At 37.2% G+C, this 72,089-nt stretch overlaps 2 protein-coding genes, 1 long non-coding RNA gene and 1 pseudogene across 6 annotated transcripts; 2 read left to right on the forward strand and 2 right to left on the reverse strand.

The window, feature by feature from the left end:
- LOC126634642 (cytochrome P450 714C2-like) overlaps positions 1 to 3,744 on the reverse strand; it is a 5,094-nt pseudogene extending 1,350 nt beyond the window's left edge.
- A 25,191-nt stretch (positions 3,745 to 28,935) lies between these two features.
- Positions 28,936 to 33,032, forward strand: LOC126581919 (uncharacterized). Its single transcript, XR_007609198.1, has 5 exons — positions 28,936 to 29,141; positions 29,774 to 29,878; positions 32,501 to 32,587; positions 32,683 to 32,760; positions 32,920 to 33,032. It is a non-coding gene; the product is annotated as an uncharacterized LOC126581919 (long non-coding RNA).
- A 7,084-nt stretch (positions 33,033 to 40,116) lies between these two features.
- Positions 40,117 to 43,653, forward strand: LOC126581901 (uncharacterized). Of its 4 annotated transcripts, none has more exons than XR_007609193.1 (4): positions 40,117 to 40,427; positions 41,247 to 41,484; positions 42,026 to 42,074; positions 42,370 to 43,653. XR_007609193.1 is itself a non-coding variant. In XM_050245837.1 (4 exons), the coding sequence occupies exons 1-4, from the start codon at positions 40,312 to 40,314 to the stop codon at positions 42,380 to 42,382; spliced, it is 261 nt and encodes an 86-aa protein (XP_050101794.1). In that variant the 5' UTR covers positions 40,117 to 40,311; the 3' UTR covers positions 42,383 to 43,653. The 4 variants fall into 4 exon arrangements, 2 of the variants coding, with proteins under 2 accessions (XP_050101794.1, XP_050101803.1); XM_050245837.1 differs by having other exon boundaries at positions 41,247 to 41,329; XM_050245846.1 differs by lacking the exon at positions 41,247 to 41,484 and having other exon boundaries at positions 42,370 to 42,388; positions 42,615 to 43,653.
- A 9,928-nt stretch (positions 43,654 to 53,581) lies between these two features.
- Positions 53,582 to 56,078, reverse strand: LOC126581847 (cytochrome P450 714C2-like). Its single transcript, XM_050245781.1, has 5 exons — positions 55,757 to 56,078; positions 55,257 to 55,483; positions 54,923 to 55,164; positions 54,333 to 54,705; positions 53,582 to 54,038 (listed from the first exon to the last, which is right to left on the reverse strand). The coding sequence occupies exons 1-5, from the start codon at positions 56,076 to 56,078 to the stop codon at positions 53,610 to 53,612; spliced, it is 1,593 nt and encodes a 530-aa protein (XP_050101738.1). The 3' UTR covers positions 53,582 to 53,609.
- Between the last annotated feature and the right edge of the window lie 16,011 nt (positions 56,079 to 72,089).

A 72,089-nucleotide genomic window follows, 5' to 3' on the forward strand; every position in this document is an offset into this window, starting at 1 on the left:
CCTGATCAGCACCAACTCGACCAGTCCTATTTTCACTAGGATTGTGAACCTAGTCCTTAACCGAGCCGGATTCGCTTCCGGGTTATTAATCCTACCGAGACTCCCTATTACACTAGGACTCGACTTGTCTTGTGTTGTGACCTAGCCGACCTAGGTTTAGAGGCCCACGTGCTGAACGATCCATGGCATTCTTATCGTGCGGCCTTCCGGGCATAGAATGATTCTATACTCGGCCCAAACTATTATTTTTGGCCCAAACAGTTTCTTATAACTATCTTAAAGCTTAATATATCATACTCCTAGACCATGTTTTTCTGCCTAATACAATTTGATCATATTGATTTCTTAGGTTTCTTTGCATAAAATCCTTGAACATTATCTAGCAGCATAAGTCTGGCAATGGAAAATTACGCAAGCAATGAAAATCGTCTTAATTACCATTTGAACTTGCAATAATGATATCTTTTATGGATTGGTAATTAACATTATCATGAAGCATAGTGCATACCACTTTCATGCTTTAGAGCATATATGCGTCTAGAGGCTTATTCCCACAGATTTCGAGCACCTCAGCCTGAACACGAGCTTGCCAATCTGGATGTGCTGCTAGTAACATCAAGCACCATGATGTTGCAAGGGCAATAGTCTCATGGCCAGCAAAGAACATGTTCTTGCAGTTATCAACAATGAAATACTTGTGTGATAGGGCATTGTAATCAGTATAATTTTTGGCGCCCTCAAGAGTCATTTGCAGTAAATCTTTCTCATATGCAGCTTTAACATGTTGTTTTACCACCTTTAATATCATTGAATCAATTTCTTTCTCTAATCTCCATATATCTCTGTTATCTTTCGTAGGCAAGAGTCCATGGTGCAAGGAAAAAAAAAGTCGGAATAATTTTATAAAGAAAAATTTGGAGAAGAAAAAAAATGCAAGAATTATGTATTTTCATCATATGAAATGTATGTTGTTATTCCGATTCAGTTGTTGTGGTTCATGAGATGTAAACCTATGGCCTCTTCTAATAAAATTGAGATTGGTACCATTCGACTGGATGGTCATTGTAAAAAAATAAATTTTCTAAAAAAATTAATATTTTTTTAAGTGGAGGAATTAGTGTTTCTTATACCAAAGCATTCTAGTATCTACTTGAACTTTTATTTTTTATTTTTTGTTTTTCTTATTGTATAACAAAAATATTGAGGAAAACAGTAACTGGTCAGCCTTAATTAGGTATTGAACGTACCATTTATGATTGTTGAACATGAAATCTCTCATTTAAAAGTGGAGAAAAACTAATACCACTAGACTATAATATTATATGTAACATCTCACATCACCCAGGGGAGTGGATCCTGTAAGCTTTATATGTATATTCTCATCTTTACCTAGCGCGAGGCCTTTTGGGAGCTCACTGGATTCGGGTTCCATCGGAACTGCGAAGTTAAGTGAGTTTGGGCGAGAGCAATCCCATGATGGGTGACCTACTGGGAAGTTCTCATATGAGTTCCCAGAAACAAAACCGTGAGGGTGTGGTTGGGGCCCAAAGTGGACAATATCATGCTACGGTGGAGTTGAGTCCGGACGTGGTGGGGGCCTGGGTCGGGATGTGACAATTTGGTATCAGAGCCAATCCCTGGCCGGAAGTGTACCGACGAGGGTGTCAAGCCCTTAAGGGGGTGGATTGTAACATCCCACATCGCCCATGGGAGGGGATCCTGTAAGCCTTATATGTATATTCCCATCTTTACCTAGAACAAGGCGTTTTGGGATCTGACTGGCTTCGAGTTCCATCGGAACTCTGAAGTTAAACTAGTTCGTGTGAGAGCAATCTTATGGTGGGTGACCCACTGGGAAGTTCTTGTGTGAGTTTGTTGACCCTAAAAACTACCAAGCCTACGTGGCGTGCATGCTGAGTAATCTATAAGCTAACTACGTCATTCGGTTGAATACGGGGCGTGCCAACTCGTCGGCCGAGCTCAGCCAAGGAGTAAAATTTGCTGATGTTGCATTGGGTGCGTAACTGACTTCTGCGTCTCGCGATTGCAATCAAGGAAGGAACACGTCTCGGCCTCTTGGGTTCTCAAACCTGAAGACAAGGCTACTATTCTTACGAAGTTCACAAATCGTCACCGTCAGATTCGGTCACAGTGATGGTATTTGTCAGAGTAAACTCAGGTCGGATCGACACCAAAGTGTAAGGGCACAAATACTCAAAGCGGATATATGTCTTAACAATAAACGTGGTTCGACCGTTAGAATGCCGAACTTTGAATCCCACTTAAGAGTATCCAATCATAAACTAACTCGGCATGCAATGTGCCTAGCCTAATAAACTGTAACACCTCACTTCGTCGAGAAAGCTAATGAGATGACCTCGACCAATAAGGATTTGGAAATCCTTCTCGACCGAGACTTGGATAGATAACCAGTCGGCCCTGTCGCAGTGCTGTTTATCCAAACTGAAAGTGCTTTATGGTCGGTTGATTCTACGGCAACAGTGCTGTTTATCCAAACTGAAGATGTTCACCGGTTGCCTTCACACTGCTGTTTATCCAAACTGAAGGTGTGTCGGCGAAAAGAAAAAAGGAAAAATCTCAAAGTTGTTGAGAGAATTTGTGCAGGGCAGTTGTGTGTTGAATTGGAGGTGCTTTGAATGTTGTTTGTGGCTTTGTATTTATAATAATGAACTGCCTCATCCTCAAGTTGTAGCCACGGTATATGATTCTTGGAATATTACTTCATGTAGAATAATCATTCCCTAATCTCGTTGATTATCCCATGTGTTGCATTAGGATAATTATCCCTTCATCACTCGTCAGCCAATTGGAAATCGTCATATGCATCTGTAGAATCCTAAATTATATGGAACCATAGATGTCATCACCTCTCTATGTTAACCCGAGACAGAATCCTAACAGGACTCATATTCACTCGTCGCATGCAAAATCAAAGGCTGCCACCTAGTCATCCAATGCTAATGATAATCCACATGCACATCAGGTTTGTTGGTCTCTGACTAATCCCAAAAGCTATCCTGACCACATCACCATCTTAACTTCATCTTTATCGCATACAAGCATGTCCAGCAAAACAAACCAACCTGATTCAAAGCTCACGTCCCCATCACAAATCTACTCGTCTCCATCCCATTTATTTTGCATAAAAAACCGAGATAACTTATTAAAAGATAATTATTATGATTAAAAATAATAATATTATCTCTTAGCAATAATATCTTAACTTTCTTATCCAACGATTGAGAACCATGCTTACTCAACGACATCGACCGCTTAGGCCGATGGTGTAAAATCAGATCGAAACAGAGTTCACAGAAACAAAACAGTGAGGGTGTGGTCGGGACCCAAAGTGGACAATATCGTGCAACGGCAGAGTCGAGTCCGGGATGCGGTGGGGGCCCGGGCCGGGATGTGACATTATATGAATTAAGAAAGAGAATGTTATATTATATGAATTAGATCATATGTGATTATATCGTACCTTAAGCCTAGAATCCCTGTAATGAGTTCCTTGCACAAAAGGTGTCTTAAAGTCCTATGTTTTAGGAATATTTCTTCTCTTTGATGATAGTTCCTCTGAAAACAAGCTCTTGAGATTATATCTACAGATAAGTTACTCATATACTCATAAACTCTAATTTCTGCAATTCCTCCATGGCTTTAGATTTTACTTTCCCAAGTTCTCAGCATTGAGGTTGTAGACTCCACCATTATGTTCACCATGCCCTTGGGAAAAAAAAAAAATTGCCGTATGATTTATAATAGAAAAAAATTAGTATCTAGTCCCTATTTACTAATGTATATTGACTGAGACCTTATTAGTTTTCCGATTTTAATCGAAGTCCGTAGCATTAATATAATATGAATTTACATGTTTGTCACAAAAAAATTTTAAATGAAAATTAGTAATTGATTTAAGGTTTTAATATTCACAACTTTATTAAACTCCTAATTAATTATCAATTCAAAATATTTCCAAAATAAAAAAAATAGAATAAGTTTGTGCCCATTAGTTTTTTTATAAAAACATTTTCAATATTGTAATATTAAATGTACCCATTCTTAAATATACTAATTTATTATATATAAAATGTGACACACCCCGACCAAAGATCAAGGCGTGCTGGCCGTCACGTGAGGGTGACGTAGCCATGTGCACAATGCGGAAGCGATAAGGATAAGAAATATACGAATAAATAAAAAAAACCAAAAGCTAATTAATGTGCACTAATAAACAGGAAGTGTTAGAAGTGAGATACAAGTGAAAATACTTCTAATCAGAGCATAGAAAGTCTAGGTGCAGTTCAGTAGCACAAGTACTAGTTATACAGTACTAGAAGATATCCTACGAATATTTTATTTTGTAAGAACTGCCGAGATCCTCAATGCCACCAACAACAAGTCTACCTAAAACCTGGAGGGGCGCAAAACAGAAAATGTGAGTAGGCAAAAACAAAGGTTTTCAAAATCATTTCATTTATCAAACGCTCTAACCCTTCGCAGTAAAACATGTATAATTTTCTCAGAAATAGAATATAAACTTATGCATAAATATATATATATATGTATATATGTATACATATATATATATATATGTATATATCAATTCATAATCATAAGTATGTCATGCCAAAATATAAACAGGATAAGTAACCCAGGTGAAAATAAAGTTCATGGAAAATAACACATTAGCCGGAACCCCTGTAGAAGTTTGTACATCTGAATTCATGGCTCATTAGTCAATCCAGCTGGAGTCACTACTAATGACCTATAAGGCACTACACTGCACACAAGTCAGAACCACTGAAAGGTCTGTACGACAAGACTGGGTGTAATATAGTCATGCTCATCACTACGCTCTCATAATAGCTGTGCGATAAATTGCCAGTCACCTACGAGTCGGAACCACCTATAATGGTTTGTACAATAAGACTGTGCACCTAAATTTGATCCAATGTGAGCATATGGCGCGGGAGGTGACATTACATAGAGGCCTGTGCCATATCTCTGGCTAATCACTAACACCGGAGTAGAGGTTTATGAGCTCAAGGTTTATGAGGCCTGTGCCATTCAATACACATTCACAATTCATAAACTCACCTGGAACTTACCTGAGCACCCACAGCACCAAGTCACATTTATGCATACAATTCTAACTCATGGTTTAAGCATAAATCAATAGGCATGGCATTTTCAAAGCATAACTCATTTCAATGCATTTTCTGGGAAAATATCAAGCATGTAAGTATATACTAAAAACCAAAAGCCCACTCACTGGTATGTCGAAGGGTCGTAGCCCCCGAGTCACCCTTGACTACGCTCGTCTTCGGGATAAGTCTCCCCTATATGCGAAACAACTATAAAAACGTTAATTTAAAGCACATAACCAATACTAACTAATAACTTTTCATACATTGCTCAAATGAGATGTTTGAATATACCAACGTGATCTACCTAACCTCACGAACATCCCCATATTTTTAGAAAATTTTTTTGACCCCTTATATGCTGCCAAGCGCTGGCCAAGGCACGGCCAAATGCATCGCCCATGCGCAGGAACGTGCCTGGCACACTGACGGCGGCAATTAATGCCGTCAGGAATATTCCATTAAAATCTAGGATATTCCGTCTAAAAACCAACGGCGTTACCTTACGTCGTTAGCATATCCCGACGAATCACAGGACGTCAGCGACTATTCTCCGGTTTCTGGAAAAGTTTCTAACCCTAATTTCTCTCTCATTTTAAGACCAAACTTCAAGAAACTTGAACCATTTTGAAGATCTCACAACAAAAACATACCTGAGTCGAGCCTTGAAACCACCAGAAACCCGTCAAAAAAAGCCTCGATATTCCGGCAAATCTTAAAACCCGTCGTTCTTGATGATTTGACGTCCAATTTCTTCCAACGAACCACTCCAAGATTTGTGAGAACCTCCTAAAGTTTCCTGTGAGCTTGAAATCCCCAAAAACATACGATTTTATGATTACATAAATAGTGACAAAAATTGGGTTAGGGTTTTCATGAGTTTTCGAAGAAGTTCTTACCTAAAAATGATACCATTCAATTCGTATGAACCTCATGAACACAATGGTGCCCTTTGAACCTTCGATCTGTGCGTGTAATGTGAGTTTGGCGTTCGTCCGTGCAAAGTTGACGGAAACAGAAGAAAATCGAAAGGGAGGAGAGAGAGAGTGCACAGGAAAGAGAAAGACAATGAGTTGGAATGTGTGTGTGGTCCAAAATTGTCCACTCCAACCAACCAAAACAACAAAACAACTTAATTCCAATTAGTTCCACATACTTAGGAAAATAACTTGGACCTAAACCTAAGTCATGTATGCACATCATCTACCCACCTTATAAAATTTTATCCTCGAAATTTATAGAATCATACAATCCACTAATATGAAGGAAATTTTGTGAAAAACATGTTCATTTGAGCAACATCTATAGCATGCAATTAACATTTAAAGGCGGAATCGTGCTTGTATGCATTCAAAACAAAGCATTACCCATGAAATTTAAAGCCTAGTAGAAAGGTGAACCAAAACTCAACTCAAGAACAAAGTGAGTTGAGATATTTTATACCTTTGTTGATTCCTCTTTGCATAAGCAAAGGCTAATCACCCAAGGAGAGGGCCTTCATTCCTTGCTTCTTAGTTCCATCGATTTCTTAGACGAGGATGGTAGAAAGGATTCTCCAACTTCCCAAAATTGAGAACCTCTAATTTTTCCACACCAAGGAGGGACTTGAAGAAGAGATGAGTGACCTTGGAGGATGAGAGATTGCTAGCTAATCTCATCCAAGGGGGCCGACCTCTTAGAGAGAAAAGGAGAGCATTGTGTTCCCATCCTTTCCCCAAAAGAAAACCCTAAGGATGAAATGGCTATAAAGTTGCCTTTATACCACCTCACAATGGAGTGGCAAACTTGCAATTAAAGAAGTTCACTAGCCTCCTCTATTTGGCCGGCCTTAAGGGTTTATTGGGCTTTCAAGCCCTTTGTTTATTCAAGTTGTCATACAACTTGAGTTAATGGGCTTGACATTCAAAACCCATTGGGCCTTGTGGCCCAAAACTAACCCTAGGTCTATAACGAACTTATTTGTTTGATTAATTAACATATTAATTAATCCTAGCGATAAATAATTAAACCATTTAATTATCCTTACTCATCTCCGTTGTTTCTTCAATCTCTACCTTACACGGTGTACGATCCATTAGGTTCCTTTTAGCGAGGTAGTGGAAGATTGTTACTCTTAACGATCGATTGTGAATTGAAACTTACTTTCAATTCTCCCTTTAGTGATTATACACGTTTAGGGCTTCCACAAACCATGAGTGACACCTAGCAGTATGTCATGGTTACCCAAGCTAATCAGAAGAGGTGCAGAACCTATTCAGTTTAGGATTACAATGCAATACGGTCTTTCTCTAATACAATACTCTTGACCACATTGTTTGGTTTGATAGTTTAATCATGTCTACTATCCAATGTGATTCATTTACTTATATGATTACCTTGAATGTGATTTGGAACGACTTCCTAAATCTCATTCATACTCTGGCCAGAGATTCTTAATCATATCATAGAGTATTCTCCCTCAAACGGTTTGAAGGTTAGAGATCCCTTGTTATGCATTCACTTGCCTTTATGGCTAAGTGACTTAACCTCAACTATGCTGTGGACACCCTCTGACATAGTGACTTTGACATAGTCAAAGATCAAGGACCTAACCACAAGACAACTATGATGCCTCAAGTCAAATGACTACTTTGCATTATCCCAACCATGAATTCTCATGTGACATGAGTATGAGAACTCCTCGTTGATCATGTTCAGTGGACTCATTCTCTATTGAGCACCTACATGCTTGTCTTGGTGTCAATCACACCAATGACTCAAGACCAGTCACTCTCCTTGAGAGAAGACATAACACGTAACGGACTGTCAATGCCCAATTGGCAATCCTATGATCAGGAACGTTTAGGATATGTATACCAAAGAGAATGGTCTCATGAATCTAACTTCTTTAAATTACATTCTCCTAATTACATATTCCTTGGACTTATCGTTTAAGCATATAACATTTATATGAGATGACTTAAAACAATAATCTTTGCCCTTGATATTGAACTAGATTTGTTTAACATGTGAAATGTTCGTAAAGTATCATCATATAATTGGTTTTAGGGCACATTTCCAACAAAATAATCATAAAATAGGCGTGGATACATCTCTCTCATCCGATCCTCTATCTCCTAAGTAGCCTCTTCCATTGAGTGATTTCTCCATAATACTTTCACCAAACGCACTGTCATATTCCTAAGCTCCTTATCTTTCCAATCTAAAATAGTCACTGGCTCCTCGTCGTAAGTCAAATCCGGATTAATTTCTAGAGGTTGAGGAGGAATCACATGTGAAGGATCTACAACATAATGATGAAGCATCAAAACATGAAACACATCATGCACTTTGGACAACTCTGGAGGTAACTCAAGCCTGTAAGTAACCTTACCAACTTGCTCGGTGATCATATATGGTCTAATGTACCTAGGACTTAGCTTGCCTTTCTTTCCAAACTGCACAACACCTTTCCATAGTGATAGCTTAAGAAATACCCAATCATCTACATTATACCTCCGGTCAGTGGCATGCTTGTTTGCTAAGCTCTTTTGTCGATCCTGGGCCGTTTTTAGGTTAGACTTAATTACCTGAATATTCTAGGTAGTTTCATCCACAATCTCCGGGCCCACCAAAACTCTTTCACCCACTTCTGACTAGCATAATGGCGTTCGACAAGACTTGCCATAGAGTGCCTCAAAATGTACCATACCAATACTCGAATGGTAACTGTTGTTGTAGGCGAACTCCATCAAATCGAAACAATCATGCCAACCATCGCCAAACTGCAGCACTGAAGATCTTAACATATCCTTTACCGTTTGAATGGTTCTCTCAGATTTCCCATCAGTTTGAGGATGATATACTGTACTATAAAGTAATCTCGTACCAAGAGCTTCCTGGAATGCTACCTAGAACTTGGAAGTAAATCTAGGATCCCAATCCAAGATAATATCAACTGGAACACCATGGTACTTCAAAATCTTTGATATGAATAACTTAGCTAATCGGCTTAATGGATATTTTTCCCTCACTGGAATAAAGTGTGCTGACTTAGTAAGCCAATCAATTATCACCCAAATGCCGTCATAACCATTCTGTGTACGAGGAAGCTTGTACAAAAAATCCATGGTAATATTTTCCCATTTCCACTGTGGAATGGGAAGTGGCTGCATCAACCCAAACGGCTTCTTCCTTTCAGCTTTAACCTGTTGGCAAATGGCATACTTAATCACATATTCGGCAATTTCCCTTTTCATACCCAACCAATAATAAAATGGGTGAATGGTATGATACATCTTGGTAACTCCTGGATGCATTACATATGCCGAAATATGCGCTTCATCAAGGATTTCTTTCTTTAGCTCTGCATTATTCAGCACATACATTCTGCTCTCTTGCATAAGCATACCATATGTTTCTCGAATTCTGAAATCTTTCTTCTTCCCCTGATTCCTTGCTTGAATTATTTCCTGGGTCTCTTCATCATTCATCTGGGCCTCGAGCACACGATCAATTAAGATTGACCTAACTTGAAATTAGCAAGTAAGGCTTCCTCTCTATCTTCCATTCCTAACTCCATTTTAGTGGACCTCAAATCTGCAAGAAGAGAAACATGACAATCATAGATGGCATTAACTCTAGCTGGAGTCTTCCTACTAAGTGCATTTACCACTGCATTTTCACGACCAGGGTGATACTCGATCTTGCAATCGTAATCACTAAGTAACTTAATCTACCTCTGCTGTCGTAGATTTAGATCTCTCTGAGTAAAAAGATACTGAAGACTTTTATGATATGTGAAGATCTTATATTTCTCACCATAAAGATAATGTCTCCAAATCTTCAAAACAAAGATGATAGCCGTTAACTCCAGATCATGAGTAGGGTAATTCTTCTCATGAGGTTTCAACTGTCTCGAAGCATAAGCAATCACCCTACCATGTTGCATCAATACACAAACCAAACCATTCAAAGAAGCAGTAGACCTCAAAATTACCACTATCATCCGGAAATGCTAAAAGAGGTGCATGAGTGAGATAATACTTCAACTGCTGAAAACTTTGCTCACAATTATCATCCCACTCAAACTTAACATCCTTCCTGGTCAACCTCGTCAATGGTAAAGCAATCATTGAAAAATCCTTAACAAACCGTCTATAATAACCTTTAAGGCCAAGATAACTCCGTACTTCTGTGACTATTCGAGGTTGCTCCCAATTCTCCACAGCTGCCACTTTTTGAGAATCCACTCTGATACCTTAAGTTGATATAACATGTCCTAAAAATGCCACTTGATCTATCCAGAATTGGCATTTGCTAAACTTAGCATATAACTGGTGTTCCCTCAAACTTTTCAACACCAATTTAAGATGTCTAGCATGCTTAGCTCTAGACTTAGAGTATAATAGAATATCATCAATGAAGATAATGATGAACCTGTTCAAATATGGCTGGAATACTTGATTCATTAAATCCATAAAAGCTGCTGGTCCATTAGTTAACTCGAATGGCATCACAAGAAACTCATAATGACCATATCGAGTCCTGAATGTGGTCTTAGTGACATCGTCACTTCTAATCTTCAACTGGTAGTAACCAGACCTCAAGTCAATCTTAGAGAACACACAAGCACCTTGAAGTTGATCAAACAAATCATCTATACGAGGGAATGGATAACGGTTCTTAATTGTTACCCGATTCAATTGCCTGTAATCAATGCATAGCCTCAAGGTTTCGTCTTTCTTCCTCACAAATAAGACTGGAGCTCCCCAGGTTGAAATACTAGGCTGAATAAATCCTTTATCACCAATTCCTGCAACTGAACTTTCAATTCCCTTAATTCAGCAGGAGCCATTCTATAAAGAGTCAAAGATATAGAGTCCGTACCTGGAAGCAGATCAAAAACGAATTCCACATCTCTGCCTAGTGGCAATCCAGGTAAATCATCAGGGAACACATCCAGAAAATGCCTGACCACATGAACATCCTTCACACTACTAGGAGCATTATCATTCAACACCACATGAGCCAAATATCTTTGACAACCTTTCAACAACAATCTTTTGGCTTTCATGGCAGAAATAACACCATGCCTCACCCCGCTAGGCTCTCCTACAAATGTAACTTTAGGTAATCCAGGACGATGAAATGTGACTGTCTTTTCATAACAATCTATCTTAGCACGATTGTAGTGTAACCAATTAGTGCCCAAAATCACATCAAAATCAACAATGTCTAATAGAATAAGGTTAGCTGGCAAAACAAAATCCTCCACCATCATTGGACATCTTGTATATACTCGATCAACATAACACCTCTCTCCTCTAGGCATAGAAAACTCTAAATCACATCTTAAAGGTGTAGGATGAGGTTGCGTCACTTGAGCAAATGTATGAGAAATAATAGAATACGTAGCACCACAATCAATCAATACTCTAGCAAAATGACCAAGAATATTTAACGTACCCATGATTAAATCAGGATTGTTCTGAGCATCTTGTAGTGTCATGTTATGGATACGTCATTGATTCTGTTGTCGTCCACCACGACCTCTGCTAGCATGAATACCTCGACCTTGTCTTGGCTGCCCAGACTACTTCGAAGATCCTACACTGCTAGCAGCAATCTCTACCTGTTAGGGCTGTCCCCTTTGGTACCACTAGGATCAACCTGCTGAATGTGGCTGATATGGCATAAAACCTCCCTGATACTAAGGGTAACCACCCTGATAATGAAGATCCTGTGAGTACTGATATTGCCCTGTAGCATAAGGAGCGGTGTCGCCCTGATAATGATAAGCACCACCATGACCAGTCTAAGCATAACCACTAACTCCTGAAGCTTGTTGGGTCGGCACATGTGGTGGTAAGAAAGGCTGTTGGGGCCTCTGCTGATTCTGAGGGCAATGTGCAGCCCTATGCCCTATCTATCCACAAGTATAGCATGCACTGCTGGCTCTCCTACACTCTCTAAAATGCGTATTATTACACCTGCGGCATAAAGGAACACCTGAACCACCAAAGTCCCTCTGCCTCTGAAATCTCGGGCCTCCAGAAAATCTACCACCTCTCCTTTGCACATTAGAGCTCAAACCTCCACTAAAAGAGTTAGAACTGACACCACTTCTCTTAAAACTCTGGATCTTACAAGGTCCCTGAGATGATTGACCTTTACCTTTATCATCTCGCCTCTGGTTCACATTCTTTTCTTCTTTATCTTCACTTTCACTGGGCATGTTCTTTGAGTCCTCAATCTGCAATAAAACCTCATAAAAATTATGGTAAGTGGCACAGGGATTCGATGTCGCTATAGAACGCGATTTCTTCTTAGTACTCAACCTGAAGCGACGGAACATCTCGATCGGATTAGTAGCAACCTTAGGACCATATTGAGACAAATCAGTGAACCTCCTGTAATACTCATTCACTAACATCTTTCCTTGTTTCAGATGTGTAAAGTCTTGTTTCTTGCGATCAATGTACTCATGAGGAATAAACTTTTTTCTGAAACAACTGTTTAAAAACCTCCCAATCTGCTACAACCTTTGGTGGCATCTGATATGACTCATGTCTCTACCAAGATGCAGGCTCCTGGCTCTGCATCATAAGGTAAGTCTTCTCGACATGATTAAGCCACTTTTCTGCTCCCTCATGTCCTTCAATTCCCATGAAATGATTCAGCTTCAGATTATACACAGTTTCAAGAGGTGTCATTTGAGGAGGACGGAGTGAAGGGCATTAGCTATAGCTTCCCCTAATTGAGCAATATCAGGAAAACTAGGCTCAGCTAAGTGACGTGGCTCTTTACGAGGTGACATAGTTCTGACATAAGACATCATAATGATTAGATCATTCACAAGATATGCAGGACTGCTAAACCTAGGCTCTGATACCAAACTGACACACCTCGACCAAAGATCGAGGCGTGCTGGCCCTCACGTGAGGGTGACGTAACCATGTGCACAGTACGGAAACAATAAGGATAAGATATATACGAATAAATAAAAAAAAAACCAAAAGCTAATTAATGTGCACTAATAAATAGGAAGTGCTAGGAGTGAGATACAAGTGTAAATACTCCTAATCAGAGCATAGAAAGTCTAGGTGCAGTCCAGTAGAACAAGTACTAGTTATACAATACCAGAAGATATCCTACGAATATTTTATTCTGTCAGAACCGTCGAGATCCTCAATGCGACCAACAACAAGTTTACCTAAAACCTAGAGGGGCGCAAAATAGAAAATGTGAGTAGGCAAAAACAAAGGTTTTCAAAATCATTTCATTTATCAAACGCTTTAACCCCTCGCCGTAAAACATGTATAATTTTCCCAGAAATAGAATATAAACATATGCATATATAAATATATATATATATATATATATATGTATATATCAATTCAAATCATGCTTCACATATTCATAATCATAAGTATGTCATGCCAAAATATAAACAGGATAAGTAATACAGGTGAAAATAAAGTTCATGGAAAATAACACATTAGCCGGAACCCTTGCAGAAGTTTGTACGGCTGAATTCATGGCTCATTAGTCAATTCAGATGGAGTTAGTACTAATGACCTATACGGCACTACACTGCACATAAGTCGGAACCACTGAAAGGTCTGTACGACAAGACTGGGTGTAATATAGTCATGCTCATCACTACGCTCTCATAATAGCTGTGCAATAAATCGCCAGTCACCTACGAGTTGGAACCACCTATAATGGTCTGTACGACAAGTCTGTGCACCTAAATTTGATCCAATATGAGCATATGGTGCGGGAGGTGACATTACATACAGGCCTGTGCCATATCTCTGGCTAATCACTAACACCGGGGTGCTGGTTTATGAGCTCAATGTTTCTCAATTAATCATAACCATTTAATACACATTCAAAATTCATAAACTCACCTGGAACTTACCTGAGCACCTACAGCACCAAGTCACATTTATGCATACAATTCTAACTCATGGTTTAAGCATAAATAATAGGCATGACATTTTCAAAGCATAACTCATTTGAATGCATTTTCTGGGAAAATATCAAGGATATAAGTATACAATAAAAACCAAAAGCCCACTCACTGGTATGTTGAAAGGTCGTAGCCCCCGAGTCACCCTTGACTGCGCTCGTCTTTGGGATAAGTCTCCCCTATATGCGAAACAACTATAAAAATGTTAATTTAAAGCACATAACCAATACTAGCTAATAACTTATCATACATTCCTCAAATGGGATGTTTGAATATACCAACGTGATCTACCCAACCTCACGAACATCCGCATATTTTTAGAAAAAATTTCCGACCCCTCACGCACTGGCCAAGGCACGGCCAAACGTGCTGCCCACGCGCGGGCACATGCCTGGCACACTGACGTTGACGGTTAATGCCGTCAGGAATATTCCGTTAAAATCTAGGATATTCCGTCTAAAAACTAGTGGCGTTACCTTACACCATTAGTATATTTCATGAAAACTGACGGAATATGCTTCTTTTTCCCCGACGAGTCACCGGACACCGGCGACTGTTCGTCGGTTTTTGGAAAAATTTCCAACCCTAATATCTCTCTCATTTTAACACCAAACTTCAAGAAACTTGAACCATTTTGAAGATCTCACCAAGACGAACAAAACCATACCTGAGTCGAACCTTGAAACCACCAGAAACCCGCCGAAAAAATCCTCGATATTTCGGCAAATCTTAAAACCTGTCGTTCTTGATGATTTGACGTTCAATTTCTTCCAACGAACCACTCCGAGCTTCGTGAGAACCTCCTAAAGCTACCTGTGACCTTGAAATCCCTAAAACAAACGATTTTACGATTGCATGAATAGTGACAAAAATTGGGTTAGGGTTTTCACGAGTTTTCGAAGAAGTTCTTACCGAAAAATGGTACCATTCAACTCGTATGAACCTCAGGAACACAATGGTGCCCTTTGAACCCTCGATCTGTGCGTGTAATGTGAGTTTGACGTTCGTCCGTACAAAGTTGACGGAAACAGAAGTAAATCGAGAGGGAAGAGATAGAGAGAGTGCACGGGAGAGAGAGAGGGAGTTGGAGTGTGTGTGTGGTCAAAAATTGTCCACTCCAACCAACCAAAACAACAAAACAACTTAATTCCAATTAGTTCCACATACTTAGGAAAAAAACATGGACCTAAACCTAAGTCATGTACGCACACCACTACTTGCGTTTAAGGGTAAAACCATCCTTTCACACCATCGATAAAATTATCCCAGGACGGGCTGTGACAAAATGTACCTTTTTTTTTATATAAAATCTGTTCATTTGTTTTTAATCCAATTTTAAACTTATATGGGTACATTCTTTTTCATTGATTTAAGAATGTATCCATGTCAAGTTTAACAGAAGAAATTTACGAATGTTATTAAACTTGATATCTATTTTTTTTTTTTTTTTGTGGTTTTGAAGAATGTACCCATGTTTTGGTACAATAATTTTTTTGTTAATTTTGAGTATTGTAACCATGTTTATATATATATATATATATATATATATATATACACACACAGACAAAATATATTGGAGAGTATAAAATTTTAATATTTTTAATCTCACAAATATTGGGTTTTATTTTAAATCTCATTAATATAAACAACTAAAAACTTAATTTTTAATTTAAAAAAATATAGTAACCTAAGTACAAATAGATCATTACATTAATGTAGCCAATAAGATTTCAGCTAAAGAACATTGATAGCTACCTAGGGATCGCATCCAAAGTCTATTTGATCAAAATAATATTGGAATTACATTATAATGCTTGATTTCTTCCAGTTATAACTTATAATTTATTAATGTTAATATTCATCTATTAGACAAGTTCACATATTAAGTTTTCAAACTCTCAAGCGGAAATTTGACTTCTTTATTTGAGTTGCAATTATATCATGTGCGACATTTTTTCTCTCTCTATTATATAGCTAGGGTTAGTTAAATCTTTTCACATGTAAAAAAGAAAATATTTTAAGAAATTTACAAATGGGGACAATGTTTACATGTATTAATCATCTAAAGGTGTGACATCCTGTCTTGAAACATTAATTATTTTGTCCTCGTTAGTGTGGAATGATGACTTTACCCTTAGCGTTGGGTCATAATTGGATATTTGGTCTAAGGAAAAAGAAGTGAGTTAAAATAATTGGACCAATCATTTTAAGTCCTAATTATTTGGATTCAATTAGGACTTAGATTTTCTTTCTTTTTGGTTGGTGGCCCAAGCTGGACACACACACACACACACCCATACCAAACTCCCGTTGACTCTCTCTCCCCTTTTCTCTCGGCTTTCATCCATTTTCCGTACAATTGTACGGACAACTCCTCTACCAACCATGTCATGCACGGATTGAGTTTGTGGACATGATTTTTGGGTTCCTTGCAAGCTCAGGATCACAATCGTACCTTTGGTTGGACGTGAGGACTTCGAAAAACCCAAGAACTCATAACCTCCGACGAGGGCTTTGTTGCTCAGTGGTGATTGTGTATTTTCACGACATTTTGAGGCTTGAAAAAGTCTTAGAACTACTCTATGAAGCTCTGGGAGCAATTTTGGAAAGTTTTGAACGTTGGATTACACGGGTTTGGGAAGTTGCAGGTTTAGCCGGAATAGTGAAAGAATTTCCCACCACTTCTTGTGGTTTTTAGGATATTTGAAAGGTAAGAATGTGTTCTACTCGTTTAGAGCTTCATTTTGAGAAAATTTCATGAAGTTTGGCTGAAAATTTGATGAGATATTAACATTTGAAAATTTTCTAGTTTCCGATGACACACACAGCGACGTGAAGGAAATTTTGTGAAAAACATGTTCATTTGAGCAACATCTATGGCATGCAATTAAAAATTAAAGGTGGAATCATGCTTGTATGCACTCAAAAACAAAACATTACCCATGAAACTCAAAGCCTAGTAGAAGGGTGAACCAAGACTCAACTCAAGAACAAAGTGAGTTGAGAAATCTTATACCTTTGTTGATTCCTCTTTGCATAAGCAAAGGCTAATCACCCAAGGAGAGGGCCTTCATTCCTTGCTTCTTAGCTCCATGGATTACTTGGATGATGATGGTTGAAAGGATTCTCCAAGTTCCCAAAGTTGAGAACCTCTAATTTTTCCACACCAAGGAGAGACTCGAAGAAGAAATGAGTGACCTTGGAGGAGGGAAGATTGCTAGCTAATCTCCTCCAAGGGGGCCGGCCTCCTAGAAAGAAAGGGAGAGACATTGTGTTCTCATTTTTCTCCAAAAGAAACCCTAATGAAGAAAAGGCTATAAAGTCACATTTATACCTACCTTTATTGGAGTGGCAAACTTATAATAAGTCTAAAACCCACTCCCTTATCAATATGGCTGGCCATAGCGTTTTATTGGGCTGTTTGGGCCTTTGTGAATTATTAGTCATTAAGTTGTTATACAACTTAAGTCAATGGGCTTGACATTCGAAGCCAATTGGGCCTTGAGGCCCAAAACTAACCCGAGGTCTTTAACGAACTTTATTCGTTTGATTGATTAACATATTAATTAATCCTTGCCATAAATAATTAAACCATTTAATTATCCTTACTCATCTTTGTTGTTTCTTCAATCTCTACCTTACACAGTGTACGAACCATTAGGTTCATTTTAGCGAGGCAGTGGGCGATTAAACTCTTTCAAATCGATTGTGAATTGAAACTTACTTTCAATTCTCCCTTTAGTGATTATACACGTTTAGGGCTTCCACAAACCATGAGTGACACCTAGCAGTCTGTCATGGTTACCCAAGCTAATCAGAAGAGGTGGAGAACCTATTCAGTTTAGGATTACAATGCAATACGGTCTTTCTCTAATACAATACTCTTGACCACATTGTTTGGTTTAATAGTTTATTCATGTCTACTATCCAATATGATTCATTTACTTATGTGATTACCTTGAATGTGATTTGAAACGACTTCCTAAACCTCATTCATAATCTGGCCAGAGATTCTTAATCATATCATAGAGTATTCTCCCTCAAATAGTTTGAAGGTTAGAGATCCCTTGTTGTGCATTCACTTGCCTCCATGGCTAAGTAGCTTCACCCCAATTATGTCATGGACACCCTTGGATTGAGTGACTTTGACATAGTCAAAGATCAAGGACTTAACTACAAGACAACTATGATGCCTAAGGTCAAAGGACTACTTTGCATTATCCCAACCATGAGTTCTCATGTGACATGAGTATGAGAACTCCTTGTTGATCGCGTTCAGCAAACTCATTCTTTATTGAGCACCTACATGCTTGTCTTGGTGTTAGTCACACCAATGACTTGAGAGCAGTCACTCTCCCTAAGAGAAGACATAGCAAGTACTGATCTTAACGGACTGTCAATGCCCAATTGCAAATCCTATGATCAGGAATGTTTAGGATATGTATACGAAAGAGAATGGTCTCATGAATGTAACTTCTTTAGATTGCATTCTCCCAATTACATATTCCTTGGACTTATCGTTTAAGCATATAACATTTATATGAGACGGCTTCAAACAATAATCTTTGCCCTTTATATTAAACTATATTAGTTTAACATGTGAAATGTCCGTAAAGTATCATCATATGATTGGTTTTAGGGCACATTTCCAACAATCTCCCACTTGCACTAGAGCCAATCAGCTTGGTCATCAGTGATGATACCTCTTCTGTAGTCATTTCAAAAATGGCTGAGTAGTAGGCCTAGACAATGGATATCTATCTGTTAACCATAGAAGCAACCTTGAGAATAACAACGTCACCATTATACATGATTCTTAATCATGTGGTTTAGTCTCTCATTTAAGTTTGGATCTTGATGAGACCTTAATTCCCTTGCTTGAGCTATCGCCCCATTAGTGTCATAGTGTCGGTACACTGGAGGCACTTTCTGGTTAGAACCAAATAGAGAGTTCATAAATGAACTTTCCCATCCAAACAACATTGTTGTAAGCTTCTGTATGGCAATATATTTTGCATTCACAATGGAACACACTAAAGTCATTACTTTTAATGATTCCATCCAAATATCTCTTTAGTCATAATAAAAAGATATCTGATTATCTCTTCATTCATAATGAAGAAACATCCAATGATGGATTAGATTCATAATCTAATACATTTACGCTTCCATTACGTTACTCTAATTCTTCCTCATTCTTTGAGGAATATATCCTTTAGTATTTCTTAAATACTTAAGGACTCACTTGACAGTTGCCATGGTTCTGATTTTGGGCTTGCATTGATATCGTCTTGTACCGTTCTAGGTACAACTCATATCAATGTTTTTCATACAATATGAAATACGTAAATCACCTTTCTGCGTATGCATAAAGGATTCTATTTATGCATTATGTTTCTTTAGGAGTCAAAAGGGTACGTTCCCTTTGAGAATAGCAACTTCTTAGTCTCACTAAAGTTGTCTTTTTGATTGAAGTTTATCATCATATGAGAAACTTCCTAGCATCTTTTGTCTATCATCAGGGCTTGATATAATCCAATTATATCCTGAAATCTATCATTATAGATTTCCATCCCATGTTTATAGACTATGTCTCCTATATACATTATATCGTTATAGAATGTTTAAAGTCATAACTTTAACGAAGAAGTATTCTTTTCATTTCCAAAATTAATATATCATATATGTGTGTGTATATATGTATATGTATATATATATATATATATATATATATATATATATATATATATATATATTCAAATTTAGGAACATGATTAACTCCCACTAATCTTTTGTAAACCTAGTCTACAAAAGATTCATTTACATCTTTATGAGAAATCAAACGATTTGATCTTTCTCTCATAAGACGCTTATAGCTCCCACTAGCTTGCTAAGATTCATGATGGATGGATCTCTACAACTTACATGTCTTGTGATTCATAGTTTCAGACATATATTATCAAGACTATCTTAATAATGGTTTCGGAAACCCATATTATGTCCAAACATTGAATCACCATTTAGTTGTAGCTAGCAATCTTTGAATTAATTGAAACCAAGACTATGTCAAAGATGGTTTCTTCCAAGTCAACCATTCTCTTTGATTGTAGTCACCTTAAGCTACCAATTAGCTATGAAGGTTTCATTATTTTGGGTCAAATGGTACTTTACCATTTCCTTGAGTATATGTCATATATACACTCAATGTAGTCATAAGGATTTTCATTCTTATTTCTTTCGAATTAAGAGGTGTAACTCTATGACATAGTCATAAAGTTCAAACCATTCAACTGAGACAGTTTATAAATCCTTCTTTACTACCTTGGAGCTTGTGGTGTAGGAACTAGGTTGTTATATTTGTTGATTATCATCTTGTCTCTCAAAGAACCCATTCTTTGAGTTCTATCTCTCGTTCATTTGCGCTTAGGCAAATCATATTGTAGGATTACAATGAACTACCCAACAAAACAACATTTGTTAGTTGGTTTATAGAAGTGATATCCAAAGGTTAATTTAAGGATATCCACAAGATAATTCTCAAACAAATATTGCTTATTAGCATACAACCCCAAATCTTAACACGATTAAGACTTATCTTTCTTTCCAACTACATCCTATGGAGTCATGAAAATTTTGGAAGATCTTCTAATTGACAATCATATTGTCTTAGAAGTATATATCCTATATATGGGTAATTGATAACATCCAACAAACTAAATCTTATTCAAGTTCGTTCTTCTGCTAATGGAGAAATCCATTATCTTATGATGCTTCTTTCCTTGATATCTTTCAAGGAAACTGTTCTAAAGTGTTACCTTTCCTTGGATCAAATCTAAGGAGGTAAATACTTTAGACGTTTTACTCATCAACTTACATTCTTGAATTCTTTGAAACCTTTTGCAAAGTATTCAGACTTATGTTTATTCAAAATAAACGATAGTCCAACCGAGAGCGATCTTCGGTGAATGTCATACAACATGAGTAGTATTATATTGTGGACAAGTGCCACTAACATTTAAGTGAATTAACCTCAACAACTTTGTGATTCTTTCTTCCTTTCCAAAAGAATAAAGATTCAAACATTTTGCCTCTATACAATTTTAAGAAGAAGGCATTGGATTCGGATCTAACGATCCAAAGCATCAATCTATGACCAACTCGTAATTTATGTTTTAGAGGTATCACAACTCAGTTGGGATTAGTCACTACCTTGCAACCTTTTGGGTTTTAAGCATCGTTATATTCTAAACAGTTAACACTACCATATCATCTCCATTATAGAGATAATCAATTAGATTACAATAATCTAATCATTCATTTATAAAGAACAATGTTTTGTCAAACAAAACATTTATCCATTTCTCATACGGAATTAAGTTCCTTTATTCAATTGGAATGTAAAGACAATCTTTGTTTTTCCATTTTCTTTGGTAGTTCATATGAGGAAGTAAGTACTACCTGCTTTCGCAGAGATCTAGATTTGATTCACGTTCCGAATGTGAAGTACTTTCTCTTCTCTCATTTATCTTCTACTTCTTATTAGCCACACTTTTACAACGATTGTAAAACATAGTTACTAATACGGAATCAAGCATTCAAGTAGAAGAACCAACTGTTTTGAACTATTCAAGAACAATTTACAACACCTTTGAAAGGTGTGTTCTTGACACTTGCAAGACATTTCTTGCAAATACCCCTTCCAATGTCCATCATTTCATAAAGAAAGTTTGTTCCCTTAGAGTTATTTCGCCTTCTTCATTTGACTTCTCCTTTAACTACAATAGTCATGGTCCCTAAACTCCCACTATCTCTCTTGAAACTCATTTCAATTGTGTTTATACACATCAAACAATTTGGAGAGCGTGTGGTTATTGTTTACTATATAGTTTACAATAAACTTAGTGAACCATTTGGATAGGGACACAAAAGTGAAGTCCTTGCCTAGTTTCCATCTCGTGAAGTGGTTTAACACTTCAACACTCAATGATTCAAAATCATCATAAGTCCATGTTGATGGACTATTTTTGCCAACCAACCATTATGTTCTAAACATAATTACAAACTTTCAAGAGTTGTTCAAGGCAACTCTCATTTCTTTATACAACAATTTGTAAGTGAAGAATCATGGCACATAAAGTGTCCATGCCCTTGTGCTTACTTCTCAAGTTCTTTGTTCATTTAACAAAGAAACAAGCACTAGTGTTTGCATTAACTAAGGGTTGTTCAAAGCAACTCTTATTTCTTCATACAACGATTTGTAAGTAAAGAACTATGACACTAAAAATGTCCTTGTCTTTATGCTAATCTTCATAAGTTCCTTTGTTCATATAACGAAGGAATAAGCATTGGTTGTTTGTGTTGTCCTCTTTATGATAGACTTATCTAACATGTTCTTCAAATGATACATTATCAATAGGAAGATTGTGAGGATGAGACTACTTAGGTACATATACAATCCATTTAAGACAGTCTATGGGATTATGGTACCAAGTCCGGAAACTAAAGCATTCGGCTTTTCTTTATCAAGTTTTGGATAGCGTTTGCAAATATATTGGTAAAAAAATACATAACGAATATAAATTGATTGATTTTAAGCCATTTGATCTGGGTCTTTAAATCAAATAGCACCACCCACTATTTTTGGCAAATTCCATATCCCTCATCAAGATTCGAGAGTTTTGGAGGAAACTCTTAGTAGGGTATGGGAGACTCACCATTACCAAGCCCACCTCACAATGATATGATGTTGGCTAGCATCAATAATAATGAGAGCGTACACTTACTCATTTGCATCTCTTGCAAGTACCCATCTTGTTTGGCCTCTAGAGAATGAAGCCTCACAATGATATGATGTTGGCTCCATTGCACTTAGTTAAGTCATTCCCACCATGCAAGTTCGAGTAGGGGTTCAAGAACAACCTCACAATGATATGATGTTGATCATTCCCATTGCCTACCTTCACAACATCATGTATGCATATAGAACTCCTCTTGAGTGTAAGCACGTACTTTGTACTCCCCCATGATAGGGTGAAGTCGGTGTACGAGTCACAAACAATCGGAGCCTATCACGGTGGAAGGCCACGAAAGAGTGTTCAAAGCACGTTTGGTTGAGGGTTTTAAGTCTCATCACATATAAGCATGCATTTTAATCTTATTAAAACAATTTGGTCCTATTACAACTATTGGTCCATTTGATTGATTTAGTTGTATATGATACTCCCACTATGCTTGTAAAACGATTTTTAAAGCAAGAGTATATGGTACTACTAACATAAGGTTTGCATTCATTGATGGACTATATAGGTGCCTTAGGGCCTTAGGATGACTATGAACCTTTGATTCGATCCAACACGAGCCTAGTGTTAAATCTCGGTCTAGGGATGGTGATTGATTTTAGTTACGCGTTTAATCACATTAAGGCATGTTTTCTTATTGGGCGTTGGACCCTCTACTTCATTTTCATGCATATCAAATATAGCAAGAAAGAAGTACTTCAAAGTAAAGAAGAGCTTATGCTCTTTTACAACATTTGATCAAAACAAATTACTTTAAAGTAAAGAAGAGCTTATGCTCTTTTAGAATATTTGATCATATCAAATTACAACCAAAATCTAATCTACACATTCCCATGGTTCAAACAAATTTGAGACGGCTTTTCACATAGCTCAATTATCGTAGGCTTAGGTTCATAATCACCCTTTCTTTAATTAATTAACGCTTTAACTAATTAAACTTGAATGCAACATTTTCATTTGGTTTTTGTTTCCATAGAATTGATTTAAATGGAGCTAAATGAAATGAAAATCCAATTCTCATTTAAAGATACAAAACTATTTTGTTTTCAACTAATTTGGGCAGAATAGCAATAACCTCAACCATTGGGCTATATTGCAAAACATAAACTTTTGAGGTCCCTTTGTAAAAACACAAAAGTCCACTACTTCATGTAATTACAACTAGAACCCAAAAATTTCAACAAATGCAAAAACTTCATTAAAGGAGCAAAACAATTTGTCCTTTAGTGATTTTGGGCCTTTATGTAAAAACGTAAACTTTCGGGTCAAAGTACAAATACACAAAAGTATCAAAACTTTATGTAATTGCATAAAAGCCCCAAAAGTACTCTATTTAATAGGGTGGCCGGTTTTGGATGAGAGATGGTGTCATAAAATTTTTGAATTTTTCAACAAAAGTGAAAGGTGATGGGTAGGTTTGAAAAAGTGATTTCCATAAAACATGGTTCCTCGAAACAAGGAAAAGGTGTAAGTAATTGGTATGGTGTTGATTGAAAAAGGACAAATCATGTTATACCATTTATTACAATAAAGTCACATCAACCACCAAAAACAAAATTTTATGAAAAACATCAAACACTTTGAATCAAAACACCAAACCTTTTTGTTCTTGGTTAGAACATAACAAGAACAATGAAGAACATCCATGAAAACCTATAAGAGCTCCATGAACATTTTCTACCCAAACACACCCCAAAAACTCTCAAACTTCAGGGAAAAAACATATTACCATACTAGGGTACTTAGGGGTTCCTAATGTCACTTTAAAACACTTTTAACAAGACAAACAAGAACCCAAAAATCCACCCTTTGGATTTGACAGACTTTCCCCAAAAACATGGCATCAAATTTTAGCTCCAAAATTCATGCTCATATGAACTACATCTACAACATTTAAGATGGCAACTTTTCTAACAAAATTTACATTCAAAGAAGAAAGAATAAAGCTTGTAACAATTACAACATTCAAATCATAAACTATGAAAATACAAAACCCAAAAGGATTCACCAACTACTAGACCTAGGCTCTTCATACCACTTGAAGGAAATTTTGTGAAAAACATGTTCATTTGAGCAATAACTATGGCACGTAATTAACAATTAAAGGCGGAATCATGCTTGTATGCACTCAAAACAAAACATTACCCATGAAATTCAAAGCCTAGTAGTTATGTGAACCAAGACTCAACTCAAGAACAAAGTGAGTTGAGAAATTTTATACCTTTGTTGATTCCTTTTTGCATAAGCAAAGGCCTAATCACCCAAGGAGAGGGCCTTCATTCCTTGCTTCTTAGCTCCATGGATTTCTTGGATGAGGATGGTTGAAAGGATTCTCCAAGTTCCCAAACTTGATAACCTCTAAGTCTCCACACCAAGGTAGGACTTGAAAAAGATATGAGTGACCTAGAGGAAGTAAGATTGCTAGCTAAAATCCTCTAGGGTGGCTGGCCTCTTAGAGAGAAAAGGGAGCTTGTGTTCTCATCTTTTCTCCAAAAGAAACCCTAAGGATGAAATGGCTATAAAGTTGCCTTTATACCACCTCACAATGGAGTGGCAAACTTGCAATTAAGCCAAGTTCACTACCCCTCTCTATATGGCCGGTTTTCCCAAGCCTTTGGGCTGTTTTGGGCTTCTTGAATTTTGTTTGTTAAGTTGTCATACAACTTAAGCTAATGGGCTTGACGATTCGAAGCCCAATTTAGGCTTTAAGGCCCAAAACTAACTCAAGGTTTAAAACGAACTTATTCGTTTGATTAATTAACATATTAATTAATTTTTTCCATAAACAATTAAACCATTTAATTGTCCTAACTCATTTCCGTCAAATCCTTCAAGCATTACCTTACACAGTGTGAGATCCATTAGGTTCCTTTTAGCGAGGCAGTAGGCGATTATAACTCTTTCAAATCGATTGTGAATTGAAACTTACTTTCAATTCTCCCTTTAGTGATTATACACGTTTAGGACTTCCACAAACCATGAGTGACACCTAGCACTATGTCATGGTTACCCAAGCTAATTAGAAGAGGTGGAGAACCTATTCAGTTTAGGATTACAATGCAATACGGTCTTTCTCTAATACAATACTCTTGACCACATTGTTTGGTTTGATAGTTTATTCATGTCTACTATCCAATGTGATTCATTTACTTATATGATTACCTTGAATGTGATTTGGAGTGACTTCCTAAATCTCATTCATACTCTGGCCAGAGATTCTTAATCATATCATAGAGTATTCTCCCTCAAACAATTTGAAGGTTAGAGATCCCTTGTTATGCATTCACTTGCCTCCATGGCTAAGTGGCTTAACCCCAACTATGTCGTGGACACCCTCGGATGGAGTGACTTTGACATAGTCAAAGATTAAGGACCTAACCACAAGACAACTATGATGCCTAAGGTCAAATGACTACTTTACATTATCCCAACCATGAGTTCTCATGTGACATGAGTATGAGAACTCCTTGTTGATCGTGTTCAGTGAACTCATTCTCTATTGAGCACCTATGTACTTGTCTTGGTGTCAGTCACACTAATGACTTGAGACCAGTCACTCTCCCTAAGAGAAGACATAGCACGTACTGATCTTAACGGACTATCAATGCCCAATTGGCAATCCTATGATCAGGAACGTTTAGGATATGTATACGAAAGAGAATGGTCTCATGAATCTAACTTTTTTAGATCGCATTCTCCCAATTACATATTCCTTGGACTTATTGTTTAAGCGTATAACATTTATATGAGACGGCTTCAAACAATAATCTTTGCCTTTTAAATTAAACTATATTAGTTTAACATGTGAAATGTCCGTAAAGTATCATCATATGATTGGTTTTAGGGCACATTTCCAACACAATGGTATGAGGAAAAGTTTACTGTTTTTTTTAACAAAGTAATTTAGGGATTTTGGAGAAGACAAATGAAGGGATCTGGAGATATTTAAAAATGATATTTGTTAATCATCTCACCATTGAATACAGATCGTCACGCCTAAAGAATAGGAAGTCTGATGGCTAAATCTAACGGGAGAAAGTAACGGACATAGCCTCGTTTTTTATGCACACGTAACTGAGACAATCCCTATCATTATGAGATTAATGATACGACTTACATGGTAATGCACCCGAATATGGAATGATTCGAGTGTGCCACAACATTCATAAGGTTCAAAGCCAAGGCGCCACACATCAGAAGAATTAAACCGACTTATTTCGAAAGAGCATGGTTTTTGGATAATTATACATCCTTAAGGAGAACAAGTCCTTTCAGATATGTAGTTCGGGGCAATTTTGGGAACATGATTTTCAAGGGCCAGAGTAAGGCGGGTTGGAATACGCATACATCATAAATCTGGCCTTGGACTCGACAGCCTCCGATGCAGAGCTAAATAAATGAAGCAATGATGCCACCATCAGACTTCGCTGAGTTTAACCATGCTTGTTTGCCAAGATACAAAAACCTAATCCAGTAAGGAATCAACAAGCATCCTATAATCTTAGAGCTCTTATAGTCTAAGAATTAGCGTGCACCGCAAGTAATTACACTCCTAAGAGAATGCAATATCTACTTCCTAGATATCCTCTGGGATTCTCCCAGTTTAATAAGGATTCTACTATCCTAAAAGGTTTTCTCCTCGATTGCTATAAATACGCCCTTCTAGGGGGTTCATCTTAAGTAACGCAATTATCGTATCACATACTTATTCTCTTCCTTACTGCATGAGTCTTATATAGCTTACTTACTTCACTGTTTGAAAGCCTTTAATCAGCACAATTCCCCCTTGGTCTTGGGCTTGCTCACGGTTATTTGTTCTTTTACGGGCTACTTGGATTTGTGCATCTCCACCTCCTACCCCGGTGCGCCGAATTTGGTTCCAACAATGAGTCAATATTTAGGATTGATATTGTGTTTCAATCCCATACAAACTGGGACAACTCAACCTTTTTCTATAAAACCTTTTATGCACTAATTTGTATCACAATTGTCAACTATGACAATCCATTTCATACTTAGATTCTAACATTTTCCCACTTGAGTAGGAACAATGTTATTAGCAAAAATTCAAACTATAACAAAAGTGTTCACTAAGTCTTATCAAATAGTTTTGGGTAAATTACATTAAACAACCTTAACTTTGTGACTCATAATAATAGCATACCTTATCTTTTAGACTTTTCAATGTTATTTATCAGCTTACGAATTCGTTCCAATGTCATGCCTATTGATTATATCAACTTACGAAGGAAGTGACGATTATCATTTTATCTATTGATTTTAAGCCATAAGCTAATCCCTAAATTAATTTTCCATGTACCAGAAGAAGATGGTGAAGAAGACAAAAAAACGATGAATCATGTACCAATACTAATTGTATTTTAAGTGAAGTTTATGATTTTTGACATTTGTAAATAATTCATTTTTTTAATTCATTAATATTAAATTAATTTTTTAATCCAATTTAGTAAGGGGTGGGCCTTGCGCTTGCCATATCAGCATTGAACAAAAACAGGAGTATGACATTGCAATGAATTCATAAGTTGATGTATGACATTACAATAGTTTTACATCATATACAATTTGCCTACACATTTCAAAACAAAGAATAACATACCTTTGATGCAATCCATAATACATAACTGATTTAGACTACATGTTTTTTATTATTTAAAATGTACTATTATTAAGGGGAGAATGAAGAGTTTGAAAGTATTACAATAATTTAGAAGAGGGAGAGTTTTGAATCCAAGACTCATGGGTAGAAACCAAACATCGTACCCACTAGAATATTAAACCACATGCAAGGACTTCATATATTCAGTTTGCAATTTGTAAATATTATCTTATATATATACTAAAAGAGAAAACGTGCTACTGTTCATTCGACAATGTTATTCCTTTTTTGCCCGTCAGTTACTCTGTAAGTTTAGCTTTTTGTGTGTATTATACAGTAAAATGACATTTTTGTCCCTACTGTGCAATAGAAATCTCTCGATTTCTTCAGGATCCCGAGAAATCTAAACACTCAGCTTCACCATCTTTCTTCCATCTCTGCTCTCTTCAATCTTTGCTTCATGATCTCTTCCATCTCGACTTCCTCCGTGATTTCTTCTTTTCTAGTCGACTTCTCTTCCCCAAATTTCACTAGCAACTTTGCTCCAGATCTTTCCAATTGAAAAAACCCACATCATCATCATCTATTCCTCATCACCACAGGTACCTTCTACACCTATTACATGTCAAAATCTGCTTCAAATTTGTGATTTTATATAATTGGACTTTAGAAAAAACTTGATGATTTTGAGGGATCCAATTTAACGGTTAGAAAAAATTTCACTAATTTTCAGGGTTCGTGTGTTGGGGGGAATATTAGAAAATTTGTCATTATTTTTCTAGATTTGTGGTTTTATTTAGGGATTAGAAAAATTTTCATTAGAGCTTTCTCACTTTCTTGCTTAAACGACGAAATGATTTTGGGGATTTTGTTTGTAGCTTCGGATTCCTCATCATCTGGGCCCTTCTAGAGACTTCTTTCTTTCTTTCAGTTGAAAATAGTCTTGAATATACCCATAACTTGGCTGTTTAATTCCTATTTGAACTTTCTCTGGCTGAACGCAAGAACCACGACTGCCACTCAAATACGTTTTTCTATTTGTGTAAGCCTTTTCACCTTTTCTGAAATCAAATTTCTTTTTATGTAATTTGCATGTTTGGTGTGAGACATGTCTCTGAAAAATTTATGTTTTCCAATTGTGTTTCTTGCTAGAATTTGAATGCCGATATGGTTATTCGTAAAGGTTTTTTTTCGTATTTATAGGATACTGATTGTATTATGCATTGCATGGTAGGTGGGAGGTAATATTTGGGTGTTTTGGCACCGGGTGTTTCCAACAATGGGGATAAGATACAGGAAAACTATATGTTTTCAATCTTTGGCCGAACTTATCTACTAGGTGGGAGACCAGATGTTTGACTAAACACAACTTTTTTGTAATAATGCTTTTACATGTTTTTAACTGCACTTTTTTAAGCAGTACGAGAAACGTGGGAAGAATTGAAAGAACATATTAGTGATCCTCAATTCTTCCAAGCTAAAGACAATTAGGATGCCTACGAGGATAGCAAGTCTTAATTTTGTTGTTCCCTTTTTATTGATGATTTTATGTTTGCCTCCCGATAAAATTTGCCAAGGAACTAATGCATCATCTCTTCTGTTTGAATTAGAGCAACTATTTAATGCATCATCTAGCTCTTTAAAAGATCATAATTTGCCTATTCCCGTTGAAAGAAAAATGTCAGAAATTAAGAACAAATTGTTGAGGAAAGAATTAAATTACAATTGTGATGATTTATGTCACATCCCGGCCCAGGCCCCCACCATATCCCGGGCTCGACTCCATCGTGGCACGATATTATCCACTTTAGGCCTCGACCACGCCCTCATGATTTTGTTTATGAGAACTCACATGAGAACTTCCCAGTGGGTCACCCATCATGGGATTCCTCTGGCACGAACTCGCTTAACTTCGGAGTTCCGATATAACCCAAAGCCAGTGAGCTCCCAAAAGGCCTTATGCTAGGTAGAGATGGGAATATACATATAAGGCTTACAGGATCCACTCCCCTGGGCGATGTGGAATGTTACAATCCACCCCCTTTAGGGGCCCGACATCCTTGTCGGCACACATCGGCCCAAGGATTGGCTCTGATACCAAATTGTCACATCCCGCCCTAGGCCCCTACCACATCCGGGCTCGACTCCGTCGTAGCACGATATTGTCCGCTTTGGGCCCTAACCACGCCCTCACGGTTTTGTTTCTGGGAACTCACACGAGAACTTCCCAGTAGGTCACCCATTATGAGATTGCTCTCGCGTGAACTCGCTTAACTTCGGAGCTCTGATGGAACCCGAAGCCAGTTAGCTCCCAAAAGGCCTCGTGCTAGGTAGAGATGGGAATATACATATAAGGCTTATAGGATCCACTCCTTTGGGCGATGTGGGATGTTACAATTTAAGTCGAGAACAATCTGTTTTGGTAACATAGCTTAATGAAACCCAAAAATTTGTCTATGATTGTGTTATTAGTACTATTAATGAAAAAAAGTCAGGTCTCTTTTTTGTTTATGGCCATGGAGGAACTGGAAAAACATTTTTATGTCATATAATAATAAGTAAAATTAGGTTTGAGGGTCAAATTATTTTAACAGTTGCTTCATTTGGAATAGCTTCATTACTTTTACTAGGTGGTAGAACTGCTTACTCCAGATTCAAAATTCCTCTCATAGTTATAGGTTGCTCAACATGTCAAATTAAGAAAGGGACTCATCTTATTAAATTAATTGAAAAAGCAGGTCTTATTATTTAGGATGAAGCTCCTATGAATCATAAACATTGTTTTAAATCATTAGACAAGTCACCTTTTGATATTTAATCACATTCAAATGATTCTAATAAAAGTGCTCCGTTTGGTGGCAAACCCTTTTTATTAGGCGGTGACTTTAGGCAAATTTTACCAGTTATTCCTAGTGGAACAAAAGAAGAGATAATAGATGCCTCTTTAAATAACTATTATTTATGGCCTTTTTTTTTCAAAGTATTTCAGTTGAAGGAAAATATAAGGCTTTCACAAAAGGGATTAAACAATGACCAAAAGAAAAAACTTGCTGATTTTGGATTATACAGATAGGTGATGGCCAAATTAAGGATTGGATTGAAATTCCAGATGATTTACTCATTCATTCATACTCTGATCCTACTCATTCTATTTTTTCAGCAACTTATCTAGACTTTGAAAATAATTTTGCCAGTTTTGAATATTTACGAGAGCGAGCTATTGTTACGCCAAAAAATAATATTGTAACGGAGATAAATGATTATGCAATAGATTTGTTACCTGGTCAAAAACGCATTTATTTAAGCTCTGATTCTTTATACTCATCTTCTGGAAATTTTGAGAGTCTTAGTATAATGTATCCTACAAAATTTCTCAACACACTTGATTTCAATGGCCTTCCTTCCCACAAGTTAATTTTAAATATTGGAATGCCCATTATGTTGCTCCAAAACTTAAACCAATTTTTAGGTTTGTGTAATGGAACAAGATTGGTTGTGAATCAATTATTTGATAGAATTATTGAAGCTAGAATACTTGCTAGCAACAACATTAATTACAAAGTTTTCATTCCTAGAATAACCTTGACAACAACTGAAAACAAATGGCTTTTGGTATTTAAAAGACTTCAATTTCCAATAAGACCATGTCATGCAATGACAATTAACAAAAGTCAGGGACGATCATTGAAACAAGCGGGACTCTGTTTACCACAACCCGTCTTCACTCATGGTCAATTATATGTTGTATTATCTAGAGTCACGTCAAGAGAGGGTCTCAAAGTTTTAATTGCTAACAACAATGAAATGCCAAATACATTTACAAAAAATATAGTTTACAAATATGTTTTGCAAAATTGAACAACAGGTTGAAGCTTGCATACATCTACAATTAAAAACTTATATATTATACATTCGATATATAGACACTTTTTTCCTAACAATATGTATATTTTGCTTGCAGATTTACAAGACAATGAGCATCATGCCAATTCGTGAGTTAAAGCCTCTTTTGAACCAATTCAAAGGCTTACAATGGATAACTGAACTAGTGAGAAAACTATTTTATTACAATGAATTATAGTTCAAATAGCTTATTAATGAATAAAATTTTGAGCATAATTAAATTTCAATTAACATTTATAGGAACCAAGTTTGCAATCACTTTTGGACTTCCAGCTCTGAACGCAATTGAACAAGGAAATCTAAAACTCAAATTTGGAGGTAATTAAAATAATTTTACCAGTTTTTAGCATTTGAGGTTTTAATACCATTTTTTGTAGTTTAACAAACACAATATGCAATTTGTAAAACTTACAAAAATATCATTGTCCTGATCCTAGAAATCAGTGCTCTTCATTCCCTTTAAATAATATGTTACAGGAACAAATAAATCAAGTCATGAAGAATCAATCACATTGCCCACTCATTTTTCAAATGCAATGCACAACTTTTTAATATCAGAAAAATTGTTGATATTATTGGACAACTTTCCAAAGGTTTGTTTTTGCCCTTCAGTTGCTCTTCAAATGTAGCTTTTTTTGGGTGTTACACAATAATATGATGGTTTTGACCCTGGTGTGCAATAGAAATCTCTCGACTTCTTCCTCAGACACCGCTAGAAAAATCGGCTGCTTTGCTATGCAATTGACCATTTCGATCATGCTTCCTTCGCTCCGCTTCATGACCTCTTCGATCCCTGCTTCATGATCTTTTCTGACACACCCCGACCAAGATCAAGGCATGCGGAAGCAATTAAGATAAGAAATATACGAATATTTAAAAACTGAAACTACTAGAGTGCACTAGAAAACAGGAAGTGTTAGGAGTCAATTACAAAAGTAAATACTCCTAATCAGAGCATAATAAGTCTAGGTGCAGTCCAGTAGGACAAGTACTAGTTATACAGTACCAGGAATGTCCTACTATTATTTAGATATGTCAGGACCGCCAAAATCATCATGACCATCGATAGCAAGCTTACCTAAAACCTGGAGGGGAGCAAAATAGGAAACGAGAGTGCGCAAAAACAAATGTTTTAAAAAACCATTTCATTTACCAACATATCTAACTCCTCGCAATAAAACATGTATAATTTTTTCCAAAATCAAGATATATGCATATACATAAATATATATGTAATTATATCAATTCAAATCATGCTTCACATAATCATATTCATATGTATGCCATGGCAAGATATAACAGAGTAAGCAATTCAGGTAAGAATAATTTCATATAAATATAACATGTTAGCCAGAACCCCTGTGGTAGTCTAAAAGGATAAATTCATAGCTCAAAAGTCAATCTAGTTGGAGTCACTACAATGACCTATACAACACTATTGCACAAGAGTCGGAACGAAATGAAAAGGTTTGTACGACAATAATGGGTGTGATATAATCATGCTCAATACTACTCACACATAATAGCTGGGCGATAAATTGCTAGCCAGTCTGTACGACAATAATAGGTGTGATATAATCATGCTCAATACTACTACTCACACATAATAGATGGGCGATAAATCGCTAGTCACCTACGAGTCAGAGCCACCTAAGATGGTCTATACGATAGGACTATACACCTAAATTGGATCCAATATGAGCATATGGTGCGGGAGGTGACATAATAAACAGGCTTGTGCCATATCCCTAGCAAAATCACAATCACCCTAGGTGCAGTTTTATGAGCTCAACATTATTCAATCACATATCGCACCATTGATAATTCACATAACCAAACATAACTCACCAAAGCTTACCTGAGCGTCCACAACACCACAATTATATATATAATGCATCATATATCAATTCATACACGAATTGTAAATTTATATGCATGGCATTCAAGGCATATTTTCATTTAAACATATTTTCTAGGAAAATTTTAAGTAAATAAATATATACTGAAAACCAAAAGCTCACCACTCACTGGTATGTCGAAGGGTCATAGCCCCCGAGTCGCACTTGAACGCACTCGTCATCGGGATAAGTATCACCTATATGCGAATTAACTATAAAAACGTTATTTAAAGCACATAGGAAAAACTAGCTAATAACTTGTCATACATAACTCAAATTGGGTATATGAATATAGCATAGTGACCTATACAATCTCAGGATGGTCCCCAAATTTTTAAAATAATTTTTCATCGACCCACGTGCCGGTGAGTGCACGGCAAGACGCGCGGCCACACGCAAGAAACCCTAACGGAAACAGTAACGGCAGTTAGGGAATATTTTGCTAAATCCTAACAGATTTTGTCAAACTTAACTGACGGCGTTAGAATATTCCGTCATCTGTCGTCTTCAATCTCAGACTCTGACGACCGTTGCCGTTGCCAAAAAACAGAGAATTTTTCAAATCGCTACATCTCACTCATTTTTCATCCATTTCCTACGAAATTTGCACCAAAATGAAGCTTACAACTTGAAGAACATTTCCTTACCAATTTGAAGCTCCAAAAGTTAAATTTTTGGGTTTTTTTTTAAGAGTGATTTTATATGAAATTTAATAATTTTTGAGGTTTTGCAAAATTCTTCTATTAAATATGGGACATCAGCTGGAGTAAATAACAGAGCAAGTAATCTTTGAAAGAGATAATTTATGTTCAATTATACATAATTAGAATTTGTGTTTGTACTTTTTGTGTTGTTGAAATGAATTGTAATTGTTACCTCAGGAGGTTGTTAAACATTTGAAATGGATTCTTAATTGGTTTTCGTTATACGAATTCGACGTGCAATTTGTTGATGGATGGCAGGTATAAATGAATCTTTGTAGAAAAAAAGGTGCAGCGCTAGGAAATCGGGGGCTGTTAGTGTTTGTGTGTGTTTTCTATATGTATTTCAATGGAAGTTATCTTCAATGGTGGAGAGAGTTTCAGAGAGAAGAAGCTGCAAAGAACATGTCTCTTCAAATTTCATCCACACTTTTACAAAATACATTCCAACCGTTATATGAAGAAAGGAAGGAAGATCCTTCACTCTCTAACATACAATACAATCTTAGCCATTCATTGCTATCATCCTATGAGATGATGCCACATGACTTATTCTATTACTTAGACTAGAAACATGATTAAAATGCCATGTGGACTATGATCCAATGGCTCACATTCATGCTGAAACAAAACATAAAACATGATCCTTGCTGCCAAGCTTCAGCTAAAAGGTTACACACCAACACTCCCTTCTCACCCTTTGGCTGATTTAACTCCAAGTAGCTCCCTTAGATACACAAATCGATCTTTAGGCAAAGCCTTAGTAAGGATATCTGCAATCTGCTCCTCTGTCCTGCAGTACACCAACTCAATTTCTTTGGCTTGAATTGCTTCTCGGATGAAGTGGAACTTCCTGTTGATGTGTCTTGTCTTTTGATGAAAGACTGGATTCTTTGCCATAGCAATGATTGATGTATTATCACACAAGATCTGAGTTCCTTCCACTTGTTCTTCTCCAAAGTCTTCTAGAACAAATCTCAGCCGCTTTGCTTGTGATGTAGCTTCTGCTGCACTAACATATTCTGCTTCTGCAGTAGACAGTGCCACAGTGTTTTGTTTGATTGAAGCCCATGAGAACATACCAGATCCTAGTGTGAATGCATACCCTGAAGTACTTCTCATATCATCCTCACTTCCAACCTAATCACTATCACAATAGCCAATTAGGGTTGTAGCTTTTCCCCTTTCAAAGACAATACCAAAATCGATTGTTCCCTGGATGTATCTCAGTACCCTCTTAGTTGTTCCCATATGTTTCTTAATGGGATTATGCATGAACCTTGCCAATAGACTTGCTGCAAACATCACATCAGGTCTAGTTGCAGTTAAATAGAGCAGACTTCCAACAAGCTACCTATACTCCCCTTCATCCGCAGCTTCACTTCCATCAACTTTGCTCAACCTCTCATTCATTGCAAGTGGAGTAGCAACTAATTTGCACTCTTTCAGACCAAACTTCTCAATTAATTTCTGTGCATATTTCTTTTGGTGTATAAAAATGCTGTTCTTAGTTTGCAACACACCCATTCCAAGAAAATGATGTAATAAGCCCAAATCAGTCATCTCATAGTGTTTCATCATGTCATTTCTAAATTCTTCAAGCATTTATGGACTGCTACCAGTATATACAATGTCATCTACATATAGAGAGACAATAATGATACCTAAGTCATTACTTGTCTTAACATACAAAGTTGCCTCACTTGAACTCTTCTCAAACCTTGCACTATTGAAATATGCATTAATCTTATCATACCAGGCTCTTGGTGCCTGTTTCAAGCCATATAGAGCCTTGTTCAACTTGTACACCTTTGTTTCTTCACTTTCCTTCACAAAGCCTTGAGGTTGCTCAACATACACTTCTTCTTTCAGTACCCCATTGAGAAATGCAGACTTTACATCTAATTGATACAAGTTCCATTTCTTCTGTGCAGCAAGCGCAATCAAGGTTCTAATCGTATCCAACCGTGCCACAGGGGCAAAAGTTTCATTATAGTCGATTCCGGGCTTTTGTGAATAGCCTTTAGCCACCAGCCGAGCCTTATTCTTCTGCACAGTACCATCCAGATTAAGTTTTGTCTTATAGACCCATTTAACACCAATAACAGGCTTGTCATATGGTCTCTCAACAAGCTGCCATGTGTTGTTCTTCTCAATCATGTCCAATTCAGTTTTCATTACACTCCTCCATGAATCATCCTTAGCTGCATCCTCATAACTTTCTGGTTCAATAACACACATGTTGCATTGAGCCATGATTTCATTGATACTTCTCCATTTCTTAGGTGTATCATCATAAGTTGGAGATCTCTCAAACACATTCTCACTTTGAGAAACATTATATTCTTCAAACTGAGAATTTTCATCAATCTCACAGATTTCATTAGCATTCTTATGTTCAGTGATAACTGGAAATGTCACACCAGTATTTATATTGCAGTTCCAATCCCAAGAGTTATTCTCATCAAATGTGACATCCCTTGAGAGAACAATCTTTCTTGAAATGGGATCAAACAATCTGTAGCCCTTCTTACTTGAACCATAGCCTACAAAGATACACTTGTGACTGTTTTCTTCCAATTTATGTCTGAGATTGGAAGGTATATGCACATAGCACAATGAGCCAAATATCTTCAAATGAGCTATTCTAGGTTTTCTGCCATTGTAAGCTTCAAATGGGGTTGACTTCTTCAAAGCTTTGGTAGGACACCTATTGATCAAATAGACTGCAGTATTCACTGCTTCTGCCCAAAATGCATATGGAAGGTTTTTCTCATGTAGCATTGACTTTGCCATCTCCACCACAGTCCTATTCTTTCTTTCTGACACTCCATTTTGTTGAGGAGTGTAGGCCATAGTCAATTGTCTCTGAATTCCTTGTCCATTACAGTATCTGTCAAACTCTACAGAAAGGAATTCTCCCCCTCGATCACTCATGAGACATTTAACCTTATATCCACATTGTAACTCAGTCATTGCCTTGAACTTTTTGAAACATTCAAACACATCAGACTTGTTTCTCAAAAAATACACCCATGACATCCTTGTGCAGTCATCTGTAAACAACAAGAAGTATTTGTTTCCAGAGTGAGACTCTACTTGCATTAGACCACAGATATCTGTATGAATCAACTCCAGTGGATCTCTAGCTCTCCAAGACGATTGAGAAGGGAATGAGTCCCTGTGTTGTTTACCCAACATGTAGCCTTCACACACACTTTGAGACATTTCTAATTTAGGCAATCCATGCACCAGCCCCTGTTCTTCAAGTACCTTGAGACTTCTCTCATTCAAATGACCCAATCTCTTATGCCATATCTGAGAGCAATGTGTGACACCTACTCTTAGTGCATATTGTGTTGCAGGCAACATTTTCAAAGGGAAATATCTATTGTTGGTCATATGCACCCTCACTACTAAATTATCCAGTGACCAACCATAAAAAATATTAACTATATCACCTCCAAACAACAAATAATAACCATTTTCCATCATTTGTCCTACACTGAGAAGATTTTCTTCAAGTCCATGAACAAGCATTACTTTTTGTATATGTTTTCTTCCCAATTTAGTTTCAATCACCAAAGTTCCCTTTCCTACCACTTGACAAATTTCTCCAGTTCCCATCTTTACTTTGGAGGTCAAATCTTTCTGAACATTGACCAATAATCTCTCATCTCCTGTCATGTGGTTACTGCAACCACTATCAATGTACCATGAGTTATTGACTTTCACATCAGTCACTACATTGCAGGCATAAAACAATGATCATGTTTCTCCCATCTGCTTTACATAATTAACTTTCTGCACTCCTTTATTCTCATGACAGTCTCTTATAGAATGGCCTAGCTTACCACAGCCTGTGCACTTTGGTTTACCTTTATACTAACATTTCCCATAGTGCAACCTGTCACACCACTTACAATCACCCTGAACGTTGTTTTGCTTCTGAGCATAATTAGGCCTATGATCCCAGTTCATTTGAGTATTATTCTGTCTCTAAGAATAATTGGGTTTGTGATCCCAACTCATTTGAGTGTTACACTGCTTCTGAACAAAGTTTGGTTTATGATCCCAACTTTTTCCCATTGACTTCCAACTCTCTTGAGACCTCTGATTCCCAGAAAATCCACCACTTTTGACACCCTTAGATGCTACATTTAAACTTGCAAATGCCCTCTCAGTCGAAGACTTAGTATGTAAATCAAGCCTCTGTTCGAATCCTTTTAGAGAAGCTACAACTTCTTGAACCTCAATAGTTTCAAGATCTCTAGAATGCTCAATTACAAAACAAATTGCATCATATGTTTTCGGAAGACTAATAAGTAATTTCTGCACAATTCTCTCCCTAGATAGTTCTTCTCCATAACTTTTCATTTGATTAATGATATCAAACAATCGAGAGAGATATACAGATAATGATTCACTATCCTTCATACGAGTATATTCAAAATCTCTACGTAAACCTTGCAATTTTACATTTCTTACTTGTTTATCTCCTCGGAATTCACCCTTCAGAACATCCCAAGCTCCTTTGGATGTCTCTTCATTCACGATTCTGGGAAAGATTTGATCCGAGACTGCACCTTGTATCATTCCAAGCACACGAGCATCCTTCATCATAATCTCACTGAATGACACTGCATCCGTCGTCTCCTTCTTCGTCTCGTCGACCACAGCTTTCTCAGACTTCGGATTTGGAGGTTCAAAGCCATTTTCTACCAGCTCCCACAAACCATACGATTTCAGTATAGTTGTCATACGAATCCTCCAAAATTCATAGTTCTCTCCATTGAAGACCGGAGCTCTAAGCTCGACATTGCCGGACCCAGCCATATTAGACTTGGATACAAGAAATCACAATTTCCAGATTCGATTGAAGCTTAAAGATGTAGCTCAATCGCACATATTTCACGCCCAGATTAGACGATGAAACTAGGCTCTGAGGCCATGTTAGTGTTTGTGTGTGTTTTCTATATGTATTTCAATGGAAGTTATCTTCAATGGTGGAGAGAGTTTCAGAGAGAAGCTGCAAAGAACATGTCTCTTCAAATTTCATCCACACTTTTACAAAATACATTCTAACCGTTATATGAAGAAAGGAAGGGAGATCCTTCACTCTCTAACATACAATACAATCTTAGCCATTCATTGCTATCCTCCTATGAGATGATGCCACATGACTTATTACTTAGACTAGAAACATGATTAAAATGCCATGTGGACTATGATCCAATGGCTCACATTCAAGCTGAAACAAAACATAAAACATGACCCTTGCTGCCAAGCTTCAGCTAAAGGGTTACACACCAACAGGGGCCAGACGCCTTGCCTCTTCAACTCGCCTCTCCCTATTCCGTTTGTTTTTGCTGCTGCCTATCTGTGGGTAGCCTTCAATTTCCATATAAAGTTTGCATTCTTCTTGGTTTCTAGAATTTGGGTTTTTTTTATTCTTTCTCAATTTTACCAGAGTTGGTTACTCTTGGTAATATTTGGAATTGTGTTCTTAATATGTTTTTACCACTAATTGGAGCAGCTTAATTTGGCAAACTACTTGTATATACAGTTTGGGATTCTGCTCTCACAATCCTACTTTGTATACAAATTATGTTTCCATCAATACTTTCTTCTGTATTTCAAGATTTAGGTCTGATCCAATATTATCCGTTTTTATTTTATTTTTCCTTTGAAGTATTAGTGGGGTTTAATGTTATTTATGATTATTGTTAGCAGCTAATAATGAGTTCAGTTTAAGTTTGCAATTTTATATTAGTATATTGTTTAAAATTGTTACTATTTTCATGGAAGATTATGTTAATGGAGAATCCAGTTTATAATTTTCACACATGGTCTCTAATGTCTACTCACAATACTGTAAGCCATAATCATGACTTCTAAAAATTGGAATCAATCTAATCATTCTCAAAGTACCCCTTATCTTAATGTAATAGATTGTGAAATATATACTTCTATCAGTAGATGGTGACTCAAACAATTCACTAATGAAGCGCACAAGATAACTATTTCAAAGTACGTTTAACAACTCCAGTTCATTTGGAACTTGATTAGTTCACTAAATGTATTCATATCGTCATTTATAGAATCTTAGCCTTCACTAATGTCATTGCATATAATTAAATGACGTAATTCAGCATTTCAACAATATAAAATTTTAGTTTCCACTTATATGTGTTAATGGATACAGGAGTTTAGCTTGGCCAATTAATTCATATGATTCCATGGTGAGGAATAGCTTGACTTACTATCTCAACTTGCGGCATTGGTTAGGTGACACTCAACAATTGTATTTTCTTCCTACATTTGCTTATGGTGGATTGTCCTGGTCCTGGTGGATACACCTGCCGTTTTCCTTTTCACCATGACCTCTACTACAATCCCATCACCTCCCTTTTCCTTTGCTTTTGACATCGTTCTTTTTCTATGTAAGCTCTGAAACCTTCGTAGAACTCATGCATGTTGTGGTGATTTCATGGTTTGGCTATCAATCCCTTTCAATTTTTATTTACATATTATTCATTCCATTGTCAGTGGATCCCATCCCAATTAGGGCTCACCCACCTCACCCTCACCCTCACCCTCACCCACGACCTCATCCCCCATTTCATACTTTTAGATTTCCATTCCTTTTTCACTCAGCCGAGTCGCCGCCCACCTCACTCACGGCCTTTCATCCAAAAATTTCGTTCTCCCTAGTATGGCCATTATAAATGTACTAGTATTTGTTTGAACTGAATCATCAAGCACGGTCCAACTTATTTTTGCTTTCTTAATGCTGATTTACATAGTTGTAATTTAGTTTTGGATTCGGCATGATGCATCCACTGAATTTATGAGATCTTATTTGGTAATTTCTATTGTAGACTTCTAAAATGCTATTAGCATTTTGATGATTAGTATTAGTAGCGTCTGCTTTTCAGCTTTTACTTGATACCAGTTAACTTGATATATCTTGTTCCTTGCCAGGTTCAGCTTCTGGATTAAGAACTTCCCAGAAACCTCTGTTCGAGATGAGGTAATGATTAATTTGATGTGTTAATGGAATTTCTTGGAGGTCGCACTTGGTGCGATGGCAAGTGCCTTCGCCCATGAGTGGTAGGTCTCGGGTTCGAGACTTGAGAGCAGCCTCTCCATAAATGGGGGTAAGGCTAGCCGACATTTACCTCTCCCAGACCCTGCGTAAAGCGGGAGCCTTGTGCACTGGGTACAACCTTTTTTTAATGGAATTTCTTCTTAGCCTTTATTTAATGAAGTACTAATAAGTTTTCCTCTTTCTTTGGTTTTGTGTTTATCTCTATTTCTCTTCACAGCCGACCAATGTAGGAAGATGTAAGTTACACTGCTTTTGAGCTTATCTTTGTTATGGCTCTCTTTGGTATTTTCTCTATCTTTTCTCATATTTGAGATTGGGAATATGGTTGAGTTCTACTGGTTTTCCATTCTCTCCTCACCCCAAAACCCTAGAAGAAAAATAAACAAGAGATGGCATGTGTTTGACATCTACCTGATATTGCCATCCTGATTCTAAGATTGTTATGTCTTTGTAATTTTACAGCAATCTCTGGTTTCTCTGTCACAATTACATTGAGAGGAACAGACTTTAATTGCTTGGCATCACTTGCTTGCTAATCACCTCGTAAACTTTCATACCTATAGCAGAGTTAACTGCATTACTTGATTACAACTTTCGATTTGGACTTATTGTATAAACACAGTTGCAGAGGCACGATAAAGAACAAAACCAATAACAAAAGTCAAGAATACTTGGAGTAGACATGGAACTGGAAAATATAGAGGTTGCAGGGGTCATCTATCCGCATTTCTGGTCAATCAACTAGAAGAAAGCCTTTAGGTTGCACTTTCAATTGGATGTGTGCTTTATTCAATCATTTACATACTCAACACCCCAATACACGTATAAAGGGGCATAACCACTTGCATTTGTTTACGGACATTTACTATACTTAGTACTTGAGTCTCTTGAGTCTTTTGAGTCCATCAAATGAGTTTTTGGTGAAATCACTTGCCATTAATCAAGGCAGGTCATATGCCAGAGTAAAGACTAGAGTCTGTATTACTGCTTTGTGTTTTTATGCATATTTCTTTTAATTTTCCTTTTGTTGACTTGGTGCCACTAACCAAAGACATTTGCGTTAAAAAGAATATGTGTTATATGCAACTTTATATAATCAATTTTAGAAGATTTATTTGAATGAATGATGATTTGGTGTTCAAATAATTTAGTATTCGGAACCGTAAACTGGCAAGAACCGAATTGGAACCGGTGTAGACCGAACTGTAAAGTTTTAGTAATAAATTTAAATGAAACCGCACCAAACCGAACCGTTGATATTTTCCAATTCCAGTTCTGGTTTAAGGGTGGAACCGCACAGTGCCCATCCCTAGCATCAACCGTGACACTAGATGGAAGTGTGACAAGGATGGCAATGATGTCTAACATAGTCGGGCTTATTGGGCCAAAAGAAAGAATCATCATATTGGTGGTCGGGTGATGAGTATATTTTATATTATATATTTTACCCTAATCTTAGTATATTTTGGTTAATATATTGGAAGAAATTTGATACTTTGAATTGTATTTTTAATATAGGACTTTCTACTTCCTCTGGAGCAAAACAGGATTAAATGGACGAATTTTGGAGTAATTCCAGTTGAAGGACGTTCGTGAGTCACTTAGCTTGATCGTATCAAAAATTGGGATTTTTCCACCAAGCGGTTATTTTCTGACGATGAAATAAAGAAGTAGTGCGCAGTGCTGGAAAATGACGTTTTTGGACTTAAATTGCGTTTTTGGAGCCCAAGATGACCTCGGATAGGTTCGTGGCCTTCTGGAGAAGTGTTCAGAATATTCCAAACATTAAATCCAGCTATATTGGGCCAGTTTTGGAGCAGCTTATGGGTCCAAAACGTGGCTGTTCAGATTTTAGGCGAATTTTACTATTTAATTTAGGGTTATGTTTCCTATTTTATTGGATTATTAATTTTAGTTTTTAGGGTTTGTGTGGAGGCTTGGCAGATATATTGCTTGGCCCTCTACAGTTTTTCTCTACGCTTTCTTTTATGCAATTTTGGAGACAGAGAGAAGTGCTAGGGTTTTGGAGATTTTCTACTTGAATGTGTTTTCAATCCTTTTCTTAATAATATTTTCTACGATTCCAATTATGAATATGCGGAACTAATTTCTTTTGCTAGGGCGAAGCCTTGAGCCTTAGCATGAATATGTGATTTTTATTTAATTGCTTATGATTGATTGCATGCGTACTTTGAATTGTTAATCACCGAAATAAAAACTATCTAATTGTTTTAATGCTTGATCACCATTAGGATTTTTAGAAAAGTAATTTGATGCAATTTTGGTCGGAAGGTTCCCTGAAATTGACACTGGCTTCTTGTGATTAATAATTGTAATTTCTCTTAGGATGAATATCACGTCTTAAGGATTGCATGGTTTTTCAAAGGATTTTCATAAAGCATAATGAGTCTTTCATGTTTAGATTTGATCCGAACGTCCGGACGGGTTGCATGTTAGATATATGTTCTATGTTGGAGGTTCCAAGTAGAATATGAATTAGGAAAATCTAACCTTCAAAGTGGCATGTGTAGATCATAAGTAATTGGTAAAAATTCATAGGATTGCTAGGTGATGGTGGAACCCTAGTGCTTTCTTAATTTTATTCTCCTAAAACTATTTTCTTTCTCTCTAGCTCTAATATTGCAGATTGTTTATTTTAATTCATTAATTTCGTTTTCAATTTAATTAGGTTATAAAATCAATCACTTCAATTTCTACTTTACAATAATTAAATGGAGTCTGATTAGTTCGAATTATTTAATAATCCCTGTGGAGACGACCTTGCGAGATCCGTTTATACTACAATAACCTTGTGATTCTTGCAAGTAAAATAGGAGATTTAAGCCATTTCACATGAGTTGTAAAAATCCTATCAAGAAAATGGCGCCGTTGCCGGGCACCAAAGGCCGCCATCAGGAGTTCTTAGTCCATGTTGATCTCAATGCTAAAGATCTTAATGGCGTCGAATATGCCCAGACTCTTCCATGAGTCGTTGAAAAAGGATTCCATTTGGTTGACCCACGTGGCCCAAGCAGTTGAGGCCAAAGGCTAGGCCACCTAACGCTTGGTAAACTCTTACTTAGCCTAGTCGCCGCCTTAGAAAAGAAGTTCTATCATATTTTTCTTCATCAGTGAGGTAATGGAGTTCAGGATATAATCCTTGAACAGAGGGCCAAAGACTTGGTGGCTAGCATCATATTCATCACAATGACTAAATAGTTTTGTGGTTTAGTGATCGACGGAGCTTTTGATTATTTGAAGCTCATCGGAGATCTTTTGGCAATAAGAATAGGAGGTTCGAGTTTGAGTCGTTTGGAAAGGTTTAAAGGTTGGATGAATTATGGAAAATAGGTTAGATTTCTGGGAATTTGAAAGGTTGAATTCAAGTACGCAGAGTTTTTGGAGGCTTTTATACACAAAACCTTGGGGAGTTTAGGGTTCTAATTTTTTATAACCGAGAAAATCTAGAGTGAACATAGGATTTAACGATGCGTTTGAGCTGCTTCACGCTGCCCAAGTGAACACGGGGCTGATGTGTCTCGATTTTCAAAGCATGTCCATCAAGGATGGACGTTTCGGTGGCCAGGCTGTCTCGAGAGTGCAGTGTGTGGAATGGACAAAGATAGAGAGACCCTGTAAGCAAGGTTCTAAAAAACGCTAGGCGCTAGTCAGGCGATGGGCTAAAGCCCAACGCTTAGGCAGCTAGGTAGGGTCTAGGCAGACGCCTAGGCGAACTAGGCGGATTTATGTTAATCTATTATATTTTGTGTAAATAAGTGTCTATTTATACTTAAAATATATATAATTTAATCATAAACTACAAAATAAAGTGACATATGGATTATGAAGTATTAGAACATAATGAAAACATGGGGTACAAGCATATAATATGTGCTCATTTAAGTATTCAACAAGTTTCTTACAATTTATTGAAAGTTATGTACTTTCTGTCTAAATAAGTCATAACCTAGGCGGGTCTGGACGGGTTAGGCAGGTGCTTAAGAGGTCTATGCAGGCGTCTCAGCAGGTCTAACGCCCTTTCTTAATTTTCAAATGTCTAGGCATTAATTGGGGTGGTAACTAGCTGCCTAGCGCCTAAACGAGATTTAGGTAGGGCTAGGCAGAGATTTTTAGAACAGTGCCCATAAGAATTCGACACATGGCAACATTGTGTCAGTTGAGGCAAAGTGGCGTGAACATAGAAATCAATGCAATAAATGCTAATTAGAGGTTGGTTGAGAAGCATCTGCTTCTTCAATCTCTGGCCAGGTGTTCATGGGCGAGGATTTGAGAAGCGAAGGAATAATGTTTTCAACCTGAAATATTAGGTTTGGGCCAAATAAGGATAACCTAGCTTGAGTAACTCTTGGCACAATAATAGATTTCTCAGGCTAAATGATAGTCAACCCAAGTAATGATTTGGTCAAATCTCGGTAGAAGTAGAAACCATAGAGGATTGGATCTAGGAATGATTCGGTTGAGTCCTGATTGAATTGAAACTCCTAATTGACACACAAATTAACCCTATTGTTAACAATTGTAGCAAAGATGTAAGTAGGGATCGTTCTAGATCGGGGATTAACTAGGGCTGCTAATCTACACAAAAATTGACTCAAAAACACAAAACTAGGCTTGAAAACACTTAACTAGACTCAAGGAACTCAAAACAAACTCAAAAGACTCAAAACAGCACAAAACAATCAAATAGACTCAAATTAGACACTAGAGGGTGAATTGGACGAAAATTGATTTTAACTTACTCAAAACACTTAAAAACACAAATTGGATAGATTCTAACTAACTTGACACATCAAAGTAAAGGGGATTGGGTTTTTGACGAATTTAAAGTTAAACTAAATAGATTTAAGACTCTAAATAACTTTGGACGAAATTGGTGATTTAATGGGTGAATGGCTAGCTAGAGGGTTCTTCTCTACACATGACACACTTGCATACAAATCGATTTCTTATTGCTTTTCCAATAAACCATGAACCTCAACGCCCTAGATTAACCGTCAACAACACTAATTAACCCTCAGATTTTCCTTAACTCATTGAATTGGATAGACAACTCATCGGCAACCAAATTATTCTTCAATAGTTCCCTACATGAACAACATAATAGAGATGCAATCAAAGATCATTAAACTTTGTGAAAATCATAAGCATTGACAAGGCATTCGTAACTATGACAGCATGATACTCCTGCCAGGAATTCACTTAACACGATTGTGACTAGCAACCTCCATTACTTGTGAATATAAGTTTATAACTATTAGGTGAAATTCCCTTATATTCTAACATCAAATCCCTGCATGCAAACTAAGTGTGCACCCTTAATCAACCAACAAGAATAAGCTATGAATCAAACATTTAAGTAAATTGCATTCACGATTCATGAAATCATAATTGGAAGTAATCAATTCATATTGCAAATATGTTCATGGCTTTGAATTTCCCCCTAGTTAAAACAAGTTTAGCTCCTCATGTTTGCAATTAAACAAAGACAATTAAATTTAAACATTAAAGCAACGGATAGAATACACCTAGAAACGCTCCAATAATCCAACGTCTTGAATGGCAAGCATGGCTCCAGGGGTCTCCTCTCCTATCTCCTTGCAAAGTTGCAACACAATGGGATGAATGTGTATGAGTGATGTACGGGACGAATTTATGATGGAAGGTGGGTTATTTCTGAGTGCTACAACACTTTATATTTATAGGGAGAATGTAAGGCACGGCTAGGGTGAGTAGGAAGAGAATTAGGACTCCAAATCATCAAGGAATAAGGATACTTCTAATCAGATTCCAGGGAGGAAAAAAATTAATGTGTTTAGATGGATTAGGACTCCTAAATTCAGATGGAAAGGATTTAGAATAGGATAAGGACTCCTTTTGCAGCTGGAGATAAGGTAGGATAAGATTATGATAGGATAAGATAAGATAAAGTTAGTTTGGATAAGATAAGGTTGGATAAGGTTTTGGATAATGTTTCCTTCTTTTGAGCTGATTCCTTATCTTATTTGTCTTGAATTGATTTTCTTCATCTCCTTAGCATATTCCTAGCCTTTTGAACTTCAAAAACGTCCATCCACCTTGCTTCATACATGTGCTATCCATTCTTGGCTAAAAAAATGCTCCAAAATGCACTTTCTTGCCTACTTTATCATTTGGACCTACAAACACACGAAAATAGTTTAAAACACTATAATAAGTAAGAACTAACAACATAAATGCAAGAAAACAAGCTAACTAAATTGCATAAATATGCTCCTATCACTAATGATTAGGATGGTTTTGATAGGACTCGAATCATTCCAAGAATCAAAACATGACTGATCAAATAAGGGAAGTGAATTGAACACATAAGAGGACTAGGTTCAGAATCCTGGTTCAAGTTAAAGTGTTCGAGACAATGACCAAACTAGTTTTGGTTAATGATGGGATAATATCAAGAATATACAAGTATATGCCGAATAGTCATAGTCCTGTTGAAACTTTACTTCGGTATATGTGGTCATCATGAAATTCACCCCTATAAATAGAAGTTGTTTGGTAATATGGAGAAGACCTTCAACTCACCTGTTGAAACTTTACTTCGGTATACGTGGTCATCATGAAATTCACCCCTATAAATAGAAGTTGTTTGGTAATATGGAGAAGACCTTCAACTCAACACATAAACACTCTGCACAAAACCTTTCTACACAGATCTTTGTCACACTCTGAGAAATTACTAATTACCCTAACCACTTCGTCAACACATCTTCAATTTAGAGTAACAACTCTGTGTTGACAATCGGAGACATCTTTAGTTTGGATTAAGAACATTGGAGCCATAGAATTCGACGGTCAAGAAGTTTCTTCAGTTTGGATTAACAACACTACTTCAAGTTCGGCTAATTACTTATCCAAGTCTCTGTGAGTAAGGAGTCTTTGTTCTTGAAGGAAAAAATTTTGTCCTAGCTAAGAATATGTGAGAACATTTGAACACATAAGCAAACTAATAACACTTTAAACTAGGCATGCATTAAAAAACAATTCTAAAACCCATGACTTTCAAAGCCTAGTGAATGGTGAACCACAAGACTCTTTAACAACATTAAAGAGAAGAAAGGATTTTGAGATTCATTACCCTAGAAGCTCATCCTTGTTTACACAAGGGATTCACCCAAGTGGAGGGCCTTCAAGTCACCTCCTAGCTCGTTAGATCTTCCTTGTGTTTTTCTTCCTTTTGATACTCCTTTGCTCCTTGAGGATGTGAGGAAAAGATCTCCAAGAACACCAAAGCTTTAGTGTCTCTAAGTCTCCACACCAAGGATGATGTGTGAAGATGAAATGGATGACTTAGAGGAAGAAAGATTGCTAGCTATCCTTCCCCTAAATGGCCGGCCTGTATGGAGAAAAAGAGAGAAAAAGTTTCTCTTCTTTTCCTCAAGAAAACTGTAGTGAGAGAATGGCTATAAAGTTGCCTTTATACCTCCTCACATGTGAGTGGCAAACTTGCAATTAACCCAAGTTTGCTACCACTCACCCTTGGCCGGTTTTGACTTTGTTTTTGGGTTAATTTTCATTTAGTTTTAGCTGTCACACAACCTAAACTCAATAGGCATTGTGGACCACAAACCCTTTTGGGCCCCGAAACTCAAAACCAACTTAAAAGCCCAATACAAACCTTTCGTAAGATTAATTAACTAATTAATTAATCTTGACCATTCTCAATTAAACTATTTAATTGCTTTTCCATCTCATATATATTTCTTCATATTCATCCTTACTCGGTGTACGATCCATTAGGTTGTTACTCTTAACGATCAATTGTGAATTGAAACTACATTTCAATTCTCCCTTTGATGAAGATTAGTGTTTGCTAATCCTTAGGGCTTCCACAAACCATGAGTGACACCTAGCAATATGTCATGGCTACCCAAGCTAAGTAGAAGTGGTTGGAGAACCTATCCAGTTACAAGTACAACGCAATACCGTCTTTCTCTAATACAATACTCTTAATCATATTGTTTGAGTGATAGTTTGTTTCATGTCTACTATCCAATGTGATACTTCTCTATATGATTCAATTGAATATGATTTGGAACAAAATTCCTAAGTCATATTCGTATGCTTTGATCAAAGACTCCCGAATCATATCTTAGAGTATTCTCCCTCCACCATGGAAGGTTAGAGATCCCTTGTTGTGCATTCATATGCCTACATGACTAGATAGCTTGACCCCAACAATGCCGTGGACACTCTCAATGGAATGCCTTTAACATGATCAAAGATCAAGGATCCAACCATTAGACAAGTATGATGCCTCAGGTCAAAGGACTACTTTGCATATTGCAACTTAAGAGTTCTTACATGACATGTATGTTCGAACTCCTTTTTTATCGTTGTTCAGTGTACTCAATTACTTTCGAGCACCTATGTGTTTGTCTCAGTGTCCAACACTAAATGACTTGAGACTAGTTATACTCACCCTTGAGTTAACATAATACATACTAACCTTAGCGGATTGTCAATGCCCAATTGGCAATCCTATGGCTAGGAACGTTTTAGGAATGAACATAAGAGAAAGGTCTCGTTAATCTAACTTACTTAGATCACTTTGTTGGAAGTATGCCCACAAAGCCACTCATTTGATGTAATAGCTTTTGAAATACTTATTGTATTAAACTTTTATATGTTTAATGAAGGGCAAAGCTTATTGTTAATCACTATTTATTGTATCATGTGTTTAAGCAATAAGGGAATCCAAGGAATGTATTTGTTCTAAGAGATAAGTGATCTAATGAGTTAGATTATCGAGACCTTTCTCTTATGTTCATTCCTAAAACGTTCCTAGCCATAGGATTGCCAATTGGGCATTGACAATCCGCTAAGGTTAGTATGTGTTATGTTGACTCAAACGTGAGTATGAACTAGTCTCAAGTCATTTGGTGTTGGACACTGAGACAAACACATAGGTGCTCGAAAAGGTAATCGAGTACACTGAACGTCGATCAAAAGAGAGTTCGAACATACATGTCATGTATGAACTATAAAGTTGCAATATGCAAAGTAGTCCTTTGACCTGAGGCATCATAGATGTCTAATGGTTAGGTTCTTGATATTTGATCATGTCAACGGCATTCCTTCGGATTGTCCACGGCATTGTTGGGGTCAAGCTATCTAGTCATGTAGGCATATGAATGCACAACAAGGGATCTCTAACCTTCCATGGTGGAAGGAGAATACTCTAAAATATGATTCTAAAGTCTTTGGCCAAAGCATATGAATATGACTTAGGAAGTTTGTTCCAAATCATATTCAAAGGAATCATATAGGAAAGTATCACATTGGATAGTAGACATGAAACAAACTATCACTTAAACAATGTGATTAAGAGTATTGTATTAGAGAAGGACCGTATTGCATTGTAGTTGTAACTGGATAGGTTCTCCAACCAATTCTACTTAGCTTGGGTAACCATGATATGCTGCTAGGTGTCACTCATGGTTTGTGGAAGCCCTGAAGATTAGCAAACACTAATCTTAAGGGAGAATTGAAATGTGGTTTCAATTCACAATCGATCGTTAAGAGTAACATCGCCCACTGCCTCGCTAATTGGAACCTAATGGATCGCACACCACATAAGGATGTTAGTGAAGAAATTATATGAAATGGATAAGCAATTAAATGGTTTAATTGAAGAATGGTCAAGATTAATTAATTAGTTAATTAATTATACGAAAGGTTCGTATTGGGCTTATATGTTGGTTTTGGGTTTCGGGGCCCAAAAGTGTTTTGGTCCACAAGACCCATTATGTTTAAGTTGTATGACAACTAAAACAAAATGGGCAAATTAGCCCAATAACAAGGAGAGGCCGGCCATTAGGGTGAATGGGCAAGCTTGCTTAATTACAAGTTTGCCACTCACCAAAGAAAATGTTATAAAAGTAACTTTATAGCAATTTTCTCATTAGGGTTTTCTAATAGAAATTGGGTGAAACATTTTTCTCTCATTTTCTACATAGAGGCCGGCCACTTAGAGGATTTTTACTAGCATCTAAAATCTCTCTAAGTCATCCATATCATCTTCACAATATACAACCTTGGTGAAGAGACTTAGAGACATCAAGCTTTTGATGTTTTTGGAGAACAAATCCTTTTTCCTCAAATCATCAAAGGAGCACTAAAGGGAGGAAAACACAAGGAGGATTCAAGGAGCTTGGAGGTGACTTGAAGGCCCTCCACTTGGGTGAATCCCTTGTGTAATCAAGGATGAGCTTCAAGGGTAAAGAATCACTAAATCTTTACTTCTCTTTAATGTTGTTAAAGAGTTTATTTTGGTTCACCATATACTAGGCTTTGAAAGTCATGGGTTTTATGAATTGTTTTTGGATGCATGCCTACTTTAAAGTGTTGATAGCTTGCATGTGTATTCAAATGTTCATACTTGTTCTTAGCTAGGACTAAATTTTTCCTTCACACTTATCTCTTACATTAAATACATTCCTTGGATTTCCTTATTGCTTAAACACATAATACAATAAATAGTGATTAACAATAAGATTTGCCCTTCATTAAACATATAATAGTTTAACACAATAAGTATTCCAAAAGCTATTACATCAAATGAGTGGCTTTGTGGGCATACTTCCAACAGTTCTTTCATTGAAGAGGTCATCTCAATAACCTCTTGGCGAAGTGACGTGTTATCAAGTTACTCAGTGTTCCGCACATTGAAAGTCGAACCTTATTTGAACTTCATAGTAAATTAGCAACCTTGGCTTTAGGTTCTAGAACCCAAATCGAGACGTGTTGCTTCCTCGGTCGTGATCGCTCCAGCACAGAAGTTTGTAGTTCATTCCACACCACCACCATGTTTGTCTTACTCGCCGACCAAGCTCAATCACGAGTTAGCATGCCCGCATTTACCAGAAGGATGTAGTTAGCTCTTAGTTGCTCTTGCACCACGTAGGCGACATTCCAACAAAAGCATTAACCATTGCAAGTGACATTCCAACATAAATTGTTTATGATTACTTGTCTAAACATTCTAATGATAGCTAAGGATTAAGACATATAATTAGTTTAAATAGAGTGATTGAAAATTCATAGCAAGCATGCATATATAACATCATAAGTAATTGAAAAGAATAAGTAAGCATGCTTTGAAAATTCAAAACAAGCAGGCTAAGGCTCATAGCCTCGCCCTAGCAAATGACAATTAATTTCGCATCATCATAATTGAATATCAAAATATTATTAAGATGCGGGTTAGGAAAAACCCTTTTAGAACAGAGTACACCCCCAAAGCTCCATAAACCGCAAAGCAAAAGTTGCGTGAGAGCCCTAAATCCTCAAACTCGGCTATAAATACGAAATTAATTAAACTATCATTACGTATCATTACTCTATTGTAAAATCGAACATCCACAACATATCAGTACATCTCTACGAAAACACAACTAGTCACACTCTCCTCATATGGAGACTAACTCCATGTTCGGGTTCCATAATAACCAACGTATAAGCCGGGGAGTGTTGGTATTCTGGTGAGAGTGAGAAGGAAAACTTGGACAGAATAAGTGACAGAATCACCTTCAGCTCTGTCATGGCTAAGTGTTGGCCAGTACAGATACGGGCACCAACTCCAAATGGCATATAAGCCTGAGGAAACTTGCAAGCCCCAGCAATTCCATGCTCGAATCTTTTTGGATTGAATTCATGGCCGTCGGGACCCCAGATATCAGGAAGTCGATGCACTATAGGAATTGGAATCTGAATGTTCGTTCCTTTGGGAATTAGAATGCCTTTCAGCTCAATATCTTCCAAGGCTTCTCTTGCAACAACCGTTGATGGTGAGTACAGGCGCAGTGTCTCTTGAATCACCATATTCAACTGCCATCATTTGTACAATTAGTTATGAATAAATTGCGTATCATTTTCATAGAAAGAGTATCAATTCGTATAATACAAAAATGTGTAGGGTAACATAATACTTCCAGTACCACTGGTACTGTATATCAGCTTCATTTGTACACTCTGGTACTGTACCAGAGTGCGTAGAACTTGTGTGCCTATGGGAGTGCTGATATACATTTTTTTTTTTTGTCAAAGGAGTGCAGATATACATTTCATTCACACACACATATTTAAATGTAGGTATGTTAACGTATATGGTAAGTGACGTACTATTTTCATGTTTCGAAGCAAATCAGCATCTGGAATGCCATCCCTACAAAATTCAAGCACCTCAGCACGGGCACAAGTTTGCCAGTCTTGATGTGCAGCTAATAACATCAAGCTCCAAGACACTGCTGTGGCAGTGGTTTCGTGGCCAGCAAAGTATATACTCTTGCAATTATCCACTATAAAACTATCCTGGGATATACCTGAAAATAGGCTATTAGCGTCTTCATAATTTTTGGCTCCCTCGAGTATTATTTGCAGAAGATCCTTGTCACAAGTAGCCTCAGTACTGCGTTCCTTCGCAACCCTTAAAATCATAGCACTGATCTCTTTCTCTAATCTCCATATCAGTCTGTTGTTTTTCGTTGGTAAGTCTCTGGCATTCATACATTTAACAAACCTTTAGTATGATACCAAGGAGGTATTTACTGACACCATTGTAAGCTTTTATGGAGCATATGTATACAGAAAACTCTTTGTACCATATATATATATAACCGGTTACAGCAATTTTTTCCATTTGTGGTATATGTATTATTAAATGCTTAAAGTATGATGAACATGAGCTTTCTTATATTGTTATACATATATACCTCGCACCCGGTACACCAGTATTTCCCTGGGACATGATCTTCTGAAGAGTTCTGAGCTTTAAGAATATTTCTTTCCCTTGTGAATAATTACTTCCAAAGGACGTTCTTGATATAATATCGGCCGACAAGCTTCTCAAATCCTTATCAACTTCAAAGACTGCACTTCCTCCTTCGTTTTCGATTTTACTCTCCCAAGATCTCAACATGGTGGTTGTGGAGTCCACCATCAAATCCACCATACCCTTAAAATTAAGCAGTCAATTTGGTAATTGCCAAATTAAACTTTGAAAGAGTAAATTTAATAATTCTAGTCTGAGGTTTAGTTGTCATTTACCTTAACCTTTTCAAAGTAGAACTCTGGACCAATAATTTTTTTTTGGTGCAACCAAATTGGACCATTTGACGCTATAATTCCTTGGCCGAATAGTGGCTTACGATCCTTAGATACAAAAGTAGGCCTCCCTAAGTTCAAAGATCTACACAAACAAACTTCCTTCACCATTTCTAAATCAGTTATGCTTAATTGCTGTATGCTTCCAGTTAAATATGTGAAGTTTGGCCCTGCCACCATTATATACTAAATAAGCATACCGAAGATAGCTGGAAGAGAGCTAAAACAAAAGGAAAATCTGGTCACCTCCTTTCTGTTACTATTTAAAAAATAATAATAATATGGAAGAGCTGAGATTACCATGTTAAACAAAACCATCTACAGGTCTGCTTATATAGCAAACAATTGAAGGGTAACTACAAGACTGCTTATGTTACTTTTCGACCACTATGTTATTGTAAAATAAAGTATATAAACAGATTATGATGACAGAAATGGTCTACCAAAGTGGTTTCGCCATTGCACGAGATGAGGGAAAAGGGTTGAAGGCCAATCATGATCAATCAAAACATGCCGGTCTTTTGAGACACTGGTACTACTTGTTTCCGTAGCAGTTGACTTCTCCCTCATCACCTTGAGTTTGATGCTGTTCATGTCCGGGATATTGCCGAAGAGAATTGATGAAGGGGGAGGCCCTCTAATCCCTTGCTTTTCAAGCTTTGATCTTAGCCTCTTTGGCTTTAAGACCAAAGATTCATAGACATATAATACGAATAACACAAAGCCTCCCAGCAGTGCTGATACTGTCATCTTAGCTGCTGCCATTGTTGCTTCTGGTTTCAATTATTTTGGCTCCTCTTCTTTCTTTCTTTCTTTCTTTCTTTCTTCCTTCCTTCTTTCCTTATTTGTTTTCTTTTTAGCAATGGTATAGCATATTCTCTATTTCTTCCTTCTTCCCTTATTAGTTTCGACACCCCCATCCAAATCCGGCAGGCACCTATTTCTTTCGTAAGGTTTGGAAAGGACAAATAAATACTTGTTTGAAGGCCGGCAACCGTTAGCATCTTCTCTATTTCTTCCTTCTTCCCTTTTTCGACAGCCCTCTTTTCACTAACTAAATACTTGTTTATATAATCGGACCATTTTAGGTTGATAAAATTCACATATTTTAAATTGGGAGTGTTGTAGGCCTATTTGATTGAACGATCTACGGTTTAGAGAGAGAGAGGCGGCCGGCAATATTAAGGGAGAAGAGAGATTAATTTAATTGTGAGGTGTGTTTAATTCACCCCATTGTGCCTTTATTTCTAGTAGTAGGAGAGGTAAACACATTTCCCTTTAGGATTACAACATTTAATAGGTAATCTACTCTAAATAAGAATATAAGATACATTCTCATATCTACTAGGATTTACACAATCACATTCTTATTCTAAATATGATTGCAACACTCCCCCTTAAGTGTGTAAATACTTAACAAACCATAGCATCAGATCTTCAGCAGATAAGGTAGAATAGTTGATGAAGTCATCGGCACAACGGGTGATCGCGAGTCTCAAATTTAAGTGAAGTATGAATTTGTAGTAAAACTTACAAAAACCTCACTATGGTAAAACCCAAGGCATGGGGAAAACCCATAGACTAAGGAGAAAAATGAGAAGAATGCATAATGTCTAAAACAAATCTCAAACAGGACGAAAGTAGTAAACTCAACGGAGTATGATCATCCCAGGATGAGTGCCTCATTAAAACCTCGTTAGGTAGCAAAAACTCAGTGGGAAAAATGCTCATAATCGTAGGAAAAAGCGTACATTAAAATCATGTGAGTATGCTTCTAGATACTCCCCCTGATGTAAAATATTCCAACACTTAAATTAAAACCCTATGATTGTAGTATATGTAAGTAGGGATCATTTAAGGCCGGGGATCAGAAGGGATGCTAATCTACTAGACTCAAAAAACAGAAAACTAGACTCTTATGACTCAAAACTGACCAAATTGACTCAAAACAACTACTAAAGAGTGATTTGGACAAATTCTAAACTAACTTGACTCCACATTCGCCCGGATTGTTTCAATCCGTAGAGTAACCTCCTCAACCTAATTGAGAGAGTGTTCCGTGGTCTAGAACTATTTGAACCAGTAAATGGAAGTCATTCTGGAACTTTCATGTAAATTTCCGTATCTAGATCCCCATAGAGATACGCAGTTACCATGTCCATAAACTGCATATTCGGTTTTTTGAAAACTACCAAACTGATTAGGTAGCGGAACGTTATAACGTCCATTACGGGGGAATACGTCTCCTCGTAATCAATCCCAGGGCGCTAAGAGAAGCCTTGCGCTGCGAGGCGTGCTTGTATCGCACTATTTCATCCTTCTCATTACGCTTCATCACAAAAACCCACTTGTAGCCAACGGGCTTCACTCGTGGTGGTGTAGGAACGATAGGTCCAAACACCATACGTTTTGCGAGCGAATCGAGTTCAACCTTGATTGCTTGTTTCTAGTTTGACCAATCGGTTCTACGTCAGCATTCATCAACAGAACGTGGTTCAATGTCATCGCTAAGCATGATGTCAATAACTACTGAGTAAGCGAATGCATCGTCAACGATCATCTCATTCGTATTCCAAACCTCATCCAATACTGTGTAATGGACCGAAATCTCACGATTCTCGGGAGGCCGCATGTTTCGTCTGAAACATCACCGTAATCTAGAATAACCTCATGCGTTGGAACGGATGAGTGAACGATGGTTGGATTCAAACTAGGGTCACTAGTTAATGCCATCTTCCTCTTCCGAGGTTGTGAATCCTTTGAACCAAGGGGTCTGCCACACTTCAGGGTCTGAGCAGATGACGGTCCGGCCTTCCCAGGCGGGTTGTGGATGTACGCTAGGTACATTTATCCTTGCAAGTGCGTTTGCAATGGGTATATGTGATCTTGTCACCTTTGCTAGATCATTAAAAGCATCTGACATGCTTTGAGCAATGCTCTTAAGATCTATAATTCGTTTCACCTCAATTTCAGACTGGGCAGTGCAGGGATCTAAATGAGACATAGTGAAAGCATATCACGACAATTCACGATATTCTACGAGAACGTTAGCATGCTTATTTTTCCTTAATGACAGGAAGATTGTCTCATCAAAGTGACAATTCGTAAAACGTTCGGTAAAGAGATCTCCTGTCAAGGGTTCTAAGTAGCGAACAATTGATGGCAAATCATAACCGACATAGATTCCCATTTTAGTACGTAGCGGCGGCACTATTAGCACAAAAATGGTGCACCCAAACACCCGTAAATGTGGTTGAGTAGTGGTGGGCCTTAGGATGACCAACATAGCTGCATGCAATATTGCATAGCCCTAGACAAATACCGGTAGTTTAGTTCTCATAACCAAAGTTTGAGCTATCAATTGAAGGCGCTTTATGAAAGCTTATGCCAGGCCATTTTGGGTGTGAACATGGGGTACAAGATGTTCCACATCAATCCCTACTGACATGCAATAATCGTCAAAAGTTTGTGACGTAAACTCTCCAACATTATCCAGTCAAATCGACTTAATCGGATAATCAGGGTGGTGAGCCCTTAGCTTAATGATTTGAGCTAGGAGTTTAGCAAACGCGGTGTTGCTTGTGAACAATAAGCAAACATGTGACCATCTTGTTGATGCATGAACCAACACCATAAAGTACCTAAATGGTTCGCAGGTTGGTTGGATAGGTCCACAAATGTCCCTTTGAATCCTTTGAAGAAATTTAAGGGGCTCGTGAATAATCGTTGTGTAGGAGGGTTGAGTATTCAACTTCCCTAAAGAGCACACTTTACATGGCGGGAGTCTAACATAGGGACGTAACTTATGCCCGTGTGAAGATTTGAGGATACGGCACATCATGTCACGTCCAGGATGTCCCAAATGGTCATGCCAAAGCAACAAAGTGTCCTAGAACTAAGGCATAGGGCTGGCCACATTGTGGGCTTCTATGCCGCGAATGGTTGTGATGTACAACCCACTCGACAGACGTTCCAGCTTCTCATGAATATGCTTCTAGGCATATTCGTATGAAGTGATACAAAGAAATTCAAAACCATTATCGTCAGTGGTTTCAAATGATATTTATTTCAAATAAATAAGAAAAAGTACATACAACGGGGGGAAATTTTAAAAATTCGAAAAAAAGTATAAAAACTACAAATCAAAATTATGCAAGTTAACTCCGTCGATCGGCTATGTATGTGCTGGATTGAGGGGCTGAGAGGTCGAAGGTGTATGAGGAGGAGGTGCAAGCTCTGGGAACTGGAAGTCAGACAACTGAAGTGTTGGAAGTATGCCCACAAAGCCACTCATTTGATGTAATAGCTTTTTGGAATACTTATTATGTTAAACTTTTATATGTTTAATGGAGGGCAAATCTTATTGTTAATCACTGTTTATTGTATCATGTGTTTAAGCAATAAGTGAATCCAAGGAATGTATTTGTTCTAAGAGATAAGTGATCTAAGTGAGTTAGATTATCGAGACCTTTCTCTTATGTTCATTCCTAAAACGTTCCTAGCCATAGGATTGCCAATTGGGCATTGACAATCCGCTAAGGTTAGTATGTGTTATGTTGACTCAAGTGTGAGTATGACTAGTCTCAAGTGATTTGGTGTTGGACACTAAGACAGACACATAGGTGCTCGAAATAGTAATCGAGTACACTGAACTACGATCAAATCAGAGTTTGAACATACATGTCATGTAAGAACTCTAAGGTTGCAATATGCAAAGTAGTCATTTGACCTGAGGCATCATAGATGTCTAATGGTTAGGTCCTTGATCTTTGATCATGTCAACGGCATTCCCTCGGAGTGTCCACGGCATTGTTGGGGTCAAGCTATCTAGTCATGTAGGCATATGAATGTACAACAAGGGATCTCTAACCTTCCATGGTGGAGGGAGAATACTCTAAGATATGATTCTAAAGTCTTTGGCCAAAGCAAATGAATATGACTAAAGGAAGGTTGTTCCAAATCATATTCAAGGGAATCATATAAGAAAGAATCACATTGGATAGTAGACATGAAACAAACTATCACTTAAACAATGTGATTAAGAGTATTGTATTAGAGAAGGACCGTATTGCATTGTAGTTGTAACTGGATAGGTTCTCCAACCAATTCTACTTAGCTTGGGTAACCATGACATGCTGCTAGGCGTCAACCATGGTTTGTGGAAGCCCTAATGGTTAGCAAACACTAATCAATGAAAGGGAGAATTGAAATGTGGTTTCAATTCATAATCGATAGTTAAAAGTAACATCGCCCACTGCCTCGCTAATTAGAACCTAATGGATCGTACACCGAGTAAGGATGTATGTGAAGAAATCAAATGAAATGGATAAGCAATTAAATGGTTTAATTGAAGAATGGTCAAGATTAATTAATTAGTTAATTAATTATACGAAAGGTTCGTATTGGGCTTATATGTTGGTTTTGGGTTTCGGGGCCCAAAAGCGTTTTGGTCCAAAAGGCCCATTATGTTTAAGTTGTATGACAACTAAAACAAAATGGGCAAATAGCCCAATAACACCAAGGAGGCCGGCCATTAGGGTTGGATGGGCAAAGTTTGCTTAATTGCAAGTTTGCCACTCACCAAAGAAATGAAGTATAAATTCAACTTTATAGCTTTAGGGTTTGGTAAGTTGAAATTTGATGAGACATTTTCTCTCTATTTCTTCTAAGAGGCCGGCCATTAAAGGAAGAAATATCTAGCAATCTCTTCTTCTTTTAATCATCCATATCATCTTCACAAGATACAACCTTGGTGAAGAGACTTAGAGACATCAAGCTTTTGGTGTTTTGGAGAACAAATCCTTTTTCCTCAAATCATCAAAGGAGCACTAAAGGGAAGAAAACACAAGAAGGATTCAAGGAGCTTGGAGGTGACTTGAAGGCCCTCCACTTGGGTGAATCCCTTGTGTAAACAAGGATGAGCTTCAAGGGTAAAGAATCACTAAATTCTTCTTTCTCTTTAATGTTGTTAAAGAGTTCATTTTGGTTCACCATATACTAGGCTTTGAAAGTCATGGGTTTTATTGAATTGTTTTTGGATGCATGCCTATATTAATGAGTTAATAGTATGCATATGTATTCAAATGTTCATACTTGTTCTTAGCTAGGACAAAATTTTTCCTTCAAGTGGTATCAGAGCCTAGGCCTAGTTTATGGTGAATCCTTTTGGGTTTTGTGACTTTCATATTTTGTGATTTAAATGTTGTAAATGTTACAAGCTTTGTTCTTGCTTTTGAATTTATAAATTTTGCTAGAAAATTTAGCATCTCAAATGTTGTAGATGTATTTCATTTAAGCATGAATATTGGAACTAAAATTTGGTGCCATGTGTTTTGGGAAATTCGGCCAAATCCAAAGGGTGATTTTTTGGGTTCATGTTTGTCTTGTTAAAATGGTTTTAAAGTGACTTTTGGAACCCCTAAGTACCCTAGGATGTTAGCTCTCTTTTGAGTGTTGAAAAAATGAGTTTTGGTAAGTGAAAACATTCATGGAGCTATTATGAGTTTTCATGAGTGTTCTTCAATGTTCTTGAAGTTCTTGCCAAGAACATAAAGTTTTGAAGTTTTTGATTCAAAAGTTTTATGTTTTTCATAAAGTTTTGGTTTAAATTTTGATGATTGAGGTTATTGGTGAGATGTGATGGAATGGTTTTAATATTTGTCATAATTAGTCATAGACTTTATTTTTCAAACAAATCATCACTTTCACCCTTTTCCTCACCCACCAAAAACAACTTTCAAAATTTTTTAGATTTTTTTTTCAAAACATCATTAAATGGCCGGCCACCCCAAGTGTGGATGTTTTTGGGGCCTTTTGTGCAATTACATAAAGTTTTAGATACTTTTGTGTATTTGCATTTTGGCCCAAAAGTTTAGGTTTTTACAAAGTGACCCCAAAAGAATGAGAACAAAATTGTTTTGTCTCTTTAATGAGAATTGGATTTTCATTTCATTTAGTTCCATTTAAATCAATTCTATGGATCCAAAAACCAATTGTTTAAAATTGTTTTATTAGTTAATGTGATTGATTAAGAAAAGGGTGATTATGAACCATAGGCCTCAATAATTGAGCTATGTGATTGGCCGATATACATTATGAATGTTTGGGTTTTAGTAGTATAGATTTGAATGTAATTTGATTAATTCAAGTTGTTGTAAATGGACATAAGTCCATCATTTGATTTGTGTTGTAAAAGGGCATAAGCCCTTCTTATTATTTCATGTATTCCTTTTGTTTATATGTATGCAAAATGGAATAGTTGGGTCCAAAGCCCAATAGGAAATAACGGTTTAATTGGATTAAACACGTAACTAAAATCAACAACTACCTACCTTAGACCCAAGGTCCAACACAAGGCTCGTGTTGGATCAAATTGAACGGTTCATAATCATCCTAAGACCTAATATGACTATATAGTCCATATGAGGATGCAATGCATTCGTTAGTAGTTCCATATAGTCTCACTTATTTCTTCGAAATAGTGGGAGTATTATATGCTACTAATTCATATTAACTTGGACCAATAGTTTTGATAGGCCCAAGTTCTTTTAATATGATTAAAATGTTTTGATGTAGCCCAAAACTACTCCCTCAAAATGAAGATTTAAGTTGATAAGCGAGAGATGTTTAGAATATCTCTTCGTAGGCCTTCCACCGTGGTGGGCTCCAAGCGTTTGTGACTCATACACCGGCTTCACCCTATCATGGGGGAGTACAAAGTATGTGCTTACATCCAGGAGGAGTCCATAAACATATGATGAGGTTAGTGTAGGCAACGAGGGTAGCCAAACATCGTATCATCGTGAGGCTATTCTTGAACCCCTTCACAAACTAAGCATGGTGGGAATAACTTAAACTAAGTGCAATGGTGCCAACATCGTATCATCGTGAGGCAACATTCTCTAGAGGCCAAACGGATGGGTAATTACAAAAGTTGTAAATGAATAATGCGTTATTCTCTCATCATTATTTTTGCTAGCCAAACATCGTATCATCGTGAGGTGGGCTTGGTAATGGTGAGTCTCCCATAACCCGCTAAGAGTTCAATATAACTCTCGAATTCTATTGAGGGATGTGGAATTTGCCAAAAATAGTGGGTGGTACTATTTGATTCAAAGACCCAATCAAATAGTTTTAAACAAACAATCTAATACGATTTCTGTTATGTTATGTAGTGATCGACATGCCTAAAATTATACCCACCATTATACTTGACAAAAGTGGCCTTAAGGGCCAACGTTTCCTTGCTTGGTATCGCCATATTGAGAATGTCTCAAAGGTGAAAGACATATTGTATGTGCTTAAGCAATCCCCTCCTCATGTACCTCTTACGAAACTAGCTTCAAAGGAGGAGTGTCAAAATTATGTTAGACACTATGAGGATGACTTACAAGCCAAATGCTTAATCCTTACTTCACTTAGTGAGGAGCTTATGAAGCTACATAAGCACATGGACACTTCTTGTGCCATGGTTGAGAGTTTGCATAAGATGCATGACATTGAGACTAGTAATGTACGATTCTCAAATGTTTGTAGTCTAATGAATGCCAAGATGGCAAAGGGGGCATCGGTTCATAAACATGGACAAAAGATGGAAAAGATATTTAAAGATCTTAAAAGTTTAGGAATTTCCATCGATGGGAAAATGGCCCAAGACTTTTTCCTTGCATCTCTCTCGGATGATTTCACTAAGTTTATTGTAAACTATAAAGTGAATAGATTCGATCATTCTTTGAAAGAGATGATTGACATGTGCTGTAGATTTGAAAAAGGTTTCAAAATGGACAGTGGGAGTGAGAATGCAAACATAAGGAAAATGTTGCATAAGAAGAAGGCAAAGAAATCCAAAGGAACATGCTTTCATTGTGGAAATGATGAACGTTGGAAGAAGAAATACAGGATGCGCATTGCGAGCCTTATGACACGAACTTTTGAAGAGACTATTTATGTCATAGAGAGTGCTTTTACAGTGAGCTCCAATTCCTGGATATTTGATTCAGACGCTAGTCAACATATCTGTAATACGATGCAGGGACTAGTAGGAAGCAAGTCACTGAGCAATGGGGAGATGATTGTGCGAGTTGGGAACGGCACTAAAATCTCAGCAAAAGCAATAGGCACCTACATGCTTAACCTACCCTCTGGGGAAGTCTTGGAACTTAAAAATTGTTTATATTTTCCTTCATGTATAAAGAATTTGATTTCCATCTCTAAGCTTTTACGAGATGGGCACTCAGTATTGTTTGACAAAATGAGTTGCACTTTATACTTGAACGGTCGTATTATCTCTCATGGTAATATGATAGAGGGACTTTTTCACCTAGAGACGAATAGTGGGTTGCACTGTATTGAAAGCGGGAATACCTCAAAACCCAAAAGGGCTAGAGAAGATGTTAACCAAGAAAAGACGTGGCATCTTAAACTTGGACATGTGAACCTTGATAAGATTCGCAAGATGTCGAAAGACGGATATATCCACCCATTGGGTAATGACCAGATGGGTACTTGTGAATGTTGCTTGAAAGGGAAAATGACCAAATCTCCATTTACTGGAAAAGGAGAGCGTACCACTGAAATTCTAGGGTTAATCCACACTGACGTATGTGGACCTATGTCTACTACGTCGAGAGGAGGCTTCTCCTACTATATCACATTCACCGACGATCACTCTCGGTTTGGCTATGTGTATCTTATGAAGTACAAGTCAGAATCCTTTGAAAAGTTCAAAGAATTCAAGAATGAAGTTGAGAAGCAAACTGGGAAACAGATAAAGATTCTAAGATCAGATCGAGGGGGTGAATATCTGAGTAATGAGTTCCTAGATTATCTCAAAGAGTGTGGAATAATATCACAGTGGACTCCACCGGGAACTCCACAACTCAATGGAGTTTCTGAAAGGAGAAATCGAACCTTGATGAACATGGTTCGTTCTATGATGAGTTCTGCTGATCTACCAGTAACATTCTGGGGATACGCTCTATATACAGCAGCTTACTTGCTTAATAGAGTACCTTCCAAGTCAGTTCCAAAAACGCCCTATGAGATATGGCATGGAAGAAAGCCAAGTCTTAAACACATTAAGATTTGGGGTTGTGAAGCATATGTCAAGAAGCTTGAAGCTACTAAGCTTGAAGCGAGATCAGTAAGATGCTATTTTGTGGGATATCCTAAAGAAACTATGGGATATGAGTTCTACCATCCTGACGACCAGAAAGTCTTTGTCGCCAGAACTGCTAAGTTTCTAGAGGACGAATTCGTTCTCAAAGGGACTATAAGCAAACAGATGGAAATTAATGAGATTAATAATGAACCACAAACAAGCACTAGACATATTGACAACCCTGTTCCTGAACCCCAAGCTCCACGTAGATCTGAACGGGTTAGTAAGCCACCTAAGAGGTATGGCTTAGACAATGACTTTGATGAATTGTACCTTCTAGGTGACAATGAAACAAAGGAGGACCCTAGAGACTACACTGAAGCAATGTCCGACATTGATTCAAAGAGATGGCAAGAGGCCATGAAATCCGAGATGGATTCCATGTATCAAAATCAAGTCTGGACTCTTGTAGACCCTCCAGAAGGTATTGTACCTGTTGGAAACAAATGGGTCTTCAAGAGGAAGATAGGCGTTGATGGGAACGTGGAGACTTATAAGGCTAGACTAGTAGCCAAGGGTTACAGGCAAAGAGAAGGGATTGACTATGAAGAAACTTTCTCTCCTGTAGCCATGATTAAGTCCATTCGGATTTTGCTTGCGATAGCTGCGTACCATGATTATGAGATATGGCAAATGGACGTGAAGACGGCCTTTCTGAACGGCTACCTAGAGGAAGAGCTCTATATGACTCAACCCGAGGGTTTCGTGTCCAAGTCTGAAAAGACTAAGGTATGCAAGCTTCAAAGGTCCATTTATGGACTTAAGCAAGCCTCCAGGAGCTGGAACATTCGTTTCGACAATGAGATCAAAACGTTTGGTTTTACTCAAAACGAAGACGACAATTGTGTTTATCAAAAGGTCGTTGGGGATGCAGTTGTATTCCTAGTGTTATATGTAGATGACATATTACTATTCGGGAATGACACTGCAGTACTTTCTTCTGTAAAAGTGTGGTTGTCCAAAACCTTCCACATGAAAGATTTGGGAGATGCATCTTATGTACTTGGGATAAAGCTCTATCGTGATAGATCCAGAAAATTAATTGGATTATCCCAATCTATGTACATTGATAAGGTGCTAAGTAGGTTCCAAATGGAACAATCTAAGAAAGGTTTTCTTCCTGTTGGACATGGAATTCACCTTTCTAAATCCATGGAACCTAAAACTCCTGAAGAGATACGGCAAATGAGTTATATTCCTTATGCTTCTGCCATAGGGAGTCTCATGTATGCCATGATATGCACGAGGCCTGATATCGCATATGCTGTGAGCATTACTAGTCGATATCAATCTAACCCAGGATCAGAACACTGGATAGCTGTCAAGACGGTCCTTAAGTACTTAAGAAGAACAAAGGACATGTTCCTCGTATATGGAGGAGCATCAGAGTTGCGAGTGGAAGGCTATACAGACGCAGATTTCCAATCTGACGTCGATGATAGAAGTTCCAACTCCGGATATGTATTCACTCTGAATGGTGGGGCTGTCAGTTGGAAAAGCAAGAAGCAAAGTGTAATTGCTGATTCCACGACAGAGGCTGAATATGTCGCTGCAGCTGAAGCCGGCAAAGAAGCGTTCTGGATGATGAAGTTCATTACTGAACTTGGAGTGGTTCCAACCATTACATCACCAGTAACTTTGTACTGTGATAATAATGGGGCGATAGCTCAAGCCAAGGAACCCAGGGCACATCAAAAGAACAAGCATATTGACAGACGCTTTAATATCATTAGAAGATATGCTGCCGAGGGGAAAATAAACATCCTCAAAGTTGCTTCAGCCGATAACGTAGCAGATCCACTGACAAAGCCAATGTCTCAAATCCAGCTTGACCGTCATATGGAAAAGATGGGTATAAGATACATGGGAAGGTGGCTTTGAGTGCAAGTGGGAGATTGTTGGAAGTATGCCCACAAAGCCACTCATTTGATGTAATAGCTTTTTGGAATACTTATTATGTTAAACTTTTATATGTTTAATGGAGGGCAAATCTTATTGTTAATCACTGTTTATTGTATCATGTGTTTAAGCAATAAGTGAATCCAAGGAATGTATTTGTTCTAAGAGATAAGTGATCTAAGTGAGTTAGATTATCGAGACCTTTCTCTTATGTTCATTCCTAAAACGTTCCTAGCCATAGGATTGCCAATTGGGCATTGACAATCCGCTAAGGTTAGTATGTGTTATGTTGACTCAAGTGTGAGTATGACTAGTCTCAAGTGATTTGGTGTTGGACACTAAGACAGACACATAGGTGCTCGAAATAGTAATCGAGTACACTGAACTACGATCAAATCAGAGTTTGAACATACATGTCATGTAAGAACTCTAAGGTTGCAATATGCAAAGTAGTCATTTGACCTGAGGCATCATAGATGTCTAATGGTTAGGTCCTTGATCTTTGATCCTGTCAACGGCATTCCCTCGGAGTGTCCACGGCATTGTTGGGGTCAAGCTATCTAGTCATGTAGGCATATGAATGTACAACAAGGGATCTCTAACCTTCCATGGTGGAGGGAGAATACTCTAAGATATGATTCTAAAGTCTTTGGCCAAAGCAAATGAATATGACTAAAGGAAGGTTGTTCCAAATCATATTCAAGGGAATCATATAAGAAAGAATCACATTGGATAGTAGACATGAAACAAACTATCACTTAAACAATGTGATTAAGAGTATTGTATTAGAGAAGGACCGTATTGCATTGTAGTTGTAACTGGATAGGTTCTCCAACCAATTCTACTTAGCTTGGGTAACCATGACATGCTGCTAGGCGTCAACCATGGTTTGTGGAAGCCCTAATGGTTAGCAAACACTAATCAATGAAAGGGAGAATTGAAATGTGGTTTCAATTCATAATCGATAGTTAAAAGTAACATCGCCCACTGCCTCGCTAATTAGAACCTAATGGATCGTACACCGAGTAAGGATGTATGTGAAGAAATCAAATGAAATGGATAAGCAATTAAATGGTTTAATTGAAGAATGGTCAAGATTAATTAATTAGTTAATTAATTATACGAAAGGTTCGTATTGGGCTTATATGTTGGTTTTGGGTTTCGGGGCCCAAAAGCGTTTTGGTCCAAAAGGCCCATTATGTTTAAGTTGTATGACAACTAAAACAAAATGGGCAAATAGCCCAATAACACCAAGGAGGCCGGCCATTAGGGTTGGATGGGCAAAGTTTGCTTAATTGCAAGTTTGCCACTCACCAAAGAAATGAAGTATAAATTCAACTTTATAGCTTTAGGGTTTGGTAAGTTGAAATTTGATGAGACATTTTCTCTCTATTTCTTCTAAGAGGCCGGCCATTAAAGGAAGAAATATCTAGCAATCTCTTCTTCTTTTAATCATCCATATCATCTTCACAAGATACAACCTTGGTGAAGAGACTTAGAGACATCAAGCTTTTGGTGTTTTGGAGAACAAATCCTTTTTCCTCAAATCATCAAAGGAGCACTAAAGGGAAGAAAACACAAGAAGGATTCAAGGAGCTTGGAGGTGACTTGAAGGCCCTCCACTTGGGTGAATCCCTTGTGTAAACAAGGATGAGCTTCAAGGGTAAAGAATCACTAAATTCTTCTTTCTCTTTAATGTTGTTAAAGAGTTCATTTTGGTTCACCATATACTAGGCTTTGAAAGTCATGGGTTTTATTGAATTGTTTTTGGATGCATGCCTATATTAATGAGTTAATAGTATGCATATGTATTCAAATGTTCATACTTGTTCTTAGCTAGGACAAAATTTTTCCTTCATGAAGAGCGTGTATGATCTAGGTCATCCTAGTCTCCCAGGTCGTAAAGTGAGCATCATAGGCCTTAATGTGGGTAGTATAGACCTCTAGCTACTGCTCTAGGCTTGCAACTTGCATTGTCAACATTGCGACCCATCTCGCGCTAATGTTGGAAGAGGGCATTCCCCATGCCCCAGTACACCTTCCCTGGCTTACAACCGAGGCTCTGATCGAAGGTCTTCTTCATAATATGATGACCCGCATCCTAGGTTGGAACGACGTCATCTATCGGGGTGTCCATGAAAGCTATAAAGCTGTCTCTTACAAAACAATTTGGCTCTTCTACACCATAGTAGTCTATAATAATAAAAACATGCTAATTAATACTTATATAAAATATGATTAATATTAAAACTAATTATAAATCTACGAATTACAAAAACTTACATGGAGTTGCTCCGTCAGCTTATCACTGGGCTGCACATATAACTCCTTGAAAATGTCAATCTCAGGAAACTTCGACCCTGCCTAAAATAAAAATTATTAACAAATGAGTTATTAGTTGTGTAATAAAGATTAAAATGTATTAAAATTTAAAATAAATATATGTTTACCTGAAGTCGCTCCTCCATCTTATAGGAGAAGGGTCGTGAGCCGGAGTGGTGAAGAAGTTTCTTCTTCGACATATTTATCGCGTTGGCCTTCGCTCTTTTCTGTTAAACACACACAAAAAAACTTATTAGTGCGCATATTAATAAAAAAATTAAAATATTATTAATTCATCATAGGTTAACAGTTGTTTTAATAGGTAGCTTGAAACCCTAATCTTTCACAATCCAAGAACAAAACTGACTACCCACATCCCTTACCTCACCAGCATCTCAATCCATCTCACTATTCGAAACCACCACATCTGCTATGACGCATTGAATCAGTGCATAAACTGATTTTCCACTTGTTGTTGCTTTTATGGTCTTGTGTTATTTTGCATAGCCAGTCTAGAAAAGTAATAAAAACAAAAAACAAAAAAGGTTGAAAAAATGAAAAAAGATAAACAAAAAGGGGTTAGTTTCAGCTTGCTACCCTAAAGTTTCTTTATTTTCAACAATTCATACATCAAATTTTTTTCATCCCAGTATGGTAAGTCATAATTCTAGGACACTTTCATACATCCGTTAAGTTGTCTGTTAAAACAGTCGTTAACCTATGACGTGGTGCCCACATGGGAAGATGATTGGAAGCCATGTGTCAATATGTGCCCACTTGGATATTAAAAAAATTAAAACTCAACATGAGAATCAGTTAATAGACCAAGTGACAAGCCCATCATTTGTGTAAAGAGGTGTGCAACGCCAAACTTAATCTAGATGAGTAGGTACATAAAAACAAGGTAAGACTTGTTGCCAAAGGCAATTCACAGTAACTTGGTATTGGGTTCAAAGAGATTTTTGCCTCAGTTGCAAGATTGGATAAAATCATAACTTTGATTGCATTGGAAGCTCAAAAAGGTTGGAACTTGTTCCAATTGGATGTCAAATAATTTTTCAAAATGTAATGCTTAAGGAGGAAGTTTATGTAGAACATACTACAACATTTCTAGTTGAAAATGCAAAAAAGAAAGTCAATTCAAGAAATCCTTGTTTGGCTTAAAGCAAGCACTTTGGTATGGTTAAATTGATTCCTATTTCACTAAAAATGAATTTCAGATAAGTCAAAGTGAAGTTGTTTTGGGTTAATATTTGAATATTGGGCTAGATTGAAAGAAAGCCCAAAGAGATCAAAACAAGGTAAATCAGCCCGAAACCCAGCCACGAAATCTAAAGCAAATTAAAGCCTTTTCAGCCAAGGCATGAGCCATGTGTCTATAACTAAAGTGACAAGTGATGGAAACCAACCTACTATCAGCCAAAAAATTACTTTTTAGTGGCACTACATGTAAAAAGCTGATGACTCACTACCCTCAAAAAGCTTTCGGGCAAAGGCAAAGTTAAAGGCAGTCAGGCCAAATTGTCTATAAAAGGGAAGGCAGGCCCCAGATACAAGGACATTCAACCAATCAAACAAATAAACATACAAACTCTGCTCTCAAGCCACATTTGCATATAAAAAGCTGAACTCAACCTAGATTTAGTCCTTCTAGCAATAGTTTCCTTAGAAAAGCTATCTTTTGTCTAGTATAAAAGCTATGCTACCTCTCTTAGTATTGTTGTATCGATTCCCTTGTGTAAACCTGTTAACCATCCATCCCTTTTTAGCATACAACCCTTGTAAGCTCAAAGAGAAGTGGCTGCAAGAGGTTTAACCTTGCCAGACAAGGTGAAATCTTGCCCGAGTTTCTTTGTTTGTCCTCTAAATTAGTAGATATGTTGCTTAATGCATTTTTCAGCATGTATTCACGTTATTTCCATCTATTTTCTATTTAAGAAACCCATTTTTATATGGATTTGGTTAACTTAATAGATCTGCTTTCATTAAGAACACCTTAGAACCAATCAAATGATTTAAAGAACCATGGACTCCCTCCATTTGAGCATACAAGATCCTGAACTAAAAGTCCTTGTTTATGCAATAAAAATAACTTAATGCAAACTTAACCCATCTGTGACAATCCTTTGATAACAAGAAATTTGAGTAACTTGGGGCATAAATAATCGACTTAAAACACACTTGTTCTACATTTGCTATATTAAGATAGCAATGGCACGCCTAGCACTTTGTTAATTTTGATTGCAAGCCTCAAGGCCTATACCTAAGGCCCTACAAAGGCACCTTTCAAAATTAACTTTATACTCTTCTTGTAGCACACTAACAAGCAAAAGCCCGACTACCAAGCATCAAAATGCCAATCCCTTAGGAAGCTGTGTTGAGGTCCAGAGACCTTC

This window comes from Malus sylvestris, chromosome 2, assembly GCF_916048215.2.
Source record: "Malus sylvestris chromosome 2, drMalSylv7.2, whole genome shotgun sequence".
Classification (NCBI taxonomy): Eukaryota; Viridiplantae; Streptophyta; class Magnoliopsida; order Rosales; family Rosaceae; genus Malus; species Malus sylvestris.

Bases quoted from the DNA above. Each gene is read 5' to 3' on its own strand.
- LOC126581901 (XM_050245837.1), top strand. From the start codon at position 40,312: ATGACCCTTGCTGCCAAGCTTCAGCTAAAGGGTTACACACCAACAGGG. The intron at 40,428-41,246 runs GTAGCCTTCAAT...TAATGGATACAG, and splicing joins TTGCTGCTGCCTATCTGTGG to GAGTTTAGCTTGGCCAATTA. The intron at 41,330-42,025 runs GTGACACTCAAC...GTTCCTTGCCAG, and splicing joins CAACTTGCGGCATTGGTTAG to GTTCAGCTTCTGGATTAAGA.
- LOC126581847 (XM_050245781.1), bottom strand. From the start codon at position 56,078: ATGGCAGCAGCTAAGATGACAGTATCAGCACTGCTGGGAGGCTTTGTG. The intron at 55,484-55,756 runs GTAGACCATTTC...TAATGGTGGCAG, and splicing joins GCAATGGCGAAACCACTTTG to GGCCAAACTTCACATATTTA. The intron at 54,039-54,332 runs GTACGTCACTTA...AAATGATGGCAG, and splicing joins TGCTTCGAAACATGAAAATA to TTGAATATGGTGATTCAAGA.